The sequence below is a fragment of the Pongo pygmaeus genome, chromosome 14, assembly GCF_028885625.2.
Source record: "Pongo pygmaeus isolate AG05252 chromosome 14, NHGRI_mPonPyg2-v2.0_pri, whole genome shotgun sequence".
NCBI classification, from domain to species: Eukaryota; Metazoa; Chordata; class Mammalia; order Primates; family Hominidae; genus Pongo; species Pongo pygmaeus.
In genome coordinates, this window is record NC_072387.2 from 96506713 (window position 1) to 96578801 (window position 72089).

The 72089-nt window shown below is 33.8% G+C and overlaps 1 long non-coding RNA gene across 1 annotated transcript; it reads left to right on the forward strand.

Annotated features, from left to right (window-relative positions):
* The first annotated feature begins 3245 nt into the window (after positions 1 to 3245).
* LOC129011644 (uncharacterized) lies at positions 3246 to 26087 on the forward strand. The gene is made up of 3 exons (XR_008493385.2): positions 3246 to 3326; positions 5637 to 5698; positions 22978 to 26087. It is a non-coding gene; the product is annotated as an uncharacterized LOC129011644 (long non-coding RNA).
* Positions 26088 to 72089: the final 46002 nt, after the last annotated feature.

Here is a 72089-nt window from a genome sequence, read left to right on the forward strand (position 1 = left end):
ATTTACAAGTCTAAATGTAACTTCTAAGCCTTATGGTGCCTTTCAGTGTAAAAAGGGGTTGACAATTTTCTAACACCTAATGCAAATTGATATTCATAGTAACATTGCTTTCGGAAAACGAGGCAATCTTGAGATCTAGTGATCTATAATTAGTTACCATATATTGTACATTTTCTGCATATCAGGCATTATGATAAGTACTATATAACAATCAAAAAAACAATTATTTTAAATTTGTAAATAGCTTCTGAGATACATTTGAACTTCTCAGTTTTACGTTGGTGAAAACTGAGGCTTAGAGAGAAAAAGTAATTTTCCCAAGGTTTCCTATACATGCATGGCAGATTCAGATCAAGTGACTCACTCCACAGTTCAGCTTCTTCTCCATTCTATTATCCTGCCTTTCTGCTTAGCTAGCTACTCAGAGGCAAATCCACTTATGATGATGAGAGTTAAGCTATCTCTCAAATATTCCCAGAAATAGTGCAGATTTGTTTTAATCCTCAACTCAATACATACTGGGAATGCAGAATAGACATAGTCTGCAAAAGCAGGTTTATTATTTTTATTGATGCCAGGTGAGTGTCAGGGGTTCTAAGACCCTTATCTGAATTGTATGGAGGATAGCTCACATTATAATGAAGGTTGCTTGACAATTGTCCTTTATCAACATATTTCCAATAATCCCCACGGTAGTTATATTTTGAGAAACTGAGAAATAGCAATGCTGTCCGACATATTATGCTTAGAAATGATGTAAAACTAAAGATAACATTGAAACTAGGAAAATCACAGTTTAGTTCTTACTTAGACCTGATTTTCTTCAATTGGATTTGGAAGCATATGCGATTAACATAGAGTTTGTTGTTTATTTGCTTATTTTTGGTCGGTATCCATTTTTTTTAAATCATCATTGCTTTTTTATTCAGAGACCATTGCAGAAACTGTGCTTGACATGAATGAAATTTATTCGTAGATCTTGCAAATTGTGGTCTATGGAAACTTTATGACTAATTCAAGCTTGGTTTTCACTCCTCTTTGGCTACAGCTGGTGTCTTTTCCTTGCTGTTCATGAAATAGGCCTTGATTTTTTTTTCCTTCTGACTTATTTATAAGGTTCTGCCATTTGTGCAAAATATGTGTTCTACAAACTATTTAATGGCCAGCACAAGATAAACCTGCCAGCTGATGTCTTCTCTGATTTATCATGACTGAGATTGAGTTTGTCCTTACTTTAAGCCTATTACCACATTCTCAAAACGTTGACATTAGCTTTGAAGTCTAAAGTTATTTCACATGTGTTTATTTGATCTATTCTAATACATAAATTCTTTTTGATATCTATCTGCTATCTTATACTGCTTTGTGCAGTCAGGGAAAATTCAATAGATTCTTAGGAAGTGTTGTATGTGAGATTTATTAAAAAACAAAACCAAAGAACACATCCACTTTTACAATCATCCAAATTTATGCTAAATGTTCTATTATTTTTATTATAATCCAACTCTGTTTAGTAAAATCACACTTTTACTTACCTCACATTATAGTTTACAAACTAAAGCATATATTATTTCAATTTGCCTTAGCTAAATTTCTGGAAAATAACAAATGTGGATGTCACTTTTTCCTAATTTCATGGTTGAAAGAAACAAACTTAAAATGTTAATAGATTTGCCCCAAATTATATAAAATTTAGATTAAGAGTCTGGTTCTAGAAATCAAATCTTTCAATGTCAAACCTAGTGTTATAATTTACCTTGATGTTTTCTACTTCTTAAGGCATATGATCACATTTAGTTTACTCATTACTCAGCTTATAAAATATTGAAAAGAAACAGTAATACTTCATGTTGTCTTAAATCTTGAAACTGCATATTATACACATTATGCATCTGAGTCAGTAAAAATCACAGTAATGAAGTAAATGTTATTTAAACTTCCATCATGGGTTGTAGCCTACTTCATTACAGGCCATCTATTCCCAAATCCTACAAAATAATTTCTTCCAAATGTTAAACCTCTTGTCAGTCTTTCAGCATTCAGTTAGTTCCATTTGCAGTAGATGTAACCCAGAAGCCAGCCTTTATTTTGCACTTCTAATGGTGAGAGTGAGATGTGAGAAAACTGTTATTCTGCAAAAGTGGCCCTGGATAAGTATGATCAAAAAGAACTGAAAACATTTGATCTTGGAACAATGCAAATCATTTCCAAAACAAAGTTTCCTGCATTGACAAGTACATTTACAGATTCTCACCTTCAGTGTTTCAATATATTTTTAAGGCATAATACATGAGATAGCCCAGATTCAGAAGTGATACGATAGAAAGATTTTTATCTGAAAACTTTTTTTTTCAAAAATTTCCAAAATGCTGGGACCTTGCGATTTTAATTTTTATGGAAGCCAGTAATTCTGTAGGACAGTAGGGTGTTTGTTAAGATTGACAGTGTTATTATATAATATATTAGAAAGATGTCAGCACTTGGAGGCAGGAAAAGGATTTTGCCATCAATTAACTGAGATACACAAGTGTTCTAGGTTTCCTGGAGAAACCTAAAAAGCCAAACAGCGTCCACTCTCAAGAAGCTCTGCCTAATACAGGAATTCATGACAAATGCAGATATAGAATCTACATGTTAGAATGATGCAGATTCAGTATTAGGAATGTTCAACTGAAAAAGAGCTTCACTTCAATATTAAGGTATGTGGAAAATAATTTTGAACAAGAAGATAGCTGTTTAGAGGGTTTAGGTATACATTGATATTTAACTTGTACAGAGAAAAAAAATTCTGAATAAAGAAAACTGAATAAGCAGAGAAATAGATATAAGAAGTTATAAGGCATATTTGGCAGGAAATAAATACGTCAATTTGTCTGGTACAAAGTGTTACCGGAACGTGAGTCTGCAGTTACCCCGAGAAACTCCAGAGGGGAGACTCTGCAGATCTCAGTCCTTTGTCTTCTGGAAGGAAATAATTCAAATGAGATACACAGGCAAGCTTTAAAGCAGGAGGGAAAGTTTATTTCAAGAGAAGTGAGAGTTTATTGGAGAAAGTAGATTACACCTGGAAGAGAGCCAAGCAGCTAACTTGAAAAATCAGGTGCCTTGAGTGCATCTTTGTTCTGAGTTTTTACACCCCTTATCTTTTCCTGGGCTGTTTGCCTCCACTCTTCGTTCTTCCCCCGGCAGGCTGTCGCTCAATTATGGTGTATTATGTGGTTCTGCCAGCACTTTGTTGGGGCCGCATGCGCAGTGTGCTTACTGAAGTCAGGCGCAGGCCCGTTAGAGGCAGTTCGTCCTTATAGGTCAAGGGCCCCCAAAGGAAGGTCAGATACTGGTTAAATTTGACTTTTTTGCACTTTTACTGCACATGCTGGAAACCTTGTCAGGCTTGCTAACTTCAGGTGTCTTCTGTCTGTTGTAAGACCCCTGTTATTCCCAGCGCCAGTCATGGGCCATTTACAACCTTAGAGGCCTAGTTTTATGCCCACTAGTCTTCCCCTCGATGAGAATCAGACAACTCTGGGGTCCCTACCTTGTCCTGCTCACCATTTCAGAGTACACATTTATAACTGCCTGACCCTGGCTTGACAAATGCCCAACATTTCTGGGCCCTCTCTCCTGCCCTGCTCACATCTATCTACCTACTGTAACAAAAGTTACCGTGAAAAGGAAGCTCAGAAATCAGGTAGAGGCAATTGTTTGGGACAATTCAATGGAACAGATCATCATGAATGCAAAACGAAAGAATTAGGTCTTCCTGTAGAAAATAAGGAGGCATTGAATGTTTTAAATAGAATTAGAATTACTCTTGGGCAAGTTTTATCTGCCATTGGCATATATTTGTTAAATGAATTAGAAACTGAAAGTAAGGAACTTAGCTGTGAGCCACTACAACTTAAATTATCCAACTTGGAGATGAAAGATGCTAGAAGCAGGGAATAGGGTTGGTCTCAGGAATTTTCTAGAAGGAATCTTGACAAAGTATGGTAACAGATGGAATTATCACAAACTCCAAAATTTTTTTTCAGGTTTGATTCATTTCAAATGTGATAGAACCTGACTGAGACAGTTTGATACCACAAAAAGAAACTCTTAAAACTCCCCCACTATTAATACAAATGGTAGCCACTATTTGTTTTCTATATGCTATATATTTTGTTAAGTATTGTACATATATTATCTTACATCGTATTCTAAAAATTTTATAAAATGAGTATTAGACATATTTTGCAGTGAGGAAATAAGGACTCAAAAACAGTTAACAATTTGCCCATATATCCGAGAAAGCACATGACAGATCCAAGGTTCGATTTTCAATTTTTTATTCACAGAAGAATGAAATAATTTTCACATTGCTCCTTGCAAATAATTCATCCATTATTTCTTTCCATCTATCTTGCTAACCACAAACTGTCGAGTGAATGTCTGCTAATCTGCAACCAATTTTGATGCTTTTTGTCCTTTGATTAATATTTACTGTGCTTTCTAGGAATCTGAAGAAGGAGTGCTTAGGAGAAAAAAACTCCACTTGACATTTCTTAACCTTCCTTATAAAATTTTAAATCTTCTTGTGTCCCACTAAAAACCCATTTTTAAGATGTTCTCACTTCAAAATATTTTTAAAAGATTTAGGGTAAAAGCTTTCATTGATTTTTCCTCTTCCATGTATCTCTTAGAAGAAAAAAAAATTAGAAAATACAGTAATCTTGGTGAAGGGCAGAAAGGGAACTGGTTTGGGAGAAGGAGGGTGAGGAAACACAAGGGAATCTGACTGGAGAGTTTTTCCTTAAGAATTGTGAAGTTCACTTTTAGTATTCAAATAAATGCTAGCAATTTTAGGCTTGCATTTGAAAGGATTGATAAATGAGACTAAGAATGCTATAAGATTTGAAACCTATTAGGTTTTACAAGGCAAAAGAATATTATGGATTGGGCATGTGAGAGTATTATGGTCAGAGGTGATCATTCTATCAAGAGCAAGAAACCTGAGAACCAAAGGGCATATTGCCAAGTTCAAATGATCCTCATGTTTTATATGTATGACTGTTTTTAATATCTCTTTATTTTCTCCTATCTAGTATAGGTCAAAATAATCACTAGCATTTGAGCTATATTATTTAAATTTTGTTTTTTTGTCATGTTTGCAAAAAGCATACACTCTGCTATCTTCCTCTTTGGTTAGTCTATTAACTGTGCGCATTACAGCAATTTATTTTTCATAATTTCAAACATACTTGTCATAAATGAACATTCAAGTTTGTTAGAAGATTTAAAAAAAATTTTCAAGGCAGCAATATGATTCCATTTTTCTGTGAAGGTATTACGAAGTTTTATTTTAGCTTTAATGACTTGGACTTCAAGTGGTTTAATGAATGTGTAAGCGGGACATCTTCTATAGACATTCATTCTTTGATTTATTTGGCCAGTATAGACCTTATCAGAAGGATGAATTTCATTCATAATAAACATTGTAACTTTATCCAATTTGAAAATAGTGGCACAATATAAATATTAGGAAATTCATTTATACTGTAGGCTATTAATTGAAAGTATAGTTGGCAATATTCAAATACTTCCATAATTAATCCAAATAAGCTATAAATAAATAATAATTATTATCACTTATCTTTTAGGTCTTCTTTGTTCAGCAGTTGATTTTAATTTGCTTAATGAAAACTTCATCCGCAGAGCAGAGGTAAGGAAATTCGACTTAAGTGTTTTTCTTCTCATAACACTACTCAAATCTTATCTAATCAGTAAAATGGCTTTGAGAAACAAATCACAACTTTATTGGATAAAGCAAACAGAATAAAGTCAATTATGACTTGTTAAATTAAAATCCTACACTCAAAATATATATTGTCCAAATAGGATTTCGCATTAAAATTTTGTTTTTCCGTAAGATCCTAGAAAATTATGTTGTTATTTACAATAAATATATTGATTGAAATATTTTTATCCTTTACAATAGAGAAAAATAATGGCCTAAGTTATTATTTATAATATATTGTCTATTATAAATAAGACATAATAAATATCAAATTTTATAACATTTTTATCAACATACCAACAATTGTGTGTCTTAGTGAGAGCAGAGCAAATATTCAAGGATTCAAATTCAAACTGTAATTCATTTATTTGTTGTATCTCATACCCACTGAGTATATCTTTATTAAGAATTTCTAGGTATTTTCAATTAAAGCAAAAGTAGCAGAGTAACTATCCTCACGTAGCTGCCAGTGTGGAGGGAGAGAATACTTAATAGTTGAACCAAAGCTTAGTACTCAGTTATGACAATTGCTATTTCTCACAATTAAAACCAAAGATTATCAGTCTGAATTAGTGATTAAGATTTAGCTATGACCTCTGTAGTTTAAAAGCATGGACACAAAATATTGAAATTATTTAATATAAATGATAAAGAATGTATACCAAGCAAATACTAATATTTGAAATATTTCTAATATAAATAAATTGGCTAATACCTAAATAAATTGAATTGAAAATTATAACGTATTAATGGTTCCTCTGAAGACTCAGTATTGTTAAAGTATCAATATTCTCCAAAACGTGGTCAAGGTAGAAAGTATTAAAGAGCTGATTGTTATCAATTTCTCCTTTGGTAGAGAGGTAGAGATAATAAGCTAAAGAGAATAAGGCACACTCCTAGGTTTTTAGGAGTTTTATTTCCTCAATGAGAATGATATTTGGAAGAGGAAGGGCAATAAGAATCATATTTCTTCTGAAATTTGCGTATGTGTTTCTTTTCCAGGGAGCTGCATTTCTGGGTATTAATAGAGGAGAATCTTACATCTATTAAAAAATCATTATTTAAAAAATTTTTTAAATTCAATTTTAATTACTTTGATTTGGGCAAAAAATGTTTTTGAAATAAAGTTATCTAATATGCATATGAATTTCCCTTTCTTAAAAAGCACCACTAGGTGCAGGGATATCTTGTTACACAAGTAATTATCCACACAGATAACCAGAGACGATGTCCCTTTTCTAATGTTATTTACATTTATAGCAAGATCACAGAATATTTGACCTGAAAACAAACTTAGATAGCATCTAGTTTAAACACTTCCTTGAGGAAAAGAGACAACAGAGAAGTTAGGCAATCAGTGGTAATGTTGAAACTTCAGTATTCACTTTATTTTCTTCTAAAATTCTAAACAAAATGATTTGCTTGTATATTTATTTCTGTTTTTCTTAAAGTGCTCTAGCTTTTGTTAAAAATACTTGTTGCATGATTTCTGCTCTAAATTCCCCAGAACAATGACAGGTTATTTAGTTTAAGAAATTTAAAAATTTGTCATTGCATTTTACATTTTTATTGTTCACTTCTATTCATTTTTTAGTCTCACTGAAATTGCCTTAAATAAACTAGCAAAACTAGAGGCAAGAAGCAAGTACTATCACATGAATATATGATTTGAAGAGCAATCTTGTTTGTAAATTAGATACTTGACAAGTTTAGTAAAAACTAAAATAGTTTTAGACATTTTTTTAGATCCTTGGATCAAAGCTTCTACAGATGAAACATTTGCAAAATTATTTTCTCCATAAATGCTGACCATACAAATCTCATTTCTTTATTCACACTTTATGCTTCATTTTATGGAAGACTCAGTAACCCATAACAAATTTCAATCCTGAACAATAAGAAAAACTTTTTAAGTTATGCTTTCTTTTTAATGTATAGTTTGAGCTTCTTTTTTGGTTTATTCGTTGGCTTGGGAATTTTTATTTTAAAAATATATCTTACAACAGAATTCTTAGACAGTTTGCTTTATATTTTCAGCAATATTTCAGCTTTAAAAATATAGTTTACACTATTAAATGTTTAAAAAATATTCACTGAGGTTCATTTACTTATTTATACCAAAAAATTTGAATTTAATTAAAAATTAAAAATTTCATGGTATAATTCTATTAAGTAAAGTTTTTTTTATAGTAATGAGTAAGCTCTTAGAGAATATGGGTTAAGAATATGGATTCTGGAATTACATTTTGTCCTTTTAGCCTCATGGAAGTTTTGCAAATGATGAAATGGTTGATTGACCCTATAAAGCTGTTTTTTTAGTTTGATGCTATAATCAATTCAGTATGCTAAGTCTCATGCCCACAACACAGGACATGTTTATTGAATGACAGTATAAATAATTTAATATTATCTTTTTTCGGAGGTAAATTAAATGATTCTTTGTGGTTTTTTAAAAAATTAACAGTTGTTATGGAATTTTTAGCATACAATAGTAAACAAAATTTTGTTATAAACTACCAGCTTCAAATTTACTCATTACTCAGGTTCAACAATTATCACTATTCTGCCATCTGCCATACCTACATCAACTCCTTACTCCTCTCTAGATAATAGTGATTATTATTATTTTATAGGTTTTTAAAATTCCAAATTGCATACATTGAAATATCGAATTTTTAGCTGTATATTTTTTAAAAATGAGTATAGCTATAGGAATCTCACTCCAATCATAAAAATCTACTTCCAATTATTCAAACTTTTTTTTGTACTTTGCTAATTTCTCTTGCCCACATCCCACTCTCCACAGACAACTGATTTTTTATTTACCATATACTTTTTCCAGTTATAAAATTTCATGTAGATTGAGTCATACCGTAATGTTCATGTGTGTGTGTGTGTGTATCTTCTACTTCATGTAATGTATGAATTCCTCAATCAGGTTACATGTATCAGCAGCCCTCTTTTTATTGCTAAATAATATTTCACTGTAAGACTACACAATGATTTGTTTATTCAACATTCACTTGTTGGACTTGCTTGTTTTTAGTCTTGGCTGTTATGGCCTAGAAGACTGGAATGACAAAAATGTTTCTTTATGTATTTTAAATATGCTTTTTGGTTGTCTTCTCACTTCTTATGCAAATTAGCCATCGTGGCTATTTGTTTTTTCTCTGTATGTAATGTGTGGTTCCACATATACTTTTATGTTTTCAAGATTGTGTGTGTGTGTGTGTGTGTGTGTGTTTAACCATTTAGATTTTAGCAATATGACTTTGTGCATAGGGGTGATATTCTTTGTGTTTGTCCTGCTTGGGTTTTATTAAGGTTTTGGGATATATAAATTATGTTTCACTATATTTAAGTAAATTTTGCCCATTGTATCTTCAAATATATTTCTGCTCCATCATATGGCTCAAATATATTTCTGCCCCATCCTATGACTCCTCTTTGGGAAATCAAATTCCATCTAAGCTCTGAAGCTCCAGCTTTTTATATTTAATATTTGTTTCTTCTTCAGATGGGAAATTTTAATTGTTCTGTCTTCAAAATCACTGACTCCAGGCTGGCCCACCTACAGTCTGCTCTAATCCATCAACAAGATATTTATTTTAGTGCTAGTATATGTCGTGGTCACCGTCTGAGGCTGGTGCGTGGGTGGTAAAGGAATTTACCAAGACAGTAATGAGTTTAGAAAGGCAGATTTATTTAGAGGAAAGGGGGAGATATGTTGCAAGGGAACAAAGGGCAAGACAGCAGGAACAATACGATCTGTAAACAGGCAGGGCCTCGAGTTTTGTAAGGTGATGCTGTTTAGGCTCAGTGCTTGCAGACAGGATGCCTGAGTTCAGGTAGGCAGTGATCTGGGTGCTTGTAACAGGATGCTTGGGTGCTAGTGAGCTGTTGGAGTTGAACCCATTTCTTGAAACATTTTCTTTCCCCTCTACCTCTGCTTCTATTTCTTCCAGCTAAGCTCATTTTTCAATTATCATTTAACTCCTTAGGTGTTAAATTCACGTGTAGTTTGTTGTTGTTGTTTCTGTAATTTATAGTTTCTATTTCTCTACTGAAAATTTACATCTGGTCATTCATTGCTTTTCCCCCCCACCCTAAGCCTGGAACATAGGTATAATATCTCTTTATAAGTTTTCATCTTATAATTGCAACATTGAGGTTTCCTTAGGGTCATTTTTTATTGACTGACTTTTTCTTGAACTTGGGTTACACTTTCTGTCTTGTCTTATATCTGTTTTTTGTTGAATTAAGGCCGGTATGATTAATATCCTGTAGATACACTGGATTATGTTATGTTCTATTAATAGGAAATTGTATAGTAGCAGGAAGTTTTCTTGACTGGATGTATGGTACAGATTCTAGTCCCCTAGTAGTAGGGAAAAATCTAACATCTGGTATCAGTTTTTTTGTTTTTGTTTTTGTTTTTCCAGCTTTCAGTTACTTTCACTAGGGCTATGGTGATTTTCAGACAGGCATTGTTTAGTATTCAGGCAAGTTATTTGTTGAATGTTATATGCAAATTTGAGTCATGCCATTTATGCAGCTTGCCTTCTTTCATCATACCCCACTAAATTCCTGATTGCTTTTTTTAGCCCCAATCCTGTCTGTATTAAAACTTTAAAACAAATATAACTAAAATATCATGGCAAGATCTCGATGTTTTTGAGAGACTTCCATTTATGACTCTTTATTACTTTTATTTCTGCTACACCCATTTTAATTCTCATTTACTGAAGTGATTTCCTTGTACTAATGAAAGGGGAAGTGTTCCCTTGTACCCCTTGCAGGGCATGTGATGCGGGTATGGTCCGCTTTTTTGGTGCCCCACTGCTCCAACCTCTAGCAGGAGAATGCAGACGGGGATAGGTTGTGGGGCAATGATCCCACAGCAGTGTCTAGGGGTGAACGTTTACAGCTGAAGCCCCAGTGGGCGTGTGTTACAGGTGCTCTTTCAGTTTAGCTGTCCATAGGCAGCTTGTGTTAGTCAGCTCCATTAGACCCCCCAGCTTATCACAAGGACAGAAGGCTTTCTGTATGCTCGGGTTTCTTGCCTTGGGGTGCTGAAAGAATCGGATCACACATGGGCTTGGAGAATGAATGCAAGGTTTTATTGAGTGGAAGTAGCTCTCAGCAGATGGGGGGAGCCAGAAGGGAAATGGAGTGGAAAGGTTGTTATCCCCTGGAGTCAGGCCACTCAGTGACCAGGCTCTCCCCCAGCCAAACTACTCATCATTGCACTGGTCGATGGCCTGTCCGTGTCTGTCGGTGTGCTTCTACGTCGGTGCGTTCCTCTCAATGTCCAGCCGCTTGTGTCTTCTTCGACTGGTGTGTTCCTTTGGATGTCCAGCTGCTTGTGTGTGTGCCCACTAAAGTCCCGGGGTTTTTATAGGCACAGGATGAGGGTGTGGTGGGCCAGGATGGTCTTGGGGAATGGAACATGTGGGCAGGAAAACAGAAATGCCTGTCTTCACCTGGGTCCCTGGGCACAGGCCTGGGGGTGGAGCTCTAGCCAGGGACCATGCCTTTCCTTTCCCAGCCTTTCCCTGATCCCCTCCCATATCACTAATTGTGTATTTTGTATTCATAAACTTGAAATAATCATTTTTTACTTCTTCTCCCATCCAACCTCTCCTTTTCTGTTGTTTCTGTTTTTGATGTTTGTGTTTTGTTTTGTTCAGTTCTCCTGCTATGTTAACCAAAGCTTGTTCTTCCAAATATTGCCATCACAGGGATTTAAAAGAGAAATGTTTACAATTTTAGCCTTGGTCACCAGACCAATTCTGAGCATAAACGTGTTTTTTTTTAATCAGTTGATCACACTTTTTAAATCTCAAATACAAAAAGACGTAAACTTAGCTGAAATCACTATACTGTGCATTATTTTTACTGTAACTAATTCCACAAAGTGGTTTAGAAAGTTGTATTTTGCTTTCATTGCCAAACCTTAAATCCAAAACTTCAAGTACATTCCTATTCTAATTTGGAAGTTGCCTGAAATTGGTGGGTTAAGACCTGAAATTAAAGAAATTTTTCTCTACCTTTGATATATCCTCAAAAATTCAGACATCATATGCCCCTTATAATATTCCTCCTACATAAAAGGTTTAAATTACTGAAAGTTTCCTACGTAGTCTTTTACACTCTTAAACCAATTATTTACCAAATATTTATCTAATGTCTCTTGAAATCATTTACTTCTTATCTGATACGTCTTTTTTGAAAAAAATTAGCTTATTGTGATCTCTTGCATAAATAATTGAAATCGCCTGTTAATAACTCTCCCAGACTATAGCCGCACTTTTCTCCATACAATTTTAATAGATTATTCTAAAATACATAATTTAATATTTCAGTTCTCACTTCACTTTTTAAAAAAAAATCTGTCAGTGCCTTCTCACCTTTAACATAAGTGCACTTTTTACAAAGAACATGCCACTGAAGGCAACACTCCTGGTTATCATAAATTGTATGATCCAGTCATGATTAATTACTTGTAGCTTTTTTTTTTTTTTTTTTTTGAGATGGAGTTTTGCTCTTGTTGCCCAGGCTGGAGAGCAATGGTATGATCTCGGCTCACTGCAACCTTTGTTTGCCCAATTCAAGTGATTCTCCTGCCTCAGCCTCCTGAGTAGCTGGGATTACAGGCAAGCACCACCACGCTTGGCTAATTTTGTATTTTTAGTAGAGACTGGGTTTCTCCATGTTGGTCAGGCTGGTCTCAAACTCCCGACCTCAGGTGATCCATCCATCTCGGCTTCGTAAAGTGCTGGGATTACAGGCATGAGGCTTTTTTTTTTTTTTAATGTTCTCCTTGTCTGCAACACTCTCCCTTCCAATTGCCTACCTATCACTATTTCATTTTGCTGTAATCAGTATAAACTGTTACAGGTGTTGAATCAGTATGGTTCTGTAGCAACCTCAATTCTTGCTTCCTCAGAAGAAAGACTTTGACTGAGGGGCATAAGGCAGAAGAAGAGACCAAGGCAAGTTTCAGAGCAGGAGTGGAAGTTTATTTAAAAAGCTTTAGAACAGAAATGAAAGGAAGGAAAGAAAGTACATTTGGAAGAGGCCTAAGCAGGCAACTTGAAGGACAAGGGCAGGTTTTGACCTTTTGACTTAAGGTTTTATATGTTGGCATGCTTCTGGGGTCTTGTGCTCATTCTCCCCCAAGAGGGTGGGTTGTCTGCATGAGCAATTACCTGCTAGCATTCTGGAGGAGAGCATGCACACTGTGTTTACTGGAGTTGAACGCATGCTCACCTGAGGCGTTCTTCCCTTTGCCTTTTCCAGTGGAATGCCCCAGGAAGGTCATATACCAGTTAAACTCTACCATTTTGCCTCTTAATGCACATGTGGGAGCTCACTCACCTAATTTCTGAGATCTTATTGAGAAGCTGCCAATAACCATTGTCAGGTGTTTTTATCTGTCGGGAAACTGCCTTTCCCTGGTGCTGGTTGTGACCAATTATTATTTTAGAGAAACAACAACCTGACCCTCACCTTATGGTCACCTGACTTTCCTGGTGGTGTAGGAGGAGCCCTCTCCAGCCCTGCTGTATTATTCCATTTTTCACACTGCTGATAAAGACATACCAGAGACTGGGCAATTTATAAAAGAAAGAGGTTTAATGGACTTGCTGTTCCACATGGCTGGGGAGGCCTCACAATCATGATAGAAGGTAAGGAGGTGCAAGTCACATCTTACATGGATGGCAGCAGGCAAACAGAGAGAATTTATGCAGGGAAATTACTCTCTATAAAACCATCAGATATTGTGAGACGTATTCACTATCATGGAAACAGCATTGGAAAGACTTCCGCCATCATTCAATTACCTCCCACTGGGTCCCTCCCACAACAAGTGGCAATTCAAGATGTGATTTGGGTAGGGACACAGCCAAACCATATCACCTGCTCATATCTGACTAGCTACCTACTGTAATATAAACCACATTTTCAGATGACTTATGAAATTGATTAAACAAACAATCCTCTTGTATAATTATGAATCGTTTTGGCTTTTATTAATATTGAAATTGATCATAATTGATTAAATTTCCTGTTGATTTCTTTCTCCCATGTGAGTTTGAAAGCATCCTGAAAGGAGATACTGTGTCTTATTCATTAACAGGTGTGTGGAAAATAGAAAGTATCCAATAGTTTGCATAATAATGATGCATGAATGAGTACCTGTTGTAGTAATAAACTATCAAAGCAATCCAAATTATTGTGAATCTGTAAAATTAAGTGGTATGTTTTTCAGGTAGGGTTACAATGTAAATTTTGATGTAAGACAAATCTGGTTGAAGAATAATAATAGTTATTGCCATTTTGACATAACTAAATATGCAATCATCATTTTCATATAGTAAGTAAATGGAGTTGTAGGTTACTATCTTTACTTATTAAATGAGAAAATAGAACTTCAGAAATGAATGGCAAGTAACTCACTGAAGATTATTGTTGCATTTGGGATTCAAATTCATCACTTAGGGAGGCAGAGGAGGGAGGTTAGCTTGAGCCCAGGAGTTTGAGACCAGCCAAGGCAACAAAGCAAGACGTCATTCTCCCCAAAAAGCAAAAAAGAAAAGATTCAAATCCAGCTGTCTCAATTCAAAGTGTGTGGATTTCACCAATTGTTTTTGTAGCTCTTATATGAAATGCATGACCCTTTGGTGAGACAAATCCAAATAATAATGAGCAAACATATTTCTGCCATTTTTAAAGATATCGCAAATGTTATCTTCTCTGCTTTCAGAAATGTTATGCCTCTGCCAGATCTTTATTTGTTAAAAATAATTATAACAATTTATTTTTACAGTACAGTGTTATGTTACTATATTATATATGTTCAAATATGTATTTGTTTTATGTGTGTCAGTATATATGCATGTATATTATATATATACATGCATATGCATAAGGATATATGTATAGGTATGTGCATGTTTACATGTGTGTTTGTAGGTATATATTTATAAGCTACCATCTGTTGAGAAGGTGAAAAATATATAAAAACTTATAAAATAATATATAATTGATCTTAACTTTTACCAGCTATTTATCAACACTTTTTCTGGACTTTTTGCTGAATACATGAAGTAGAATAATATTGACTTTGGGATATTTATAACATATTCTTAATCATTTTTTATTTGCTATATATTTTTAATTTGTATGATCTTAGCAAATCATTAACTGGAAAAGTTACCTTGTAGAGGTTTGCTCTCTTTCTCTGATAATATTTATAATTACTACATTAGTATTATTAATAATATATAACATTTACCAAGTAAGTATATGATATGAAATATTTTTATATCACTTGTTGAACTATAAATATACTAGATACTAAATATTAAAATACACTGTTCATCACAAAAATATTTAGTCATCACGGAAATACTATGAAGATAGTTGTTATTTTGATCCATATATTTTGATCAGGAGCCTCAGTCATAAAGAATTTAAATAAAGTTAAGTTCACATAGCTGGTCAATTCTGCAGCTGAGTTTCCACCAGGCAATTTGACTTTAGAGCCTGGTACTACAATAGGATGTTCCTGCCCAGTAGGGCGATGATTCGCTTAGTCACTTTTAGGATGTGTAGCATAATGATTATTTAATCGAATTCAGTTTCTCACAATACTAATTATTCAGGGAACTGAAATGTTTTCATCTAGCTTGGAATACACCTCGGGGTAAATCTGTCTCATTCAGGTTACAGAAAGGAAAGTCATTATAGAAAGTATGTTGCTTCAGATCAAAGTTTTTGAGCCTGAAGGCAGTGTATTACTTTTTCCATACTGTTACCTATTGCATTAGAAAATCATCTGCCTTGTACTTCTTCTAATTGCATACATTTGTCAGCTCAAAGTTGTGCTTGCATTTGCCTTCTTTTAGTATTTCAAAATATAGTAATAACAGATGTGTGGGTATATCTATATCTATATACATATTTATGTATCAATACATTTATGTGAGAACTCATATGTGTTTGTAAACATATACATGACACATATGAGCCCAATAGATTAGTTTCCAAAAAGCCTTTGCAGATATCTAGTTCAAGTTCTACATAAAACATTGTAGTTGATTCCATTTTTAACAACATTAAATTATCTTAGATTTCATTAACATTTTAAAATCAATTTGCAAATAATTTGAATATTAAAAAGTACATCAGTATATACGTACATATCTGTTTATATATATACACACAAACACACATGTGCATACACAGTCACAATGTCTAAAGTACCTGCAAATATATAATGAAATAAAGTTTAAAACTTTTATTTTCAGTGTTTTCTGATTAAGAAAAACTTATTGATGGATTTCGAAAAGTATGTTAATCAATATTTTTCTTAAGTCTGTTTGCCAACATTTCACTTTTAGGAGAGATGCAATTGGGGTTAGTAAACAATAATGTATTCACCAAAAGAAACAAAGCTCTTTCTATACACCAACAGAGTACTTTACATTCCATTTTGTATATATTTATTCTTATAACCTTGGTAAGATATGTATATTTATTTCTCTATATATAATTACTTGTATAATTATATATCTCATCTATAAATATCTGTTATGTATAATATATAACATACATAATGCATATATCTATTATAACCATTATATTATGACGTTTGACTTGTTTTCCATGTTAACTACTAGTATTCATGTCTTTAAGAACATTGTTGTAAATGTCTTTTTTCCACTTAGGTATAACTTTGCATGTACATTTAGGAACGGAATTGCTGGGTCACAGGGCATGTCTATTTTCAAATACAAAATATTTCTAAACTGGTTGGATTTGCGAAACTTTTATAAATACTTTAAATGGCATTAAATATGTAACTACTATATTTGTATTAATTTAGTAATACATATAATATGTAATTAATGCAGTAATAATTTGTGGACTACTTACTACCTGCTGAATGCAAATGTTCTAAAATTGAATAAAACATGGTCCCTTTAGGGATGTCGGTAAAGAATTTGTTACAATTAATCGAATTACAATAATGTATTCAAATTGACTGTGTCATTGGCATGAGATATATATTACTAAAATACTCTTTATTGCAAAGTTTCAGTCAAACAGCAGATGATTGTGTCTACTAAAATTAGTAATATCAGAATGGATACAAACTATTTTTTCATTTGATCCAGATACCTGCTTTGTACAAACAATATTGAATCATAATTTTCCATTTAGATTTAAATTCTGACATCTTATTCAATTCCAGGTTTTATGAAAATCAGCAACAACAATAAAAAAAAGCTAGCTATGATTTCACAGATATGTATAGCTGAATAGACAGATAAACCACACACAGAGCAAATAAAAAGCACCAATATTCCATTTGAAATTCAAACACATATATTCTTTACCACCAACGGTGCATATATTCATGCACTGTTATACTGTTAAATCTTGGACGCTATTTATCTAAGCCTTGAAAATAATTTATAAGATTATTTAGATCCACAAAATATCATTACCTTATTTTTAAATAATCTTCAATGGACACATGACCAGTCTCAAGCACTGCCAAAAACATGCATGTATTTAGACAAAATATATTACATGAAGAAATGCAGCCTCATATGTTCTCACACCTATATGAGACAGCTTAATTTTACTCAAATATTGCATCTAATTGGTCCAAGAATTTTATGTATTTTTACTGATTATCATAAAGGAAATTCATCAAAATAATTTATTCTTTATGGCATTAGCTCAGGCGGCTCTTCTAGTTTGTTTGTACAATTACGATGAATTCCTGATTCATCTGCTGTCAGTCTTTTCTTTTTCAACTTCACTTTTTCATATCTTCTCCTCCATTTATTCTGAAATGTGGGTATCGTCAAGTTATTAGCTGGTAAAACACTTGAAGAGCTCTCAATCCATATAAATGTAATTCATACATCCACAGTATTGCACAGTTTCAAACACTAAGCATGCATAAAAATATTTGCTAGGGTAGTGAATGCAAAATAGAAAAGGCAATCATTAAAAACTGTTATAAATTAAATATTTCATTAATAGATTCCAATTTCTTTCATACAACATGGTGAATTTAAATTCTCATTAAATTTATGTCTCCATCTTATAGAAAATTATTTCAGTTACTGCCCAATTCCCAGGCAAGTTTTTTTCCCACTTTATGCCAAAAATTTTATACTACCTCAATACCAAACTTTGTGATTTTTGGACAACTCTGAGTTAGACTCCAATTAGGATTAGTGTGTATATTTCTAAAGAGATGTTTATAATAACTACAATTAAGTTTAAAGTTATGATTTATCCTAAAGCCACATATTTTTTCTTTTGGATATACTTATAATGCTATATGATAATTACTATAGCGATTAGCATGTATCATTATAAGTCATGCTGATTGCACTGACTAGGATACAATAGTAGGTCAAGCATATTTAGCATAACTTACTCATCAATTGGCTCATTTTATAGATATTGAGTACTTATCATGTGTCAGGCATTATTCATGTCAAAATTTGTATTAGACTGCCCAGTTATTTGTGTTACTATAAACATCATTGCATCTCCAATCGGAATCAAAAGAAACATGTAAATACAAATGTTCTTTTGTCATGTGCTGTATTAATATGGAACATTTTTAAAGTAATTTTTATGTCTTTACATTTCTATCACTATCTTTTATGCTTTAAGTGTTGTAAAGAGATCAAACCAACAAAAATATTTATTACAAGCCAATTTTTTTTTCAGAAACTACTAATTTTTGCTGGTTTGTTTCCTTCTTATTCCCATTTGATGCTTAGAATGTGGCGGTATGATTTGATATCTGACCATAAGTTTGAAAAAGTAAAGAACAATCTAATCATTGCACAAATTCATGGGGATAATTCATTTAGTAGAAATTTAGACAATTGTAGTAAAATTGCAAGTTTCAGCATTAAAAATGATTTTTAGTTTTTATGGATTCGTAAATAGAAGTTGAAAATTTTTGTGTTGGATTCTTAGAGCTATACATTGTATAACACTCTCTTGATTCACCTGTACAACATTTTATCCCAGTTTTTTGGATTACATTGAGTTAGAAAAATATCCCTTTGGGAAACTTGATTTTACATTGGAATTGAACATATTGTATTTATAGTTTTTCTATGTATTTTAATATTAACGGTTGAAGGAATGCTAAATGTTATTGTCTAAAATGCAAAAGAACGTACTAAATTTTTTACTGAATTATGTTTAATTTTCAACGTGCTTATAGTATTGTTGAATGTATATAGCTTTGAAAAAAACTACAGTCTTTCTTCAGTTGCTTTAATACAAAGTTTATTTTAAATATTACCAAGTAAAAGGATTAATTTTAGCTGAAACTGAAGTCATTTAAGAAACTTAGAAGGGAATTAATATGACATATATGCTTATCTCTTGCCATTCTCAGCAAAATAATAATAACAATAATAATTATTATTGTTATTATTATTATTATTTTTGGATCAATTTTTATTTGGGCTTCTCACAGTGGTTAGAGCCACTCTGTTTTCAGGATAATCACAGCACAGGAAATGTGTCACTGAGACTGCCCAGAAAAGTCTGACCAGCTGTATCTTATCGCTTAAAATACTTACATTCACAATCACTGACAAAGGGTAAAGTGCCTCACACACGAATGTGTTTATATTTGCAAATCTTCCGACTGGCTGTAGCATCAAACCCTCCACCAACCTCATTCACCTGGAAAACTAGTCTCAGTCACATCTCCCTGGCCCCCTAAGTATTCCTTCAGCTCCCTATTAAACCTCTGTCTGAGTAGGGCAGCCTCCTGTAGTGGGGGCCAGACTGCGACTCTGGAATCAATCCCAGCTCTGCAGGTTGCATTTCAGTCTTCTGGTGCCTTTAGGGTAAGATGCTTCAGTGAATCCCACAGTTAAAAGTCATGCAGTTCCCCACTCTAACTGGGGAAAGGAACTCGAGAGGGTCAGAATTCATCCATTTGATCAATTCACTGAAAAGGGATTAATTTTGGTAAAACTTGTTTGCCTTTGAGACACTTCAGTCAGATATCTGAAACAGACATATACTAACCTATAATTGTTATATTTTTCTATTGGTATTAAATAGAAATAAAGATGTACGTAAGTACTTGTAAACAGATCATAAACAATTATATTTGTGCTATAGCCTCATTGACTTTTTTATTATTTCTAGAAATAATGCTGATCCTTTGTAACATTGTGATTTGCATACAAATTGTGGTTGGTTGATATTTATCTATTAAGTTTGAAATAAATAAGATCACATATATGTTATAAGTGCGTGTGATTTATTATTAAGCATGTCTAATCATGGCAGCAAAGCCTTAATGTGTTTCTATACGTTGCTATGTCCCCTGCAAAACTCACACTAAAATTTGATTCCCAATGTGGTAATGTTGGGAGGTGGGGCCCAGTGGAAGGTGTTTGAGTCATGGGGGTTGATCTCTCATGAAGAGATTAACGCCCTCCCACAGCGATGAGGAGATTCTTGCTCTCTCAAGGTTGGGTTGATAAAAAGAGTCTGGCTTCTGTAGTTTTTCTGTCTTGCTTCCGCTCTGGCCTTGTTATCCCTTTCCACTTTGTGCCTTGAGGTGTACCAGCCTGAGGGCCTCACCACATATGGACATCCAATCTTGAGCTTTCCAGCCACAGGAGGAGTCAGCCAAATAGTCTTTTCTTAATAAACTACATCTTTATATCTCAGTTTTTCTGTTACAGCAGCACTAAATGAACTAACATATGTGTCAAGGACTTTTATTAGGTTGGCGTGAAAGTAATTGCAGCCTTCGCAATGAAAAGTAATTGCAAAACCCACATTATTTTGCATTAACTAATACTATACAAATAATTAGAAAATTTTATCTGAGAAAGTTTTTTTTGTTTGTTTGTTTTTGTTTAAGAAAGAGTCAAAGTCTAGTGCCTGTTTTTGTGAGATGGAGTAAAATATACCATTTTTTTCTAATAGCCTCTAATTATTTACCACCATTACCAACATTATATGACTCATTTTGATCCCTAATTTCATAAATAAAACATTATAATTTTACTAAAATAAAATAACTTCTTCATAGGGTTGAAAAAAGAATGAAAATCAATAACTATGTTGATGTGTATGAAGTATTTAATACATTTACCTTTATTAATATTATTATCATTACTGATTTTTTGTATGTGTGTTACTCTACACCAGATAAAAATTTTAAATTTAAGTGAGATATAATATAGGTTCTTGCATTGAGGCATTATAAAATGTATTTTGGAACCAAAATATTTATAAATAGATTAGAATACACACACATACATATATATGTACATGTATATATGTACTCATATTCATGTATAAATAAAAATATTTAGATAATAGCTGAATTATAAAAACTTTATAAACTATGTATTTTCATAAATTGTTCTAAAATTATAATTTCTAAAGTCATACTTCTTGTCCAGTACATATTATCAATGGAAGAAATGTACAAAGCATGTTGTAATTCCCATTGCTAAATGATTAGATCTCTAAACAGAAAGAAAAAAAAGGGCTAAGAATGAACAAGTTTCAAAGGGGAGCTTGGCTTTCTTTCTTTTCTCTTTTCTTCTCTTTTAAATATCCACATTAGACGTGTGACTGTCTTCCTCTCACACTGGAAAAGTAAGTAACTCCACCTGGGCTATTCTGCATACCTGGACAGTCAACACAGACAAATTTGAACCTCCACTGTGCATATATTTTATGTCAGGGATTGCATCATCATCCTCTTGTTGTTAATTTCTCGTCAGTCTTAAATCAAAAACTGAAGGGTGAGACCTTTTCATTACCTTCTAACTTCCTCTATAGACAAAATGGTGAAGTTTACACAAAAATAATGGTTACTTTATTATTAATAATTATTATTTTTATATTGTTTGTCTTCTTATAAGAGAAAAGTAATGCTTACAATTTCCCAAAGACAGAATCGTTGTTGGCTACAGTTCTTAAAAGAGAGAGGTTGGAACAACAGTAGGACTGAAAAAAGAATAAGCTATATCACCCCCACCTGGCAAATAAAGTTGTGACTAAATTCTAGGTTCCAATTTTCAATGGTTTTACAGAGACTGCAGTCTCCCTCTAGGGTTTGAAACTGTAGCAACACCAGGCCTATTTGGGTTAACTTTTATGTGACAAAGTGGTAAGTTGTTTTTCACATGCTATGGCCCCTCAGATTGGTGGAACCAAGCCTGCAACCTCAGGGGAATCTAAGTGCTAGGACTGAGGAGTGGGGACAGAATTAAGAAGTGGATTCCACATGACAGGATCCAAGATTTAACCAGATCAAGCTCTGGCTTCACCCCATGGCAGGATCCAGTCAGATACTTTCTCTTGACATCACCTCATTGCAAGATACAATCAGATCATGCCTCATTTTCTGAATATTTCTGCTTACTTGCAAGTAATAAAATCTCCTTACTAAATCCTCCTTGGTTGTGATGCATTGGATTGATACCCACCAAGTGACCGAATTCTTAGTGAGCATATAGTCTCACTCTGGAGTTTGATTAAAATTTTTGTAATAGAAATATACCCACAGATAATTCCTAAAGCTTGATTTCATTGATATTTAAAAACAAATATTGTATATGTATAAACATTGTGTATTTAATTGTGAGTAAAGAACTCATTTTTAAGACTTTCTTTTCATATTAGCATTCTAACCAGAAGTGTGTTTTTATTTTCAAATTTTTTTTTCAAAATACTATGTGAAATGTAATAATATTACCCTATGGAAATCCTTTTTAACGCAAATATTCAGCACTGAGTTAGGATTTATCAAAAACTGCTATTTCAGTTAGCATCCCATCATAAAACCAACAGTCTGTTCCAAGGAAAGTAATTAGTAGAAAAATTTAAGGGGTCATTTATGAAAGAGTGGATGAGGTATAGAAGAACACGAAAGAGAGAGCAGTTACCGTCATGGAGCTGTGACTGCTTCCTGGAGAAAGAGGGTTCATGCTGGTTACTAGAATCTAGAATCCAGAAATACAGTACTGTGTCCTTGAGGAATACAGTGTTCTGGGAAGAAGTAGTAAATTACACACAAGTGCATAACAGTACATAAGTGGCTATTGAACAGGAGAGACTCATGAAAATAAATAATTGAATCTACACTTATTCCCTTTCTTTAGTGTTCTTCTAGGGCTCCTCATTGTCCAAAGCAAACTGAAAGCCAGAGATCAAGGATGCTACTAGATGGAGCTCATATAGGTCATCCACTCAAAACACAGGGAAGGATGAAGAAGAATGGATAATAGATCCTGGATGTGAAAGGAAAAAAAATTGTGACATTCTGTTTTTAATGAGAATGTATCAGTTCAATCACTATCAGTTTGCAGATGTACATTAAATAAGAATAATAAGCAAGTTACTTGGTTTGAATTAGATATGATTACCATATAGCATACTTACTTTCAAAAACCAGAAAACAGGTAAAGAAAACTTACAGTAATATGAGTGTCATAACAAGACTGGAAATGAAAAATACTATAAGTACTGTAAATAGAGCATAGAACAACTGATGACAGAGTAAATCAATCTCTACGTTTAGCAAAAATGTTTATAACAAGAAGAAAGCAAATGAAGATTATTTTCTTTTAATCTTAAGATTGAAAAGAAGGTAATACTAACAGTAAAAAACAAAATCTCTGTGTAATGGTTTGTTTCACATGCTTGTTCAACCCCAAAACTGGGGTTCTACAAAATTCTCCCTATTTAGCTCGACTGACCTGCATATCCAATCTTATGCGATGCTGGTATTGTCCTGAGTTCCACTGTCATCAGTTATCCACTCTGCAGCTGGACGGTGATTACATAGTGAAAAGTTGATTACCATTAGTTTTTATAACTTCACTGTCTTTCAACTAGATTCCTAATTATTTGTCCCTGTATATATGATTGTATAAGTGTTTGCGGTATTTTCCCCATAAGAGTAATTCTCTTTAGAGATTCTCTCTGTTGATTCAGAGCCAGTCTTGGCAGCTACACTAGTAATTTTTCTTTAATTTCAACAAATGTTATAGAAGAAGATATGCCAAGTTGTGACTTGTTCTTTTCCAGGTCTAATTGGCTATATCCAAAATATATCACAACTTCTGTCAAAGTGTCAAATGTGAACATAAAAACAATCTCAAGTTTAGATCCAAAGTGTTTGTATTTGACTTAACAGGTTGTAGGAAAATATGTAATATTTTGAAGTCATAGTAGGAACTGAGCTTTAGAGAAATGATTAAGATGATAATATGTTATCTTATTATCAAAAAGATTTGGGCAATTTCAGAATGGAAGTTGGCAGGGAAACTATAAGTCAGAAAAGGTTTGAGTATGTGAAAGGAACCAGGAACACACAAACCTCAAAGGATTGAAATAATTAAATTATTTTTTATACTACATTTCCATCATAGTTCAGTGAAAAGTCTCTGCTCATTGTGGTCTTTGAGAAATGTAGGTGACAAAAGCTACATCTCAAAACATGCCACCATGATTACAGAAGCGGGGGACAGAAGATAAGGTGAATAGCACTAACGTGTCTGCCCAGAATGATGACACATCACTTCAACTTAGGTTTTCTTGGGGTAAATAAAATAACATGGCCAAGTCTAGTTCTTATGGGAAAAGACTAAAATTATATGTACAAAAAAGCAAAATCAGGCACCCAATGAGAAGACCGCACACAACTTTAGAGTCAAATAATAAGAGTATTCTAAACAGAGTTGGTTGCAATGATAATGTCAAGAATAAAATTGATTAAATAGGAATTTTTAGGTACAATCTGTAGGACATGAGACAGTGTTTGCACTTTTGCTTAGATCTATTTTTAGTACGTACATGTGTTTCCTCTTTGCTTCCTTACTTCTAACTTCAGCATCTAATACAGACTTGGCTACCAATAGGGTATGAGAGACATAGAATAAAATTAACCAAAAAAAACTTTGCACCTCACAACCTGACTATCCAAATGGCTATTGGTGCAATTGTTTTAAAAGAAACAATTTCTTGCTTCTTTTACAGGGAGCTCACTTTACAGAGGAGCTCACTTGAAGAAAAAAGATACACTTTTAAAAATTTTATTTCATTTCATGTATTTTACTTTATTTTATTCACATAAAATACACAGTTAACTTTATTAGGCATAAAGAAAATACTTTTTTTCTACTCCCACACCCCTTCTTCAAGGAAAATACATATTAAAATCAGAATTCAATAAAGCCCATAATTTTTTGAGGCAGAAAATGACAATTTTTGGTAAGACTATGGAGCAATTGATTTCTGTATATTGCTGGTAGGAACGTACGTTGATACAATTATTTTGAGAATTCTTTGGCAGTATTTACTCAAACTGGACACACACCCACCTTAGGACCTAGCAATTCCACACATAACAACTGCAATCATGCATTTATTCTGCAAAATATATGGACAAGAATATTCTGGCCCGCTTGGTGGTTCACTCTTGTAATCCCAACACTTTGGGAGGCCGAGGCGGGAGGATCACGAGGTCAAGGAGATCGAAACCATCCTGGCTAACACGGTGAAACTCCGTCTCTACTAAAAATACAAAAAGTTAGTCGGGTGTGCTGGCATGTGCCTGTAGTCCCATCTATTAGGGAAGCTGAGGCAGGAGAATTGCTTCAACCCAGGAGGCAAAGGTTACAGTGAGCCAAGATCGTGCCACTGTGCTTCAGCCTGGGCGACAGAGCGAGATTCTGTCACACACACACACACACACACAAATATTCTTAGTAGTGCTATTTATAATTTCCCAAATCTGAAAACTACCCAAACGACCAAGAGCAGAATGAATAAATAAATTGTGCTATTTTTTATAATGAAATATAAACAGTAATAAGAAACAAACTATAGCTGCACGTAAGAACAAATTTCACAAACATATTGAATGAAAAAAAGTCATACACAAAATAATACATTTTAGGTGATTCCATTAGTATAAAGATCAAAACCAGACAAAGCTAATCTGTGATGTAAAACATCAGAAAAAGTGATTTTCCTCTGGGAGAATGAAATGACTTGGAAGGTTTTCAAAAATGTTTCTGGGTATTGGTGGTGTTATGTTTTTTGGTCTTGGTGCTGGGTTACATGTAGTTTCTGTAAATTTATTTATCTGTACATTTTGTATTGGTATACTTTATTATGTTATGCTTTAGCGGAATTTTATTAATGTTATACATATTTGATTAAGAGTACTCATAAATTTAGTAATAAATAGTGTTTGTTTATTTTGAATGAAAAGTCTAAGTGTATTTTAAAATACAACAGATTTTACTTTTATTTTCTCTTAGGCAAACTAACATATTGAGAATAATACAAAGTAGTTACGGATGCAAATGCTTACATCAGACAAAACGTGTCCCCCATTTTCACTTTTTACTATATTATTGTACTGTAAATATTTGATTTTAAATAAGAAAATCACATGCTCAAGATGGAAAGATTAACTTTTTAGGTATCCAGACTGACATGGAAACTGAATAGGGAAGTGAACCTAAATATAAATATAAACATTTTAGAATCAGTAGCCTGAAAGTGATAGTTAAATTCCTGACAAACCAAAGTCTATTTACTCACTCAATTTGAAATGTTATCAACCAGTGATCTGGAAATCTAGGTAAAAATAACAATTCTTTTAATGACCTAAAATTCTATAATTGTATTTGACTAAAAAAATGAGGGAGATTTTTCAATGTGATTTTAAACTGTAAACTCAAATTAGAATACAACAACCAAAATTACATGAAATCACATCTTATCCATCTGTCTGCTTGAGAGTTAAATCAAAATACTTTGCAAAGTGGAGATAAATTTAACTTTTATGTCTAATTTAAAATGGAGAGAGTTGGAATCACCTGTTTTAATGTCAAAAAAGAGGCAAATATACCAACTGAACTTATAATGCTCCATGATTTTTTTTGTAACTATTGTCAATGAGATCCTGTCTTTTGCAATGACATAAATGGAACTGGAGATTGTTATGTTAAGTGAAATAAGCCAGGCACAGAAATACCAACATTGCATGTTCTCACTTATTTGTGGGATCTAAAAATCAAAACAATTGAACTCATGGATACAGAGAGTAGAAGTATGTTTTGCAGATGCTGGATAGGGTAGGGGAGGCCTGGGGGTGGGGAAGCGGGGATGGATAATGGGCACAAAAAAACATAAAAAGAATGAATAAGACCTACTATTTGATAGTACAACAGGGTAACTGTGGTCAATAATCACTTAGTTGTACATTTTAAAATAACTTAATGAAATTGGATTGTTTGTATCTCAAAGGATAAGTGTTTGAAGGATGGATACCTCATTCTCTGATATATTTATTTCACATTGCATACCTGTATCAAAACATCCCATGTACCCCAGAAATGTATACACCTACTATGTACCCATAAAAATTAAATTTTTTAAAATTATAAACTTTAGAAAAATCATAGTTTTTTCATCTATTCGATATTAAAAAACATTGCATTATGACGGTAACACCTGAAAAAGCCATCTTGGAATCACAGATATCATTTCACTTTATATCAATTGATTCTACTGACAGCTAATTCGTTAGCACTAAAAATTAGCTTCATTTTAGGTTCTTTTTAGGTCAGACTTTAGATAACAGTAACTGACCAGAAATTGGATTTGTTAAGCTATTAAATAGATTAACAAAGAAAAAATCATAATGTGACATGGCATTCCTCCTTTTTAAAGAAAATGATATATGAAACTTGGAAGCTACTGCTTTAATAATTACTGTAGCTTTTATTTATTTATTAAATTTATGATTGGCACATAATAATTTTACATATTTATGGGGTAAACCTATTGTTACAATACATGTATGCATTGTGTAATGATCAATTTGGGGTAATCAACATATCTATCACCTTAAACATTTATCATTTATTTGTGATGAGGACCTAAATCACTCTTACAGGTATTTTGAAATATACAATACAATATTGCTAACTCCAGTTATTCCGGTATATAATAGAACACCAAAACTTATTTCTCCTGTCTAACAATTGCTTGGTACATATTGGTCAAGCTCTCACCATATCCCGCATTCTCATAACCTCCAAATCCTCTGGTAACCACTATTATATTTTCTACTTCTATGAGAACAACTCTTTAAATTTCACATATAAGTGAAATCATGCAATATTTGTCTTTCTGTTAGTGGTTTACTTCACTTTGGATAAACTTGGAGAACATTATGGTTCAGCTTTTCTTGGATATTTATTCTAAAACTTTTGGATGTACTAAACCATCTCAAGCACTAATTTTCTTCCCCATATGCTAAGTACCTCATGAAGAATACTGTAAACATGTATAAAGCATAATTTTATGCATATATGATTTTAAGCTCAGCTAGGACGGTATTGAAAGGTACTTGAGTTGTGTGTGTGCATTATGAGCCACATATTAAGTAAGCCACAAATTCACAAAAGAGGGTAACTTTGCTTAACAAGTGTATGGAAATTGACAAATAGAGAGGTCTTAGAAATGAGCTGTTAGTAATATCAGTAATATTTTCAGAATAAATAGAGTTTGAATTATCAGCAAACTAGAATGAATACAATTTGTTAGAAGGAAATGAGCAAAATATAATCAAAGAAACTGAGGTTGATGTAAATAATGATGATAGAGAACTATGTACCCAAATAGAACATGGCTTTTGTATTTACAATATGATGGAAAAGTTAACCACATGGACTCCTCCTTTCAACCATAAGACAGATCATGAATAAAGCATGGAGAAGTGTGGCAAAGTACAACAAAACCAAAGTGTAATAATTTATTCATAGAATGAACAAAAAGAGCTCGTTTCTGCTTGATGTTTTATGTAATCCTATCTTTTCCAAATGAAAACATGAAACTCAAATCTATAATCTGATCTTACTGTTTATAATGTTTGGATAATTGCTTCCCATAGTGAAACTGTTCATTTGTAACTGATTAACTGTACTTTCTGCCTGTGAAAATGAATAATTAAATACTATTTACCGCTCAATTATTTACAGCAGTAGTTAAAATGTGACCAAAAATAGTTAACAAAATTATTATAATGTACCTAATTGATAGAGAATTCTTGTTGAGTTGATGAATTTTGAATGTCTATATTAAGAATAAAAATGCTTTAAAAATGCCATGTATACATTTTATGTGTAAAGATCAAATAAAACTATTATACAATGTTCTATGAGCTTTTGTGCAAATATGTTCAAATATACACATATAGGCACTCATAAATACATATTTATTTGTTAGTTTTTTTAACTTTAGGAACTGTACTGTTCATCACATGTGTGAGTCTGTTAGACAAACTGCATTCTCAAATGCAATAATGACAAACACAAAAATAGAACATTTTAGCTTAAAATACCAATAAAATATTTATTTTATATGGAAGTAATTTAGTTTTCACTTTTTACACTATGTATTTTATAATTATAATGTAGGATATTAAATGACAGTAAATTAACATAAGTAGGAATTTCAATATCCCAGCTTTTATTGTTGAATAATACCAATATAAATGTATGTTTTTTTATCTGCCTAAGTGAAATCAGGAAAAAAATTTTAACTCACAATCTCCATACCAAAATATGTTAATATCTATTTAACATTTAATAATGTAAGGATTATTAAACTGTGACTAAATGTGAACTAAATTTACTTTAGAATTATTTCAAAAGCTATAGCCTACTATTTTTCTAAAGATGATATAAAAGCAAGCAGAATTGAATTGGTTTGCACACCAGCTGAATTGCATTTAACTCTAATTAATTTCCATTGGTGTATTCCATATATCTGGAAAACCAGACTATTTCATACTTCGAGAATATATAGTTCAATAATTTTCAGTGTTAAAAGTGATAAATGTTATTTCTGATGTATACTTATTTTTTCTATGCATTGTAAGTGCATTATTCATAACTTTTACACTGGGAGACATTGTAATTACATAGCAAAAATTTCTTGATGATAATTTATAAATCATGCATATAGTAGTGTATAATGTAGAAATATTCCTTATTAGCACAATATTTTAAGGCAAAATCTCCCATCTGTATTCTTATGAAAGATTACGTGCACAAGTTATGAAAGATCTTAATAAAATCTTTATGAAAAGAGGATTTCACAAGTAAACTGGGAAACAATGCATACTATATTCCTGCTTGATGATTTGCAGTATTCTATTATTAAAATCTATAATAAACCTGTTGACAAAAATACACTTAATAGAGCTAAGATGGTATTGCCTATATCAATTTTAGGACAGAATTATTTTTTCACAATGCTTATAGTTATTTTGCAGAATATTAATTTACAGTCCTATTACTGAATTTTTACAGATGTCCACTTAAAGCCAATTAAAAAAAAATTAAAAAATACTGTATGACAGGTATTGTTTTAAGCATTTTAGAAATATTAACTGGTTTAAGTCTAATAACATGGCTATGAGGGAAATTAGAAAGCTATGAGGGAATTTTTATCTCTATTCCACCAGTCAGAAAACTGAGTTAGAGACAGATAAAGTTAATTGCCCAGAATCACACAATGAAAAAGCTGAAAGATTGAGGATATACTCGGAGTCTGTGGTTCCACCGCTGGGCTCAATTCATTGCACTGGGTATTATTCTTATTTAATCTCTACTTAATTGCTTTTTGGCCTTTTGCCTAAGATCTGTTCTGATCAGTCTAATCCTTATTTAGTTCAATTTATTTCAATTCATTTATCTTATTGATTGTAGCAAGTAGAATTTGTTGTACAAATTAGATTAACTCTATGTATGTACATCTACATCTGTGGTAGGATACCATTGTGAATTGCACAATAGTGATGCATTTCGTAAAGAAAGTGGTTGCAGGTGGAGCATGGGCTAAATTTTTAAGAAACTGATGACAGCAGGAGCATTAGCAAATCCCCATGAAATCTAACACATGTAACGAGAGCAGCTGAAACACTGAACATGACTAACTGGAGTGGAGGTATTTGTGATCCTGTAGAGAATAGTCTCTGAAAACTTTTAGAGTGAGAATTGAGTAAACGCTGGAGATTCTCTATTAAGAGTAAGAAAATTAGCCAATAAAATTAGGGTGATTACTGTAGCTATCAGCACACAACTGTATTCACACACAAGAAAATTCTTGGAGAGTCTATTACCTTACTGTTCTTAACTCTGATCAAACTGAAACATATGCAAAGCAATCACATTCATAGAAGTAGGAGGAATAAATTCTACTGTAAACTAGAAAGGTGTTAGATAAGTTGCAATAAAAAAATCTATTGCATAACTTTTAAAAAATGAAAATGATATTATTCTTATTTGACATTTGAATCAAATCTGCCCAGGTCAGCTTGTAATTAGGTTATGGTACTAGCAACTGATCCAGTTGGAACAAGAATTGAGAAATTTTGACTTTATATAATCTTGTCGTTATTAAATAAATAGGTCAATAGTCTCTGAAAAAAGTTGGGGTCATCAAACCTGGACTTGAGGCTGACTTTTTATGTTTGATCTGTCAATTACTAATGATTTGATTTTTTGATATATTACATATTTCCTTTGTTGCTGAGTTTCGTCCCCTAAGAAAATGAAACTACATAATTTCTAAAGTTTTTTTTATAAGTTCAAGGTTCTTATTGGGCCAAATATTAAAAGACTCATTCATGTGTTTGAAATCACATGTCCTCTCTTTACGTGGTCAAACACCAAAGGAAGTTAGAGACAGTTTCCTTTAAGTCTTTTGTTGAAACTCAATGGGTTTACCAAAAAAAGGTGTTGATAGTTGTGTAAGTCACATTGGTAATTTGCCATACATCCAAAATGTATTAATCAATTTCCAACTATGTACCAGGTATTGTGCCACCCTAGAGAGACAGCGCTATGCCATACACAGTCTCAGCTTTCATTATAGTTACACAATATTTGTGAAACCTGGCACGTAAAGAGATTTACAGCCAAGAGCTATAAATGCTATGATAGAGATAAACACAGGGAAGGGGTAAACTAGATCAACTAACAGATTTTATGAGTCATTAAGTATTGTTTTCTATGTATAATGACCTAGAAACTCAGATAGGAGGGATACATGATTATTAACCAGATGAAGAAAGAACACTACAAGATAAAGGGAAAAAATGCTAAGATCTCGAGGTGAGATGAATGGGGTGCTTGAAAATTGTAATTAAAATGTGGCTGGAATGTTGAATTTAAGAATCACGGCCAGGCACAGTGGCTCACACTTGTAATCCCAGCACTTTGGGAGGCTGAGGCGGGAGGATCAATTGAGGTCAGGAGTTCAAGACCAGCCTGGCCAACATGGTGAAACCCCGTCTCTACTAAAAATACAAAAATTAGCCAGGCATGGTGGTGGATGTCTGTAATCCCATTGAACCTGAGAGGTGGAGGTTGCAGTGAGCCAAGATCAGAGATCGCGCCACTGCACTTCCAGCCAGCCTGGGTGATAGAGTCTCAAAAAAAAAGAAAAAAAAAGAATCAGAGGTGGTACTGTTGAGGAAGCATTTGTTGAAAGGTTGGTCTGAATTTTTGTCAGGATCCAGGCCTTACAGAAATTTCCTGAGAGATGGCATTAAAGTGGCATCGTCTATGTAAGGTATAGCAGTTTATCTCTATAAAAAAGATTAATAATAAAAAAAAACAGTGACAGTACTTGTTTTTGATTTCTAGTGTCCTTTCCAAACCAAGTAAAATTTAAAAATGTAAGTTCCGTCAACATAAAATATTGCTCTGATTCTCTTTCTTCCTTCACCTCAACCTTTTGTCTCAGAGAGATGGGATTTCTCATGGACATATAAAATGTCACTGATGTAAAAATAGCTGTGATATAACTGGTTCCTCTCAGTTAATGCTAAATTGCTTGAACTGAATCTGGTGTGTTGTAAAAAAAACCTAATGCAAATGAAATTTAGTAGAGTTTACTTGAGCAAAGAACAATTTGTAAATTAGGCAGCACTCAGATCTAGAAGAGGTTCCAAGAGCTCCACCTAGCAATGTGACTAAATCAACTTTCATTTCACAGAAAGAACACAGATGTCAAGTAGGGAAATCACCTGATTGGCTACACACAGCTAGATGTTTGCCTAATTTGGGCATGGTGTGAAGAGTGGGCTGCCTGTGAACGGCTGAAGCCCAACTGTTTGTGATGGCCAAGATGTAGCCATTTGTTATAATCCCAAATTAGGTTGCGGTTTGTACTTAGGAACTCAAAATATGGGAGACCATCTCACGCTAGTGGCCTCCTGCTTATTTAATTTGAGAGCTACCCTAGGTTTGCCTCTCTGTTGGCACACGAAGGAATTCAATCTCAGTGGGCATCTCTGGAACACAGGATTCTCAAAAAAGAGCATCACATGTCTTTTTTTTTTTTTTTTTTTTTTGAGACAGAGTCTTGCTCTTGTTGCCCAGGCTGGAGTGCAATGGCGCGATCTCGGCTCACGGCAACATCGGCCTCTCGGGTTCAAGCAATTCACCTGCGTCAGCCTCCTGAGTAGCTGGGATTACAGGCATGAGCCACCACGCCCAGCTAATTTTGTATTTTTAGTAGAGACGGGGATTTCTCTATGTTGGTCAGACTGGTCTCGAACTCCCAAACTCAGACGAAAAGTGCTGGGATTACAGGTGTGAGCCACCGCGCCTGGCCCACTTGTCTTTTTTAGTCTAGAGAATTTATTAATGTTTTTTCATTATCACAATGGTAACATTTTAAGATTTGTCAATTTAAAAATATTCTCTGAAGTCTTTCTTTACATTTATTCATTGAGGGAGAAGAGATACTTTGACCTCTACCACATTTGTTTGATATTGAATTTTTTTTTAAACATTAACTTCTGGTAAAAATCTAGCAAGGGTAAATTTAATTTGTCAATATTTTTCCTACACTGTGTCTTCCAATTTTGCAAATAACATACTTAAAAGTTTAATTAAATATATTTTATGAAATATGAATATTTCAGAGAAGAATTAGAATGATTGCTTTATTAATAATTTATTCAATTATAATCAGACACCAATCTTAGCATAATCACAAGTTCGGGGGTAAATATATAAATTGGACTGAATTTTGGAGTACACTGGATATAAGACTTGGGGTACACTGGATATAACACTGCTGATGTTAGCTGATGTCAGTAATAATGACTAATATTTAAAACCTGATTTAGACTGGATTTTGGGGTACACTGGATATAAGACTTGGGGTACACTGGATATAACACAGCTGATGTTAGCTGATGTCACTAATAATGACTAATATTTCAAACCCGATTCAGTAACATAACTGCCATTTACAGTTGACCCTTGAATAACTTGGGTTTGAACTGTGGTCAACTTACACACAAGTTGGTTTTTTTTTTTTTTTTTTTTTTTGCCTCTGCCATCTTTAAGATAGAAAGACCAACTTATCTTCTTCCTTCTTTTTGGCCTACTCAGTGTGAAGATGACAAGGACAAAGACCTTTATAATGATCCACTTCCAGTTAATGAATAACATTTTATCTTCTTTATGATATTCTTAGTAACCTCCTCTAGGTTATCTTCTGGTAAAAACTTAGTGTTTAATACATATAACATACAAGATATGTATTAATTGACTGTTTATCAGTAAGTCTTCCAGTCAATAGGCTATTAAAAGTTAAGTTGTTGCAGAGTCAAAAGTTATAGATGAATTATCAACTTCATGGTGTTTAGCACTCCTACTCCTCATTTTGTTCAAGGGTCAACTGTATTAGAGTGTTATAAATAAATCACAGTAGCTTCTGGCTATTTCAAAGAGTAAGTTTGTGAATTGATGGGAATGAAAGTCTTACACTAAACAAATACAAAACAAAAGATTTTTGGGAGCAATTAGACGAGAGTTTGAAAACTCTTGAAAATCTGACCTATTTATTTGGGTCAATATGGTCTCTAACGTTTCACTTTGAAGAAGGTAGTACTCTGGAAAACTGAATTTACCAACTTTTGGTGTCAAACATTAATATCAATATTAAAATGTTAAAATGCATTTTATATAAATGCTCTTTATAAACTTGTTCAGGCATAAAAAGCATAAAAGGAAAGTTTTTCTTTGAGATGTCAATTATAGATTCTATTGGAAATACTACATAGCTTATTAAAATATTCAAAATCTTATTTAAATTGAAATTCTTATGTATAATGCCATTAAAATCACAGGCCCTCCTGGTAATCAATGTTCAATGGAAGAATGAATAAACTCAAAGTTTAAAGAATCTTTCAATTTACTGCCAATCTTTACCATGAAGACTATTACTTACTTTTGGTACACTCCAATTTATTATTCAATACAGAAAAGGAAATGATCTATATAGTACAATTGGTTCTAATATCATTGGATTACACATCAAGTGAGTGTTAAGTATGAGAGGTAGCAATTGTTTGAAGTTTTAAAGCAGATGTTAATAAAGAATATCAAAATTTTATTTGCATTTCAGCAAGTATCTCTATGTTTCTTAATCTACAAAATGGAAATGATGATACTATTTCAGATTTTTGTGAGTCTAACAAGAGAAAAGTACGTGTAAAGAAAGTATTTATTAACTATACAAGCAAACTATATGACTTCTCAGTAATTGGTAAAATGATCATAATGATTATGGGACAGTTTTGAAGATTAAATGAGATAACAATCAAGTGAACAACAAACTGTCATATTGGAAACACTGAAGAAAAGTAGATATTTGTCATAGTTAAAAAATAATCACATACCTCTTTGAACTTATTTATAATATATATTTTTGGAAAGACATCATGTTAAAATACATCACATGTCATTTAATGAAAGAAGAATGTTTTGTTTGGAATGTGTTAATTGGATTTATTATATATTTTCTATGTCAAAACTAAAAATATTAAACAGTAAGAAATTTATCATGGACTACAATTTGTAGATAATTATCAGCCTTTCTCCAGTTTATTGGTCTCTGTTACAGAAATATTGACACTGACTATTTCTTTTTCAAAAGAATCAACCATCACTCCCAGGTTAATATTTAGTAGCTATCCAGTGACTCATGTATCTAAAATGGCTTAAAAGCTTTGGAGTTTGTTGGGAGACAGAGGCGAGCGGATCAGGAGGTCGGGAGATCCAGACCATCCTGGCTAACATGGTGAAACCTCATCTCGACTAAAAATACAAAATATTAGGCTGGGAACGGTGGCTCACCCCTGTAATCCCAGCACTTTGGGAGGCCGAGGCCGTCGGATCACAAGGTCAGGAGATGGAGACCATCCTGGCTAACACGGTGAAATTCTGTCTCTATTAAAAATAGAAAAAGTAGCCGGGCATGGTGGCGAGCGCCTGTAGTCCCTGCTACTCTGGAGGTTGAGGCAAGAGAATGGCGTGAACCCGGGAGGCGGAGCTTGCAGTGAGCCGAGATTGCGCCACTGCAGCCTGGGTGACAGAGCACGACTTCGTCTCAAAAAAAAAAAAAGCATTGGAGTTTGTATCTCACTTTGTTTTATTTGTAGGCGTGAGGATATATGCTTTACTGAAGAAATAGTAAGAGAGTTGACGCATAGGGACTAAGGTTAGGGTGTGTTAGAAACAAAGCAGCTTTCCCTTTTAGAAGAAAGATCGTATGAGTACTAACGAAACATAATAGAAGTTTTGGGTCTCTGAAACCTTGAACGAGTTGCATTTAAATTTAACAAAACGACACTAATTTTCCTATTTATTTTTTCTTAAATGAAATTTGGCTATTGTTGCCCATTCCCCTAAAGCTCAGAGGCTTATACGAATTTTGCATAAAATGCACAGTCTGTTGTTTTCTCACAATTCTAAACTGATTTTCAACATGGCTTTCTATCCATTAATTCCAAAGTCAGGTTAGATTTTAATAGGTAGTTTTTTCTCCTTCTCGGTAGAGGAGCTTTTCTAAAGCTAGATGAGGATCAGACCAAAATTGGCAATTACAATTTTAAAGAGCAACATCCAGAAATATAGGTACTGAATGAAGAATTTGATTAAAAAAAGAAGTTTTGAATTTGGTAACATTTAAAAATAAAACCACAAGGTAAAAAATGAAGACATAGAAAGACAGAAAAAAAGAAGTCCGGCTGAACTTTTCTGCTCAGGGTCAAAATGACTTTGGAGTGCAGCAAAAAACAGGAATATAGAATAAAAAGTTAAAATCACAAGGAAAAAATAAGGCTTTCCAAATTTGCCCTGTCTCTTATCTATCAGACTCAGCCCAAAAGAAAATTGTTGGCAGACGTTTTGTGATATGATTTTTTTTGTGAAATATAAAAACGAAAAGGAATAAATATGAATGCATTGAAGAGAGATCAAAATGATAGAATTTGAGCAAGACATAAATCAGTCATATTAAGCTCAATGCCTTATGAAAAATTTTCAGTGGTATTATATGTTATCAGACAAAAGGGCTCATATGAATGTAACAATTTTTAAATATACATTTTTTAATGATATCTGAAGAAAATGATAAATAATGCAAACAATACAATCAAATATTATGAAAGATTTTTGGTAGTATTTTTAAATAAATATTTGATGTTTTTAAAAAGATGTTAAACAGATTGGTTGCCCATTATATTACACTACTCGTTTAATGAAAAAGTATGGTACACATACTATATGAAATTTATAGCCAAAGATTACATTTACTCTAAAAATGATTTTTGGAGAGTAGCAATTGATACAGAATTTTAAAATGATGTTACAAATTTTCTGTGTGTCTGATTGTAATTCATATACATTAGTGAGTGGAAACAGCCATTATTAAATCTTCTACAGTTGAAATCATTTAAGTTACTGTGGTTTAAAAATTCACCAGTATTGTGCCTGGTTTGTGGATAAATAAAGAGGAGGCCCTATTCCTGAATAGCTCAAAGTACTGTGAAAGAGAAGAATAAGTAGAAGATGAAAATGCTCTCTGAACTCGTACGCATGTACAAAGTAACAGCCCAGCACAGGAAGAAATGCTCAATTTCAGTCCTCCGTGCTCGTGGCTATCAAGGTTATAAGTGATCAGGCCCCTGAGAGATATGGCTTTTGTTTATCCTTCCAGCTTCATTATGTTACACACACTCACAGAATTCTAGCCTTTGTCATTGTATGAATTACTAGAATTACTAGGATTGTTCCCTCTACTCAAAACTTTTGCACTTGTTATTCCTTTGTACTTAAAGACATTATTTCTGGTTGTTTTCATAAGTAACTCCTTACTTCCCTCCGGGTCTCACTGTTGCTGTCAATCCTTTAGAACTGTTTTCTCCACCTCTGTGTTTGTTGTTGTTTATCTAGTAATTTTTAATTCATTTGTTTCTTCACATGATTGGTGTTTGTCTTTCTTGCTAGAATAGATGCTCCATGAAGGCAAATAATGCTTTTTCATTTTTCCTATGCTATTGTAAATTCCTAGCATAGTACCTAGCTACCCTGGTTTCCTCCTATGTAAAATGGGGATAGATTATAATATGACTTGGTGAGGTAAGTTTATAAATTAAATAAAACATGCATCTAATATTTTTAAGAAAATAAAATAATTATTAATTATTTTAGTGCAGTTTATGTAGTGGCAGCCAAAAAAAATGTTGGTTATGTATATATTTTACACCTAAATGTTTATGCTGATTATTTTCTACATGCTACAAGTGTTTGACTACAGAAGAAATAAATATTGTGTTTAAAATACATTAATATAGAAAGTATAAAGTTTAACTTTTTATATGTAATGGTTACCAATAATATAATTCATGGTAAACATACACATATACAATAATAATTATACATTATGTTTGTGCTATTGATAACAAATTATATACCCATTCAAGTATTAGATGTGTCTCTTTATGATTTAAATGAATTTTATATTAAATATAACCACATCAGCAATACAATGGGTAAAATAAGCACATAATCCCTCTGATTATGTGTGAATCAGTTGTGTGTGAATCTGTTTCAAATTAATATGATAATCATATGTAAGAATAAAATTGCATCTTAAAAGTAAAATTAAAATGTTAAGTAAAAATATGCTATTTTTAAGTGTATATAAATTTATAAAGTTATTTTTTCTTTTACTAAATTTTATATCAAATTTATAGGATGTTCAACTATATGTATATCTAAACATACACTGTCAAAATCAAATACAATATAGAGATAAATATCTAAATTTAAAATGTTTTATTTTGGAAGTAAGAACTGCAGTTTGAGGCATACACAAATGATGTGTGGTCTTCCGTATGTCCAAAGCACAAAGGGAAGTTTGGGAGATTTATTAGTAGAGAAATACTAAGTTTTGTTGTGGAAGTAAGTTTCTTGGCACCAGAGAAGATTTTGGGAGCTGGCAGGCTTTGATTGGTGAGTGATACTGGCAGGTGAAACTGGTCTTAGGGTTACAGCCGATGATTTTAGCAGCTGAACTTGTAGAGTATTTAACTCTTGGAGCAGATGCTATGTGCCCTGAATGATTTTCTCCGGGCTCCTTGATCCTGATTCTCTGATTTAGTTGGATAGGACAAGAATGATTCAATTCATATAATCAATTTTCCATTGATTATATGAATTTTATATATATATATATATAATATACCCACACACACACACACACACACGTCTATGTGTTATGAGTTAATATTTTCACAAAAATTTAAAAGAAATTGAGTTTATGAAATGGCCATCCTTCCCAAGGTAATTTACAGATTCAATGCCATCCCCATCAAACTACCAATGACTTTCTTCACAGAATTGGAAAAAACTACTTTAAAGTTCATATGGAACCAAAAAAGAGCCCGCATCGCCAAGTCAATCCTAAGCCAAAAGAACAAAGCTGGAGGCATCACACTACCTGACTTCAAACTATACTACAAGGCTACAGTAACCAAAACAGCATGGTACTGGTACCAAAACAGAGATATAGATCAATGGAACACAACAGAGCCGTCAGAAATAATGCCACATATCTACAAGTATCTGATCTTTGACAAACCTGACAAAAACAAGAAATGGGGAAAGGATTCCCTATTTAATAAATGGTGCTGGGAAAACTGGCTAGCCATATGTAGAAAGCTGAAACTGGATCCCTTCCTTACACCTTATACAAAAATCAATTCAAGATGGATTAAAGACTTAAATGTTAGACCTAAAACCATAAAAACCGTAGAAGAAAACCTAGGCATTACCATTCAGGACATAGGCATGGGCAAGGACTTCATGTCTAAAACACCAAAAGCAATGGCAACAAAAGCCAAAATTGACAAATGGGATCTAATTAAACTCAAGAGCTTCTGCACAGCAAAAGAAACTACCATCAGAGTGAACAGGCAACCTACAAAATGGGAGAAAATTTTCGCAACCTACTCATCTGACAAAGGGCTAATATCCAGAATCTACAATGAACTCCAACAAATTTACAAGAAAAAAACAAACAACCCCATCAAAAAGTGGGCAAAGGACATGAACAGACACTTCTCAAAAGAAGACATTGATGCAGCCAAAAAACACATGAAAAAATGCTCACCATCACTGGCTATCAGAGAAATGCAAATCAAAACCACAATGAGATACCATCTCACACCAGTTAGAATGGCAATCATTAAAAAGTCAGGAAACAACAGGTGCTGGAGAGGATGTGGAGAAATAGGAACACTTTTACACTGTTGGTGGGACTGTAAACTAGTTCAACCCTTGTGGAAGTCAGTGTGGCGATTCCTCAGGGATCTAGAACTAGAAATTCCATTCGACCCAGCCATCCCATTACTGGGTATATACCCAAAGGACTATAAATCATGCTGCTATAAAGACACATGCACACGTATGTTTATTGCGGCATTATTCACAATAGCAAAGACTTGGAACCAACCCAAATGTCCAACAATGATAGACTGGATTAAGAAAATGTGGCACATATACACCATGGAATACTATGCAGCCATAAAAAATGATGAGTTCACGTCCTTTGTAGGGACATGGATGAAATTGGAAATCATCATTCTCAGTAAACTATCGCAAGAACAAAAAACCAAACACCGCATATTCTCACTCATAGGTGGGAATTGAACAATGAGAACACATGGACACAGGAAGGGGAACATCACACTCTGGGGACTGTTGTGGGGTGGGGGGAGGGGGGAGGGATAGCATTGGGAGATATACCTAATGCTAGATGACGAGTTGGTGGGTGCAGCGCACCAGCATGGCACATGTATACATATGTAACTTACCTGCACATTGTGCACATGTACCATAAAACCTAAAGTATAATAATAATAATAATAATAATAAAAGAAAAAAAAATGTAAAAAAAAAAAAAAAAGAAATTTGAGTTTGTAATATAATTTTTTATCTGCTTTTTATCACTTCATCATCATCAGTAAGGAGTCATGCCTTTGGAAAAAAACTCTAATAATTGCTTTATAATTTCTTTAAACAAAAAAATAGTGACAGGTGGATTTTATGGCTACTACATATAAGGAAACTTATGTACTCACATTACACTCAGATAAGATAGGGAGCTCACTGCCAATTCTTTCTAAAACTATTATATTAAATTACAGCATTGACCAAGAAAAAAAAAGATAAAATAGTCAATTTAACCAACAGATCTGTTAAACTGCCTTCCCCAAACCAAAAAATAAAACCGAATCCCAAAGTACTTCTACATGCACTTATTTCTTTTTATTACTCAGAGAAAGTGATTTTATTTCCTGTAGCTTAACACTAATCCCTTCACTTCTGATTTCTATTCCAGCTGCTTCAATTTCTTCAGGACTGGGAATTTTTTCCTCTTTCTCACATATGTTCAGTCTCTGTCTACTAATTAATTTCCCATAATCTCACAGAATTTTAATCTCTCCCATCTTAATAGTCTTTGTGTTAAACTCTGAGCCTCTGCACACTAAGTCTCTTTTTTCACTGCTATACAACTGTGCAAAAAAAAAAAAAAAATGCAGCTCACGTATGTCACCATAAAGCACCATCAATTTACTCTGCCAAACCAAACTTGCTTCTGCCTACATTTAAAAATATCTTTCCAAGATTGTAAATTAATTGTAAAATATAGTTCTCTCTTGCAACTTCATTTGATAACAGTTGAATACTACTTTCTTTATGAGTATTTCTATTTCAGAGGTAATACGCGACAGTGATTAAAAGCATAGGTACTAGTTTTGTGAAATTGGATAAGTAGTTTAAAATATCCCTGTCTTAATTTCCTTTTATGTTTAATGTGTTAGATTTGTTAATACATGTAAAACACAAAGACAGTTAATAAATGCTCAACAAGGCCGGGTGCAGCGGCTCACGCCTGTAATCCCAGCACTTTGGGAGGCTGAGGCGGGCGGATCACAAGGTCAGCAGATCGAAACCATCCTGGCCAACACGGTGAAACCCCGTCTACACTAAAAATACAAAAAACTAGCTGGGCGTGGTGGTGGGTGCCTGTAGTCCCAGCTACTCGGGAGGCTGAGGCAAGAGAATGGCGTAAACTGGGGAGGTGGAGGTTGCAGTGAGCCAAGATCGTGCACTCCAGCCTGGGTGACAGAGCGAGACACCATTTAAAAAAATAAATAAATAAAAAATAAATGCTCAACAAATATTAAGCATTTTTATATTGGGTATGATTATTCACTCTTCTGGTCATTGTTTCTCACACCACTATCTGTATGCTACTTTTACTTAAATTTATGCAACAAATCAATTTTATGCATATAATAATCTCAAATTCAACCCCAACAATATTTTGCTTGTACAATTGCCTTTCAATTTAATCATCATACTTTGTTTTCTATCTCTATGAGGAAATTCATCCTTGACTGATCTAACTTTGCCAGGAGTTCAGAATGCATTTATTTTCTTTAATTTTTACTTTGCTTTCCTTTTAGTTCACATACATTTAGTAATGTTTCATCTCCACTATAATTCCTAAAAGTTTGTCATACTCTATCTCATGTCTATCATGATGTTACCACAAAGAATCCCATTTGTAAAATATCATCTTTCAACTTTTACCTATATTATTTTAATAGTTCCAAATGGAGACTTTTATTTAATAAAAGGGAAATCAAATCAGGTCACTAAAATTACAGCAGAACAAACCCTCTGTAGCACAGTGAGGAAGGTTCTTCATAAATTACTGGTTTAGCTCCTTGCAATTTGGGCCACAGCCATAATAATCAACATAAAGCACGTCAAACACGTCATGCTATTTTATTCTTTGGTGCTTTTTCTTACTCTAGCAGGAATGTCTTTCTCATCGTTCAAAAATCCTCGTGTTAAGAGGTTTTATGGCTTTTCCATCCACCAATGGAAATGAAAACTTATTACTTGAGTGTCCCAAGTCCCCTTTGAATATATCGAGCACAGTCCTTCAATCTTTGTGTGGCATTATATGTTTGTGCAGGTTTTGCAAACTCAGTGAAAAGGACTGTGACTCATTAGTCGTCTGTTTGAGTAGCTAATCATGTCTGGCTCATCTTCCTCCTCTGTATCAAATTCACATTGACAATGCTATAAATAACATTGATTAAGTGTGAGGTAATATAACTAGGTTTGTTAAATAATAATGGTGTTAATTTGCTGAATTCAATTCTATAAGTTAATTGAACTTCTTTATTTACAACGTGCTGTATTCATTCTTTCTGATATACAAAGTCCACAAATATGAGAGCCAAAGTATTTTCCTGCCTTCAAGGAAGTAGTATTGTACACATACCTGGAAGACAAAGTAAGTAATACCATGTAGATATAAATAAACTATAAGACTAATTTAACCGTAGAGCATTTTGTTGGTTTTGATAAATAAAACATATTTGGTCTGAGGTTTAAAGTGCACACAGAAATATTAAAGAATGACAAATTCTTCTGCATTGCAACTTTAAAGGTCAAATAAATAAAAGCAAATACAAATAAAAAGTTCCAAGGGTTTTTATCATTGTTTCTGTTTGTGTGATGGATTACATCTATTGATTTGCGTATGTTGAACCAGCCTTGCATCCTAGGGATGAAGCCAACTTGATTGTGGTCAATAAGCTTTTATTGTGCTGCTGGATTTGGTTTGCAAGTATTTTATTGAGGATTTTCACATGGATGTTCATCAGAGATATTGGCCTGAAATTTTCTTTTTTTTTGGTGTCTCTCTCAGGTTTTGGTATCAGGATGATGCTGGCCTCATAAAATGAGTTAGGGAGGAGTCCCTCTTTTTCTATTGTTTGGAATAGTTTCAGAAGGAATGGTGCCAGCTCTTCTTTGTACCTCTGTTAGAATTTGGCTGTGAATCTGTCTGGTTCTGGGCTTTTTTGGTTGGTAGGCTGTTAATTAATGCCTCAATTTCAGAACTTGTTATTGGTCTATTTGCAGAAAAGGCCTTCAATAAAATTCAACACCCCTTCATGCTAAAAACTCTCAATAAACTAGGTATCGATGAAACGTATCTCAAAATAATAAGTGCTATTCATGACAAACCCACAGCCAATATCATACTGAATGGGCAAGAGCTGGAAGCATTCCCTTTGAAAACCAGCACAAGACAAGGATGCCCTCTCTCACCACTCCTAGTCACATAGTATTGGAAGTTCTGGCCAGCGCAATCAGGCAAGAGAAAGAAATAAGGTGTATTCAAATAGGAAGAGAGGAATTCAAATTGTTTCTGTTTGCAGATTACATGATTGTATATTTAGAAAACCCCATTGTCTCAGCCCAAAATCTCCTTATGCTAATAAGCAACTTCAGCGAAGTCTCAGGATACAAACTAGATGTGCAAAAATCACAAGCATTCCCATACAACAATAATAGACAGAGAGCCAAAGCATGAGTGGACTCCCATTCACAATTGCTACATAGAGAATCAAATACCTAGGAAATACAACTTACAAGGGATGTGAAGGACCTCTTCAAGAACTACAAACCACTGCTCAAGGAAATAAGAGAGGACACAAACAAATGGAAAAAACATTCCATGCTCGTGGGTAGGAAGAATCAATATCATGAAAATGGCCTTACTGCCCAAAATAGTTTATAGATTCAATGCTGGATAGCTACCATCAAGCTACCATTGACTTTCTTCACAGAATTAGAAAAAAAAAAAACTACTTTAAATTTTATATGGAACCAAAAAAGAGCCCCTATAGCCAAGACAATCCTAAGCAAAAAGAACAAAGCTGGAGGCATCACGAGACCTGACTTCAAACTATACTACAAGGCTACAGTAACCAAAACAGCCTGGTACGGGTACCAAAACAGCATGGTAGTGGTACCAAAACAGATATATAGACCAATGGAACAGAACAGAGGCCTCAGAAAAAATGCCACACATCTACAACCATCTGATCTTTGACAAACCTGACAAAAACAAGCAATAGGGAAAGGATTCCCTATTTAATAAATGGTGTTCAAAAACTGGCTAGCCATATGCAGAAAACTGAAACTGGACCCCTTCATTACACAAATATTTATTAAAGATGGATTAAAGACTTCAGTGTAAGATCTAAAACCATAAAAACCCTAGAAGAAAACCTAGGCAATATCATTCAAGACATAGGCATGGGCAAAGACTTCATGACTAAAACACCAAAAGCAATGACAACAAAAGTCAAAATTGACAAATGGGATCTAATTAAACTAAAGAGCTTCTGCACAGCCAACGAAACTATCATCAGAGTGAACAGGCAACCTACAGAATGGAAGAAAATTTTTGCAATCTATCCATCTGACAAAGGGCTAATATCCAGAATCTACAAGTAACTTAAACAAATTTACAAGAAAAAACAATGGATCAAAAAGTGGATGAGGGATATGAACAGACACTTCTCAAAAGAAGACATTTATATGGCCAACAAACATATGAAAAAAAGCTCATCATTACTGGTCATTAGAGAAATGCAAATCAAAATCACAACGAGATACGATCTCACGCCAGTTAGAATGGCGATCATTAAGAAGTCAGGAAACAACAGATGCTGGAGAGGTTGTAGAGAAATAGGAACGCTTTTACACTGTTAGTGGGAGTATAAATTAGTTCAACCATTGTGGAAGACAGTGTGGGGATTCCTCAAGGATCTAGAACCAGAAATAACATTTGACCTAGCAATCTCATTGCTGAGTATATACCCAAAGGATTATAAGTCATTCTACTATAAAGACATATGCACACATATGTTTTCTGTCGCAGTGTTCACAATAGCAAAGACATGGAACCAACCCAAATGCCCATCAATGATAGACTGGATAACAAAAATGTGTCACATATACACCATGGAATACTATGCAGCTATAAAAAAGAATGAGTTCATGTCCTTTTCAGGGACATAGATGAAGCTGGAAACCATCATTCTCAGCAAACTAACACAGGAACAGAGAACCAAATGCCACATGTTCTCACTCATAAATGGGAGTTGAACAATGAGAAAACGTGGACACAGGCAGGGGAACATCACACACCGGGTCTTGTCAGGGGATGGGAGGCAAGGGAAAGGATAGCATTAGGAGAAATACCTAATGTAGATGACGGGTTGATGGGTGCAGCAAACCACCATGGCGTGTGTATACATATGTTACAAACCTGCATGTTCTGCACATGTATTCCAGAACTTAAAGTGTAATTTACAAACAAAGTGACAAGAAATGCAGTACACTGGGTGTAGAGAATTTGTGGAAGAATAAAAGAATAGTTGTTTGTAGAAAACAGATTTTTACTGGAATCCACAAGGAGTCAAGAGCACTAAAAATGGCATATACATGTTGGCAGATAGGAGACTATAAAACTATATATATGTTGAGATACACATGTATTTATATAAATATCTGAACTTTTTATAAAATACATATGTAAATTATAAAATACTCCTGTAAATATATAATATCTGAACTATATAAATATTTATATAAACTATAAAAGTATGTCACTTATATGAAAGTAGCTTTGCAATATTAAGTCGTGTAGTGTGTCAAGCATTATATATTATATATACACATATAATAGAGAGAGCAAGAGAGGGAAAATAGGAATGGGAGATAAAGACAGGATATAATATAATATTTGTTTAACTTAAAAGGATCCAGTGCTTCTTTGTGCTGGCAGCATGTGTATATATATGCATATATATACGTGAGAGATATATAAATATACATATATACATATATATCACATCCATATATCAGACATAAATTCAACTATATTAGTAGTTACATTAAACAGAAATTACAAACACATGATGTTCAAAGGCAAAGATTGTAAGATTGGAATAAAATAAAAACAAGATTCAATGATATACTGTCTGCCCTCTACCTGTGATATATTTCAAATTAAAATACCCGGATAGTTTTAAAGCAAAGAAATTGGAAACCATATACCAAGTAATCAGTAACCAATAGAGAGCTGGAATGACTAAACTGATACCAAACAATGTATACTTAATGTATAGAATGTCTTCAAAGTAAAAGCAGGACTTTTTTAAGGATTAAAAAGTCAATACATTAGAAAGATGGAGAAATTTTGAAGTATATCCAGATAACATGGTCTACATAAGTTGATTTTCATTTACTTCTGTTAATAAACCTACAAACTTTATTTCACCATTTACTTATGACTGAGATTAAAGAAAAAGTTTCACCCCTCATACATTACCTAGTCATACAATACAATTTTATATAGTACCCCAAATCACACATTTTTTCATGAACTACATGTTTTAGCAGCTTCATTTTGATATAATATTTTATATTATTGAGATACAACACCATAATATTCACTCAAATTGTACAATTCAATGCTTCCTTGGAATAGTCATGGTTGTGCCGTTATCACAATACCTAATATTAGAACATATTCATCACGTCTAATCTACCCATTAGCAACCATTCTCTATCTCTCTCCTCCTCAGATATAGGTGACCACTAATCTACTTTGTTTTACTATAGATTTAGCTATTCTAGACATTTTGTACAAATGGACTCATACAATATGACATCATTTGAGACTGGCTATTTGCATTTAGCATGATGTTTCATAGCTCATGCATATTATAGAAGGTACAACACTTCATTCCTTTTTATTGCTGAGTAACCTTCCATTGCATGGCTAAACTATATTTTATTGATTTATTCACCAATTTATGAACATTTTGAAATTTTTCACTTTTATGTGGTTATGAGTAATGCTGTTATAAACATTTATGTACAAGATATTTTCTGGATTTTGTGGTTTTCATTTCTTTTGGGTATGTAATTAGAAGTTGAATTACTGGATCATATTATAAATCTATGTTTAAATTGTTTGAAAACTGTCAAACTATTTTCCAAATTGGTTGTAATAGTTTACATTCCACTAGCAATGGATGATTGTTCCAATGTAGTCACATTATTACCACCACTTGTTATATTCTGTCTTCTGATTTTTACTATCTGATTTTATATGTAGTAGCATTGTATTGTGGTTTTAATTTTTATTCCATGAATGACTAATGATAATGTGCATCTTCTCATGTGCCTGCTGGCCTTTGGCATATTTTCTTTGGAGAAATATTGGAATCAAATTATTTGTCCATTTTTAAAATTAGCCTATGTTTTTATCATTGAGTCATTAGTTTCCTTTAAATATTCTAGATCTAAGCCCCTTATAAGACATATGACTTGAAAATATTTATCCCAAATGTTGGTGGTCATTTTACTTTTTTGATATTACTTACAGCACAAAAATTTTAATTTTGCTGTAATCTAATTTATCTATTTTTTAATTTTACTCTTATCACTTTGATATGACGTAGTAGCACTGGGGCTTCTAAAAGTATCCATATTCAAATCAAGTGATAGAATCACCAAGGTAGACACAGGGCCCAACATCAATGGTAATTGTGTCTTCATCAAACTCGTTCCTTGGTAAAATGACTGTAATTCTGTCAAATCACATATAAGGGATTTTTTTTAACAAGTTGACTGGTATTTTTGTTAACTCAGCAATAATATATGAAGTTATTTTCTGCTGAATTTCGTCTGAGGCTATTTCTGCTGCCTATATTATTATGTAAACTGCCTGCTACAGCTACCAAGATAATAAATAATTAGAGAGTCAAATTTATCCGACATAATCATTTGAAAGACTATTTGGAAGTAAAAGGGTTTCAATGTTGGTGAATTGTTTTACTAGCTCTAAATATTTTTTGATAATAATTTTTAAATTTCTTTTCAGTTAAGGAAATACTTTTCACCCTATTGTGTATATCCTGGTAGAAGTTAAGTTCTGTTTACTTTTATTTCTGAACATAGAAAGAAGTATAATTAAAAACGAGGCCAATTCAATGGTGTTTTTTGGAAAGTAAACTTTGAAAGTGATTGGTGTTTATTTATTATAATGAATTTTTCCTAAAATTTCTGGTTCTTAGTTCCAGTCAATATTTCAACTTTACCACAGACTTAATGAGCTATCTATTTATTATTTTCAACAAAAGATATTTTCCCCACAAAGTACAATATTTGTAAAGTCACTTTCAAAGACTTTAAAAAATAATTTGAAAAAAAGTATAAAGTAGTTCTACAAAAATTAATAGAAAAAATAGTTTTATTCTAAACTATATAGTTAAGTTTGTATCAGATTAACAAATTAAGACTGAGAAAGAATATAAATAAGCTCATCACTCCAGTTCTGTAAGTGCTGACATTTGTTAAAAAGTAAATCCCAGATTGACTTTTTAAGTTATCAACTGCTTCTTGTTTCTTCAAAGGCGTTTTGTACTTGAAAATATTTGTCATATTAACATAATTCAATCTGCTAGAAATCTGAAGGAAGATGCAAAGAAGAAAAGTTTACAATAAATCTCTCTCTCTTTCATTTTTACCATGCAAATACCATCTAAACAGTTATTTCACATTTAAAGAAAATCATAATCTATAACCTTTGAACCCTCTCCATGATGGCATATTGCTCGTAGCTATAACTACTAATTGAGAAAATGGAGCATAAAATTACTAAAGAAGCATAGAGAACTAATATTTAAAATCACAGGAAAAGTTAATTCAGAGAGCACTCAACAGAAATAGAGAGCGTTATTTAGAAAATGATTATGTGAACTATGATAGAGGTGAAGACGGGAGAAGATAAAACACAGAATGTCGTTAATTTCATTACTTTTTATAAAGTTAGGAAAATTAAATGCCATGACTTTAATAGTATTCAAATGAAAGAATGACAGCTTGAATACATTTGAAGTCGTTATATTTCAGAAACATTGTTTAGGGCCAGTTGTAGCCTAATAGCGTGTCTAGGTTTCTTTGGTGTAAAAAGCGTGTTTAAGGTGATTCCTCAAATCTTCTTCCCAACTTTTACCCATCACTAGCATTCTCTCCCTTAACAAGAATTCCTAGTTTTGCTTTGCATCTAGGTTTAATCTAGGACTGTTTTCTTATTTTAAATTTCTCATTCATTTAGAAATGAATGATTTCTAAATAATTGCCAATTTCTAAGGTAATTATAAGGCACAGTAATGGAAAATATGCCCTTCTTAATAAAAGCACTGTAAAAACTGGGATTTTTTTATTTTTTATTATTATTATTTTTTATATTCTTAAAATTCCCTATTTTATTTGCAGTACTTTATTTACTTCCCCTGAGAAATGAGGGATAAAATACCTGTAACAGCATATATACATGTGTGCGTGTGTGTGTGTATTTTATATGTGTATGTGCATATGTGTGTGTGTACATATGTGTGTGTGTATATATATTTTTTATCCAATACATACATCCTGGTGTCATCTTGTGCCTGTGAGTAGCAAAACATAAGTGTTACAAATGTTTATTTCCTAGTACTAATCTCAGTTTAATTTTTGTGTTTCATTTCCCCTTCTTTATTTTGCTTATGATACTTATTTTTAGTTATCTGTGTGTGTGTATATATATACATATATATATATATACACACACACATATGTATATCTTTTGATTTGTTTTGTTTTGCATGGGAGGATATTTGAGTCAAAACACATGTAACTCCCAATCTCTTTCCTAAGAAACTCACTTTACTTACAATATGGCATGAGGAAGTTCAAGCTTAAGGTAATTCTCAGGAACAGTGAAAGTTGTAATAAAAGGAAAATGGGAGGAAATATGTGAATTTAATGAAGATAAAGCATAGACTCTAGGTCAGCTAGTTTAAAGGAGGAACCACCAGGAACTCATTCTCTTGAACTCAGAACAAATATCAAACATGGATTTCCAAAACTATCCCTTCAAAAGAACTACAGTTTGATACAGTAATACTGTAGAACAGTTTATGCCCTAGGGAACTGTGGAAAACATACATCAATCAGCCAGCAATTAGTGGAATTTAACAGCTGGATTTGGTCATGGAAAGAAGAACCTGTGCCTCCTGGGGAATAATAGAGGCTTACCAATGTCTGGGGTGAAAGAATTTAGTAAAATAAGCCAGGCACTCCTGTAAGATAAACAAGCCAACAACAAGAGCACATTGCGGAAGGGACAGTGGAAGTGTCCAGAGTTTCAGCAATATATTAAATGTCCATTTTTTTTTGCTGCGAATTATGAGACATGCAAAGAAACAAGAAAGTGTGAACCATTTTCTTGGAATAAAATTTGTTAATTATGTCCAGAAATAATTTTTTTAAAGTACTTGCTGTTTTGCTGGCAAAAATTCACCATTCCTATGACAATTCTGATTCACTGTATTAGGTTTATATTGATCGATATTACATTAACCTTTGAAGCTAACTGCTAACAACTACTTTCACCAGGTCTAAACAAGAATAATAACTGACTTCAGGTATAAGTCTAATTTTCTGAAATTAGTTGCTTTCATTTATGGTCTTCGGAACTTATAAAGTTACTTAATTCATGCTAACAATATGAAATTTATCTAGAAAAAAATTTAGGAAATCTTATCACAAGATTTTTTAAAATTATGTACATGTATACCTTACAAAAGAAAATAATATGTATTATATGATGGCTTACATCTTTGAGAAACGACTTCTGAGGCAGAGATTTTCATAAACATTAGGGAGTACACTCGAGAACAGCCTCTGTCTGTGAGTGAGTGAAATAGGATTGTGTAGAGGCCGGTGTTTAACTTTAATGCAGTTGCCTTATCTGACTTATATAATACACAGCATATGCTGCAATCAAAACAAAAAATTAAATATATATAATATTTAAACACTATAAAATAGAAAGCCAATAGTTAATAATAAGATGCTATGAATACATCTTTCTCTTTATTTACTCGTTACTGATAATTAAAAATATTTACCTTCTCAAAAATGAAAAAGAAAACAAAAAAACTTAACCAACTTAGGGAAAGAAAATATGTGTATAGCTTTCAGTTGATCATTCAACATATATATTTTGTCTGCTAAATGTGAGTCAAATATTAGACATGAGACTGAGAATAAGTCAGAATTATTCATGCATAATCTGGAGCCGTCATAGAAGCAGACATAAAGTCAATATTAATACAAAAATAACTATTTTTAATGTTACCCATTATTCTGAAGGAAAGGTAGAGGGTATTATAAAAGCTGTGCTAGGTTATCAAAGCTCCTTGGTGTGGGGATTAGGGAGTATTTCCCTCAAGAAAGGACCTGAAGTATGAGTTTGAGTTGATATCAGATATCAAAGGCTAATCAAAATCTCAAGACTAAAAGTAATATGGGGAAGGTAGTTCAAAGAAAATAGCTAAACTTATTTAGGTTATTGGATATATATATTATTATACCTAAAGACTTTATTATATAGTAATAAAACCATATGGTATAGTTTTGTTTTATTAGCCTACATATGTAGGCACAGGCTGAACCAATAAGTTTACATTTAAATGAATTATAATCAAAGAATATATCAATTGCCAATATGTACTCAAAAGATGTTGAATGTCTAAAAGATTTATTATTCAGAAAAAACACAGTTAAAATAAAGTCAAACATGTTTGCTAATATGAGAAATAAGACAGAATTTCTAAGATTATCACTCTTATGTAAGTTTATTATAAAAATTATAACCAATGAAATAATGAAGATTATAATTTAATGACAACAATAACTTTCCTAATGGAAGCAATAAAATTTCCTTCATAATCAGATTTTATATTTAACCACTTAAAACAAAAAGAAGAAACAACTGAACATTATTAAGCTTATAAAGTATTCAATAATGGTAACTAACTATGCAAAAATCCATTACTTTTTAAATACAATATATTGTTAGAAGAATGCCGTATGTATCAGTTATGAGGATTTGCTACAAATGAGAATTAATTTGAAATACATTTTTAGGGGTTATTTAGAATGTTTACAACGTCTAAATAATCCCTTAAAGCAGTAGAGAAAAATATAATCTTCCTGGTCAGGAAGTCTAGAAATAGTCATTTATAAATTATTCTTGAAATAAATACCAGTGCCCTAGCCATATGGTTTTTTTTTTTTTTTCTGGCAATGCATAGTAGTCTGATCTACACATTAGGACTGTTAACTAGTACTCCTATCATGAATAACTAGGATACTAGAAAAATTAGACAAAATGAAAAATTCAAATAGTGACAACAGGTGACAAGAACTGAGAGAACAGGCACAAATGAGGTGAGGGGTATAATTGTACCACCTTTATAACTCATGAATTTCCTGAACACCAGCTTAGGAAGAGGGACCCAAGAAGGTAATTGTACTCTCACTTAGTTGGAAAGACAGAGATCTACATTTAGAGATGCTTAGTTTCCTTGTGTATGGGGGGCAGAAATGCCAGATGGGAAGAGATGAAACAGATAAATTGCTCTAGAAATCTGCGTAGGGCTCTCCTTGGGTCTTTTGTTGAATAGCAAGTTGTGCATGCTGAAACTGGGTGTGATGGTTACTGTTGAGTGTCATCTTGATTGGGTTGAAAGATGCAAAGTATTGTTCCTGGGTGTGTCTGTGAGGGTGTTGCCAAAGGAGGTTAACATTTGAGTTAGTGGACTGGGAGGTGCAGACCCACCCTTCATCTGGGTGGGCACAATCTAATCAGCTGCCAATTTGGCTAGAAAAAAGCAGACTTGCTGAGTCTTCCAGCCTTCAGATCTTTTTCCCTTGCTGGATGCCTTCTGCCTTCGAACATCAGACTCCAAGTTCTTCAGCTTTTGGACTCTTGGACTTACACCAGTGATTTGCCAGGGGCTCTCATGCCTTCAGCCACAGACTGAAGTCTGCATTGCCGGCTTACCTACTTTTAAGGTTTTGGGATTCGAACTGGCTTCCTTGATCCTCAGTTTGCAAAGGCCTATTGTGGGACTTCACCCTGTGGTCCTGTGAGTGATACTCCTTAAAAAACTTGCCTTTATTTATACATATATGCTATTAGTTCTGTCCCTCTGGAGAACCCTGAGTAATACACTGGGTCTCCGTTAAAAGGGCAATAAACAACTTCTATTAAAAGACAATGTACTGTAGAGTTATATGCTAAGCAATGAGCAGCACAGGACATGTTCAAGTCCCAAACAACCAGAGTGGACACATGTCATTAAAAACACAGGGCATTCTAGAGAGGAAGGCCAGAAAAGCCTCACATTACAAGTTGGAGTCCGCCATCTCTAGAGAACGCTACTAACAAAACTTAAAAGAAGCTTTAAAATAAACTACAACAATACAGACGAATGTACACATAAATTAACTACGTGCTCATAAAAAGTCCACATTATTTGAAAGAAATAGTGCAGAAGTTGGACAAAGTTAATGTTTGCAATGCACTATATCCAGGAGAGATTTCTAGATGAGTGAAGAACCAGGAAAATGGGATCTATAACCAATAGGAAATTTAGTCATTAGAAATAGACCCAGAAATGACATAAATTATGGAATTAGCAAGTAACAACTTTAAGACATCAATTTGATAGAGGGGATAACAGATGAATAATCAGACAGGCTGATGGATGGAGGTTCTGGGATTTAAAATAAAATATAAACATTAGAAGAAGAGAAATAGAAATTACACAGCAGAACCCAGTAAAAATTCCAAGACAGAAGAATAAAATGTCTGAAAAAAATTAACTGGATGGACTTAACAAAATACGTCACCGTGCAGAGAAAAGTTAAATGAACTGAAAGAAAAATCATAGAAACCATCCAATTGAAGGAAAGAGAGAAAAAAATTTGAAAATAAATTGAACATAGCATCAGAGAACAAATGAGATAATATTAAGCATTGTAATCTATCTGTAGTTGCACTCCCAGAAAGAAATGGAAAATTTGGATTTAGAAAAATATTTAAAGATACATTGCCACTTTTTGGAAAATTTAATGGAAATTATAAACCCAGCAATTGAAAAAGCAAAGCAAAAGAAAAATCTGCAAATTCATTCACATACACACACACATCCCTCAAAGTGGCAAATTTCTGTAAACAAGTGATGCAGAAAAAATTCATAAAAGCTGCCAGAAGAAAAAAACTTCAGACCAGGCGCGGTGGCTCACGCCTGTAACCCCAGCTCTTTGGGGTGCCAAGGCTGGTGGATCAGGAAGTCAGGACATTGAGACCATCCTGGTCAACATGGTGAAACCCTGTCTCTACTAAAAATACAAAAATTAGCTGGGTGTGGTGGCGCTTGCCTGTAATCCAGCTACTGGGGAGGCTGAGGCAGAATTGCTTTAACCCGGGAGGCAGAGATGACAGTGAGCCAAGATTGCAGCACTGCACTCCTGCCTGGCACAGACCCAGACTCAGTCTCAAAAAAAAAAAAAAAAAAAAACTTCAAATGCATTCAATGGAACTAAAATAAACACAATTACAGATGTCTCCTTTGAAATAATATAAGATATAACAAAATGAAAGGGTATTTGAAAATCTATAATTAAAAACCTCGAATCTAAAATTCTATACCCAACGAATATGACAAAGTAGTGTCACACATGTAGGAGCTTAAAGAAATTGTTAACAACAGACCTAAATAATAAGAAATTTTAAAGGAAACATTGAGAGTAAAGGAAAACTAGTCTCAATATAAAGTCAGATTTGTAAAATGAAATTAAGAATATCAGAAACACTCAATGTGTACTAAAGATAAAAAACAGTTCTTTTCTCCTAAATTTTGTCTGCTTTAAAATATAACACAGTTTAAAGTTAAAATAATAGCATAGACTTGTAAGTTAGAATATACGTAGAATTTAATTGTATAAAAATAATGACAAAGATGAGGTGTTACAAAATGGAATGTACTGTTTGTTTACATTTTATTTCAGGTGGTATATTTTTAAAATAATTTCCGGGATTAAAATAATTAAAACCATTATTAAGGAATCATGAGAAAAATTTTCTAATACTAGATATAAAAATTCAATATAAGGCTATTACAAGGCTTTTTTCCCAAATAAATATAAATATATGTATCAATGGAAGAGAATGTGACATAAAATATTCAGAAATATATTAAAAGATGGAATTTTAAATTAATGAAACAATCACTAATTCATTGTAGAATAAAATATATATTATTTGAGAGGATTTTTACAGAAATATGATATCGTAGGCAAACATCCAAGGAGCAGAAACATAAAAGCTAGCATTGGTTTACTTGAATGTAGATTATTACTCCTGCTTGATTATGAACTGCTTTCATTACATAAATAAAAATCACACAATGTCTCATTTTCTATCTTCTGTTAAAAGAAAACATTTTTCCTTCTCCATCCAGCGTCAATAATAATAATCAATCAAAATCCTTTTGTTGCTTTACTCTGTATCGATATATTATAAAATATTGTTCAAGAATTATTAATCTTTGAACAACTTTAAAAGGCTTATGTATTTTGTTAAATAAAAGAAAACTCTATTTACTATCTAGATTAATTTTTCCCTATCAATATACATTCTTGAATTTTTTTTTCTTTCTCAAAAATCTAATGCTATTAAACTGTTAACTGTTGGGGAGCTTTAGAAAAACATCTTAATTAAGTTAATGTAAAATTAAATTAACTATAACATCTTAAATGTAATAAATATAAAATTAAATGTAAAGTAAATTGAAGACAAAGTTCAAAACAGATGCTAAACATTATAGTAATGTACATCATATATTTTGCATGTAAAGAGAAATAAAATTTAAATAATCCAAATAAAAATAATATTTTTAAAAATTATATATTAGAAGCAAACAGAAAACAAAAGCTGAAAAAGTGCCAAAGGTGCACATATATTACTTTGGTCATGTATTCTGTGTATATGAAAATGCAAATATTATTTGATTTTATTAACTTTAATTTTTTTATACTGTTCTTTAATTCACCTTATTGAACATTGAGGATATAATAAAATTAAAATCATATTAAAAACTAGTGACATGTTTGTAACATAGCTTATTTAAAAATACACTCAATAGAAAAATGCCAAATGATAAAACTTGGTTATATTTACGTGAAAAATATATTCAATTTCACTAGAAATTAAATAAATGCAATATTAAACAGAAATTTGGTGCACTTTAATGGTTCAATAGAGATTATTTAGTTAAAATGCTGATTTTTAAGAGTTCAGTCATAAGATTTATAATTCACACACAGATTTTACACATTTTAATTGGCCCTCTGGTAATAGGTATCAAGAGCCTTGTATGTGTTTATACCTCTTACATGGGAGTAAGGGTGAAGAACTGAATTATGGTGATATTACATATCAATTTGCTTAATGACACTGACAAATGATGATTCTATGTATATGTAAAATGGTAAAACAAAATTATATAAAATTCAAACTTTTTGCTTAAGCCGCAAAATGCAATTATTCCTATTTTTTTTCCATTTACTCTCTATCCAGACTCAGCCAATTTTCATCAAAGAACTATGGATCTTCAGCTGACAGTGTTGCACCTTCACCCAATAACCTCATCACACGTCTCAGGAAATAGTGGAGTTAAAGTTTAGTGAGGGTTGATTACCTAGACAGTTCACAAAACAATTTTCATCAGCTGAATAGATCTAGGGAGGTTTTTTTGGGCACAGAGTTTGTTGTGCATAATGCTTTTCTGCTGGAATATAAAGTAAAGTGTTTCCTTGTTCTTTGGCAAAGACAAAGTAACAAAATTCTGTCAGTATTTGTAATTGTGTTATATAATAATAGCATAGGCATGTTTAAACTAGACAACATATAGTATTAAAAACAACAAACAATATTTTTTGAATTCTTAATTTGTTTCAAACTTGGTGTTTAGCACTGTTTAAATTATTAGTACATCACATTTATTCCTTATAAACCTAAAGACATAAATAAAAACTAATATGAAATGTACAGTGATAGTTTACAGATTATTTATGCTCTTTCTAAGTTTCCCTGTAAATGCTAAAAATTAATGAAAGGCCTTTCTGACAATACAGTACCATTTAAAAACTTAATTTTATAATGTTTGCACAATTAATAAGATGTTTATTACTAATGTGTTTACTTGTCACTATCTGGTATGTTTTGTGTGTCAATCCAGAGTAAATCTGATTAGAAAAATGTTCACTTAAACTAGCAAACATTCCAAATGTGTGTTTTAGATGTTATTCTTAAAATAGTCTATAAATAGAATATATGTTGTCATAATTTATTGCATGCTATTAAACACATATTGTATTTAAATGAAAAAATGCATTTCAATGCCATATTACCTGTTGACTCCTTTTATGTAGTGTGCTATTTTATTGCATCACTTATATAAGATAATTCAAATGATCAGTGATGTAGGTGAGTGGCTAATAATGCTGGCTCTTGAGTCCGAAATTGTTAGTAGACTCCTGGATTCATCAACAATTAAATGTGAGGCACTAAAAAAGCTACTTTACCTTCCTTGCCTTAGTTTTCTCAATGATAAAATAGGATATTATTTTCTTAATCATAGAATGGTTTCCAATATGTAAGAGTACTTACACAACACCTCCTAGGCATACAAAAATATACCAATAAATAATCAAACATTGCATCTGAGAAAATATTTATTTTTCATTTTTTGACACTTAAGAACATGATTATATATGTATTACTTTAAGTAAACAAAAGCTATTTTCTCTAGTTTTAATGCTCTTTAATTTCCTTTTCTATTCCTAAAATGCTACCATATTTTATTTCTCCAGATAACCTCTCCTCTAAACAAAAGTCCTGAATAATCAAATTGAGCCAGTATAAGCATTTAGATTATGTATGTATAACAAAGCAGAAAAAATCTGAAATTGAAATTAATAGATCATACTTCACATGATATTGTGGAAAGACATTCTAGGTTTATATAATACAAATTTAGAGTCTCCATGAAGCATTTTTTAATTTACCTAAAATTATTACAGAAGTATTTCATCCAAAAAATGTTCTGGGGATAAAAATAAAAAGACTGACACTGAGCTTATGCCTTAATATATTATTCTTTTATTGAATTAGAAATCAAGAAGATAACTTGTCATACTTCAATATAGTGGTAAAAATTAAACAATAGAATATTTTAAATGCTCACTTTCCACTTTAATCCTTCTAAAACATTCTGTATGGTGGGTTTCTATTCAGTATACTTTGAGACATAACCCTACTTACCTTCACAAATTGTTTTACATGTATTGATTGTTGGAATGTTCATTCTTTAGAAGTTAGTTTTGTAATAACATGTTTCCAATATTAATTTATGTGGAAAGTGCAAATTACTAATTTGTTGGTGTTTATTACCAGGGGGAAGACAATTTTTCCATGGATGGGAGTGGGTGGGGGAAATGAATATGTTCCACTTAAGATCATTGGGCATTAGATTCTTGTAAGGAGCATGCAACCTAGGTCCCTCACATGCACAGTTTACAATAGGTTTCACACTCCTGTGGAATTTAATGCAGCTGCTGATATGACAAGAGGTGGAGCTCAGGTTGTAATATTCAATTGACAGTGGCTCCCCTCCTGCTGTGTGGCCCAGTTCTTAACAGGCCAGTGGCTTAGGGGTTGGGGACCCCTGATACACGGTGCGTTTGACTTCTGTTTAAGAGGGCAGAGAATAAGCAGAATAACTACTGATCAAGTTTACAGCTAGAATAGTCGTGCACATCATATGATTTTAATTAACCATATGCATAATTATCTGTTTTATCATATTTAACTTTTTCTTTTTCAGGTTTTATTTCCTCCTACTCTCTTGTTCTGTCTGAAACAGAGTAATTACATGATAAAAGATTCAAAATAATGAATGAATCATAGAAACTATAACAGGTAATGAATGTTGAGACAAGAAGTTACAAGGTTCGTCTTTGTTGTTGGGAAAGTTGCAGTTCATTTATGCTGTGGTACATTTGTGTCTGAACTCAGAATCAGAGTTCTTAGAAGACTGTTCTACTTTACAACCTGCAAGAACTTTGTGTTTTCAGAATTTTAAGCCTTAGGGCAGACTTAACTCTTTCTGGTAGTGGTTTGAGATCAATTGCCTGTTAAAATGTTCTTCATCTTAGGTTTGCCTTCCCTGAAGTTTTTTGGAAGGGTAGAAACCTGAGAGAGTGCTTGCTGGGATTTGAAGTGTTTACTTTTATACTTTGCATTTATTTTGAAGTTTGGGCATTCTCTGTCTTCAATTTATGCCAAAGGCATGATTTCCATCCAGGTATTTTTTTTCTTACAGCTTTTATTGTTTTGTGAGATAAGAGTGAAAAATTTGAACCTTGTAATCTGCCTTTGTCTTTAGTTAACCAGTGTCCCCATATGTTACCCTGAAATGAAAACCTTGAAATTATAAGAAAAACAAGGATTTAAAAAATGGAAATCCTGGATTTTCTTGAATATTACAACAAAACTAGATTTTAAAAAGTAGTCTAAGAAGCTGAGAATGTTCATGAGCTTACGTCTGCCTCATGTTATGCAGTGAATGAATATGAGAATGTTTATTATAGTCTTAGAAGAGTATTCTTAAAACTGCATAAATGTAAGATGTAGGACTTGAAATAATTTTGAAAGCCCCTCACAATTTTTATTATGTTAATGAAGTCAAACATGTTTTCTTGGAGGAGCCAAGATGGCCGAATAGGAACAGCTCCGGTCTACAGCTCCCAGCCCGAGCGACGCAGAAGACGGGTGATTTCTGCATTTCCATCTGAGGTACCGTGTTCATCTCACTAGGGAGTGCCAGACAGTGGGCGCAGGTCAGTGGGTGAGTGCACCGTGCGCCAGCCGAAGCAGGGGCGAGGCATTGCCTCACTCGGGAAGCGCAAGGGGTAAAGGAGTTCCCTTTCCAGGGGTGACAGACGGCACCTGGAAAATCAGGCCACTCCCACTCGAATACTGTGCTTTTCCGACGGGCTTAGGAAACTGTGCCCCAGGAGAGTGTAGCCCGCACCTGGCTCAGAGGGTCCTACGCCCACGGAGTCTCGCTGATTGCTAGCGCAGCAGTCTGAGATCAAACAGCAAGTCGGCAGCGAGGCTGGCGGAGGGGCGCCCGCCATTGCCCAGGCTCACTTAGGTAAACAAAGCAGCTTGGAAGCTTGAACTGGGTGGAGCCCACCACAGCTCAAGGAGGCCTGCCTGCCTCTGTAGGCTCCACCTCTGGGGGCAGGGCACAGACAAACAAAAAGACAGCAGTAACCTCTGCAGACTTAAATGTCCCTGTCTGACAGCTTTGAGGAGAGCAGTGGTTCTCCCAGTGTGCAACTGGAGATCTGAGAACGGGCTGACTGCCTCCTCAAGTGGGTCCCTGACCCCTGACCCCCGAGCAGCCTAACTGGGAGGCACCCCCCAGCAGGGGCAGACTGACACCTCACACGGCCGGCCAGGTACTCCAACAGACCTGCAGCTGAGGGTCCTGTCTGTTAGAAGGAAAACTAACAGAAAGGATATCCACACCAAAAACCCATCTGTACATCACCATCACCAAAGACCAAAAGTAGATAAAACCACAAAGATGGGGAAAAAACAGAGCAGAAAAACTGGAAACTCTAAAAAGCAGAGTACCTCTCCTCCTCCAAAGGAACACAGTTCCTCACCAGCAACGGAACAAAGCTGGACGGAGAATGACTTTGATGAGCTGAGAGAAGAAGGCTTCAGACGATCAAATTACTCCGAGCTACGGGAGGATATTCAAACCAAAGGCAAAGAAGTTGAAAACTTTGAGAAAAATTTAGAAGAATGTATAACTAGAATAACCAATACAGAGAAGTGCTTAAAGGAGCTGATGGAGCTGAAAACCAAGGCTCGAGAACTACGTGAAGAATGCAGAAGCCTCAGGAGCCGATGCGATCAAATGGAAGAAAGGGTATCAGCCCTGGAAGATGAAATGAATGAAATGAAGTGAGAAGGGAAGTTTAGAGGAAAAAGAATAAAAAGAAACGAGCAAAGCCTCCAAGAAATGTGGGACTATGTGAAAAGACCAAATCTACGTCTGATTGGTGTACCTGAAAGTGACGGGGAGAATGGAAACAAGTTGGAAAACACTCTGCAGGATATTATCCAGGAGAACTTCCCCAATCTAGCAAGGCAGGCCAACATTCAGATTCAGGAAATACAGAGAACGCCACAAAGATACTCCTCGAGAAGAGCAACTCCAAGACACATCATTGTCAGATTCACCAAAGTTGAAATGAAGGAAAAAATGTTAAGGGCAGCCAGAGAGAAAGGTCGGGTTACCATCAAAGGGAAACCCATCAGACTAACAGCGGATCTCTCGGCAGAAACTCTACAAGCCAGAAGAGAGTGGGGACCAATATTCAACATTCTTAAAGAAAAGAATTTTCAACCCAGAATTTCATATCCTGCCAAACTAAGCTTCATAAGTGAAGGAGAAATAAAATACTTTACAGACAAGCAAATGCTGAGAGATTTTGTCACCACCAGGCCTGCCCTAAAAGAGCTCCTGAAGGAAGCGCTAAACATGGAAAGGCACAACTGGTACCAGCCACTGCAAAATCATACCGAAATGTAAAGACCATCGAGACTAGGAAGAGACTGCATCAACTAACGAGCAAAATAACCAGCTAACATCATAATGACAGGATCAGATTCACACATAACAATATTAACTTTAAATGTAAATGGACTAAATGCTCCAATTAAAAGACACAGACTGGCAAATTGGATAAAGACTCAAGACCCATCAGTGTGCTGTATTCAGGAAACCCATCTCACGTGCAGAGACACACATAGGCTCAAAATAAAAGGATGGAGGAAGATCTACCAAGCAAATGGAAAACAAAAAAAGGCAGGGGTTGCAATCCTAGTCTCTGATAAAACAGACTTTAAACCAACAAAGATCAAAAGAGACAAAGAAGGCCATTACATAATGGTAAAGGGATTAATTCAACAAGAAGAGCTAACTATCCTAAATATATATGCACCCAATACAGGAGCACCCAGATTCATAAAGCAAGTCCTGAGTGACCTACAAAGAGACTTAGACTCCCACACATTAATAATGGGAGACTTTAACACCCCACTGTCAACATTAGACAGATCAACGAGACAGAAAATCAACAAGGATACCCAGGAATTGAACTCAGCTCTGCACCAAGCAGACCTAATAGACATCTACAGAACTCTCCACCCCAAATCAACAGAATATACATTTTTTTCAGCACCACACCACACCTATTCCAAAATTGACCATATACTTGGGAGTAAAGCTCTCCTTAATAAATGTAAAAGAACAGAAATTATAACAAACTATCTCTCAGATCACAGTGCAATCAAGCTAGAACTCAGGATTAAGAATCTCACTCAAAACCGCTCAACTACGTGGAAACTGAACAACCTGCTCCTGAATGACTACTGGGTACATAACGAAATGAAGGCAGAAATAAAGATGTTCTTTGAAACCAACGAGAACCAAGACACAACATACCAGAATCTCTGGGATGCATTCAAAGCAGTGTGTAGAGGGAAATTTATAGCACTAAATGCCCACAAGAGAAAGCAGGAAAGATCCAAAATTGACACCCTAACATCACAATTAAAAGAACTAGAAAAGCAAGAGCAAATACATTCAAAAGCTAGCAGAAGGCAAGAAATAACTAAAATCAGAGCAGAACTGAAGGAAATAGAGACACAAAAAACCCTTCAAAAAATCAATGAATCCAGGAGCTGGTTTTTTGAAAGGATCAACAAAATTGATAGACCGCTAGCAAGATTAATAAAGAAAAAAAGAGAGAAGAATCAAATAGATGCAATAAAAAATGATAAAGGGGATATCACCACCGATCCCACAGAAATACAAACTACCATCAGAGAATATTAGAAACACCTCTACGCAAATAAACTAGAAAATCTAGAAGAAATGGATAAATTCCTCAACACATACACCCTCCCAAGACTAAACCAAGAAGAAGTTGAATCTCTGAATAGACCAATAACAGGAGCTGAAATTGTGGCAATAATCAATAGTTTACCAACCAAAAAAAGTCCAGGACCAGATGGGTTCACAGCCGAATTCTATCAGAGGTACAAGGAGGAGCTGGTACCATTCCTTCTGAAACTATTCCAATCAATAGAAAAAGAGGGAATCCTCCCTAACTCATTTTATGAGGCCAGCATCATCCTGATACCAAAGCCTGGCAGAGACACAACAAAAAAAGAGAATTTTAGACCAATATCCTTGATGAACATTGATGCAAAAATCTTCAATAAAATACTGGCAAACAGAATCCAGCAGCACATCAAAAAGCTTATCCACCATGATCAAGTGGGCTTCATCCCTGGGATGCAAGGCTGGTTCAATATATGCAAATCAATAAATGTAATCCAGCATATAAACAGAACCAAAGACAAAAACCACATGATTATCTCAATAGATGCAGAAAAGGCCTTTGACAAAATTCAACAACCCTTCATGCTAAAAACTCTCAATAAATTAGGTATTGATGGGACGTATCTCAAAATAATAAGCGCTATTTATGACAAACCCACAGCCAATATCATACTGAATGGGCAAAAACTGGAAGCATTCCCTTTGAAAACTGGCACAAGACAGGGATGCCCTCTCTTACCACTTCTATTCAACATAGTGTTGGAAGTTCTGCCCAGGGCAATTAGGCAAGAGAAGGAAATCAAGGGTATTCAATTAGGAAAAGAGGAAGTCAAATTGTCCCTGTTTGCAGATGACATGATAGTATATCTAGAAAACCCCATTGTCTCAGCCCAAAATCTCCTTAAGCTGATAAGCAACTTCAGCAAAGTCTCAGGATACAAAATCAATGTACAAAAATCACAACATTCTTATACATCAAAAACAGACAAACAGAGAGCCAAATCATGAGTGAACTCCCATTCACAATTGCTTCAAAGAGAATAAAATACCTAGGAATCCAACTTACAAGGGATGTGAAGGACCTCATCAAGGAGAACTACAAACCACTGCTCAAGGAAATAAAAGAGGATACAAACAAATGGAAGAACATTCCATGCTCATGGGTAGGAAGAATCAATATCATGAAAATGGCCATCCTTCCCAAGGTAATTTACAGATTCAATGCCATCCCCATCAAGTTACCAATGACTTTCTTCACAGAATTGGAAAAAACTACTTTAAAGTTCATATGGAACCAAAAAAGAGCCCGCATTGCCAAGTCAATCCTAAGCCAAAAGAACAAAGCTGGAGGCATCACGCTACCTGACTTCAAACTATACTACAAGGCTACAGTAACCAAAACAGCATGGTACTGGTACCAAAACAGAGATATAGATCAATGGAACAGAACAGAGCCCTCAGAAATAATGCCACATATCTACAACTATCTGATCTTTGACAAACCTGACAAAAACAAGAAATGGGGAAAGGATTCCCTATTTAATAAATGGTGCTGGGAAAACTGGCTAGCCATATGTAGAAAGCTGAAACTGGATCCCTTCCTTACACCTTATACAAAAATCAATTCAAGATGGATTAAAGACTTAAATGTTAGACCTAAAACCATAAAAACCGTAGAAGAAAACCTAGGCATTACCATTCAGGACATAGGCATGGGCAAGGACTTCATGTCTAAAACACCAAAAGCAATGGCAACAAAAGCCAAAATTGACAAATGGGATCTAATTAAACTAAAGAGCTTCTGCACAGCAAAGGAAACTACCATCAGAGTGAACAGGCAGCCTACAAAATGGGAGAAAATTTTCGCAACCTACTCATCTGACACAGGGCTAATATCCAGAATCTACAATGAACTCCAACAAATTTACAAGAAAAAAACAAACAACCCCATCAAAAAGTGGGCGAAGGATATGAACAGACACTTCTCAAAAGAAGACATTTATGCAGCCAAAAAACACATGAAAAAATGCTCACCATCACTGGCCATCAGAGAAATGCAAATCAAAACCACAATGAGATACCATCTCACACCAGTTAGAATGGCAATCATTAAAAAGTCAGGAAACAACAGGTGCTGGAGAGGATGTGGAGAAATAGGAACACTTTTACACTGTTGGTGGGACTGTAAACTAGTTCAACCCTTGTGGAAGTCAGTGTGGCGATTCCTCAGGGATCTAGAACTAGAAATACCATTTGACCCAGCCATCCCATTACTGGGTATATACCCAAAGGACTATAAATCATGCTGCTATAAAGACACATGCACAGGTATGTTTATTGCGGCATTATTCACAATAGCAAAGACTTGGAACCAACCCAAATGTCCAACAATGATAGACTGGATTAAGAAAATGTGGCACATATACACCATGGAATACTATGCAGCCATAAAAAATGATGAGTTCACGTCCTTTGTAGGGACATGGATGAAATTGGAAATCATCATTCTCAGTAAACTATCGCAAGAACAAAGAACCAAACACCGCATATTCTCACTCATAGGTGGGAATTGAACAATGAGAACACATGGACACAGGAAGGTGAACATCACACTTCGGGGACTGTTGTGGGGTGGGGGGAGGGGGGAGGGATAGCATTGGGAGATATACCTAATGCTAGATGACGAGTTGGTGGGTGCAGCGCACCAGCATGGCACATGTATACATATGTAACTTACCTGCACGTTGCGCACATGTACCATAGAGCCTAAAGTGTAATAATAATAATAATAATAGTAATAATAAAAAGAAAAAAAAAAAAACATGTTTTCTCATTCCCCAGAATTCCACCTGTCATAGCTAACATAAGTACAAGTTAATTAATAAAATCATGCTCTTTTTTTTTTTTTGAATAGAAGCACTATTCCTAATATTGACTTATGCATGATAATTCTATGATTTAAATTTCAAGCAAAATATTGTAGTATACTTTTATGAAATAATCATTATGTTAACATAAAATATTTATAACTTTTGTATTTACTTATTTTCTGACAAATAATAATTGTGTATACTTATGGAGTACAGTGTAATTAGTTGGTGAGGTGAAGGATATGTTAATTAGCTTGATTGAATCTTTCTACAATGCATACATAAAACAAAATGTCACACTCAAGCTCAATATAAAATATTTTGAATGTGCTTTGTGAATTAATACGTTCTTTTGGATGTTATATCTCACTGATGGTGGTGGCAGCCTATCTGGAGCAGCCACTATGGGGATGCCTGCAGCAGCAGGAGAGGCACAGCTGGGACTGCACGCTCTGCGGACCCAATAGGGGCCAGAAACAGGGTGGAGCCCCACCCCTAATGAGCTGGTAGGGTGGGAGCCCCGCACTCCCAGGCATAGCTGCAGCCACCCAGCAGCAACTCTGGACCAGGGCATCCCGGCGCTCTTGGCGGCCCAGGAAGCCCACTGCCTCCACAGGCTCAGAAGTGACTGCTCCCTCTCCCTGGCCTCTCCCCACTCCTGGTGCCCACTGCAGTGTGGAGCAAAGTTGTGGCAAAGTCCAGGAGCTCTCATGTCCTGGCCAGATGTGCACACACTCAGGGTGGTGCTGACATGCCAGTCTGATGCCATCTCAGCCCCCTCCAGAATTTGAGCATCAATGAGCACAGGAGGGAGGCCAGGGGGCTGAGGGCAGCTTAGCACTAGCTTGCAGATGCCCCTTGACATGGACAGCCTGGGCTCCATGGATGGCTTGTGGCTGGATGCAGACAGGTTCCTAGGCAGGAAGGGGCAGGTCCCCAGTGAAAGTCCACCTTCAGGTCAGGGAGAGCCTGAAGCCTGAGGGCTGGGCTGCCTGTTACAGGTGAAGTACATGGCCTGCAGTGAGAAATTCATTGATAATTGTTTGGCTGATCTGATGGTGCTTTCTCCAGGGCTTCCTGTGACCACCCAAGGACGAACAGCATACACTTTCTCCATTCTGAGCACGTAAAAACCCCAGACTCAGCCAGACTCCAACACTCCTGGGGATGACCTGCCTGTGGAAAGGTGCTACCCACTAGGGGTCTCCTCTGTTCTGAGAGCTGAACACTCATTGGAATGACCTGCCTACAGGTTTAAAAATATTAAACTATAGTTTAAAAATATTAAGCTATAATTCACTAACAGAAGACTCACAGAGAAATCGATAATTTCACTATTAAATGACACACTTCTATGTAATTCATGGATTAAAGAAAATGTTTTAATAAAAAACTAGAAAAATATTTTAAACAAAATAAAAAGAAAATACAACATATCAAAATACAGTGGATTCAGCTAATACAGTGCTTATAGGAAAACTTGTAGCATTAAATGCTTATATTAGAAAAACAGAGAGGTTTCAAATCAGCAATGGAAACTTCCACTTTTGAAAATTAGAAAAAGCATGGAAAAATCAAGTTAAAGCAAGCAGAAAGACGGAAACAATAAATATATAAATAAAAATCAAAGAAATAAAAATTAAGAACATATAGAATAACACTATTTTCACAGACGATATGATTCTCCATACAGAAATGCAAGGAATCTATAAAAACAGACAAGCAAAAAAACACTTAAAAATAGAAAATGATTTTTGCAAGGTCCGAGGATACAAGGTCAATCACATTTTTATGTAGTGGAAAAGAGTAAGTGGAGAGTAAAAAATAGTTTATAATAACTCAGAAATTATTGGGTGTAAGTCTGATAAAATATGTGCAGTTGTGTGAGTTGTGTGTAAAACTACAAAACTCGAATGATAGAAAAAAATGTCTTACATAAATGGGGAGGTATAAAATGACCAGAATTAGCAGACTGAACATAGTAAAGATGTGAATTCTATCCAAATTGACTTATAAGTTTACTGATTTCAAAAAAACTTTAACAGATTTGTAAAATTTATGTTAGATTGATTCTAAGTTTCTAACTTTTATATGTGTGTAAAGCATGTAAGGAGAGCAAAAAAAAAAACTAGGCTATGTAAAACAACTTTGATTAAAAAGGCTTAAAGTGGGAAGATTTACTTTAATGTTAAGACTTGACTTAAAATTACAGAAATTGAAACAATGCAGTATTAGTGAATTGGGTAGAAACATAGATCTATAGAGTAGCATATGAAACCCAAAGATAGCTGAATGCAGTCATGGCCAAATGATGATCAACAAAATTCTCAAACAATTTAATGAAGAAAGAACAGCCTTTTCAAGAGGTTTTCTGGGACAATTATACACCCATGTACCCAAAACAAACAAAACAAAGAAAAAAAAATAAAAACCTCAAATTCAAACTTTATATAAAAGAAGCAAATCTTGATTAAAACATATATATAAATGCAAAGCCTAACATATGAAACATGCAGGAGAAAATCTTAGTGACCTGGGTTTACACAAAGAATTCTTAGAAGAAGCGTGATTTGTAAAATTAAAAAAATCAAATTATTAAAATTTTTGCTTCCGCAAAAGATGGTTAAGAGAATGTAAAAGATAACTAGCAATTGAATATATTAATAACTACAACTTATAAAGAATGTAAACACACATTCATACATACACAGATACATGTAAAGAGCACTAAGCAGTAGGAAAAGAACTGATCTTATTAAAAATGGGAAAACTATTTGAACTAGCATTTCACTAAGGAGGCAACAAAGATGACAAATACGCATGTGGAAAGATGTTTGAACTGATTATCCTTTAGGGAAATGTAAATTAAAACCACAGTGAAGAATTATGATATATATTTTAGTGTTTAAAATAAAAATGCTGACAATACCAACTACAAGCAAGTTTGTGGAGTGGCTGGAACTTGCATATATTCCTGGTGAAAATGCAAAATAATACAGCCACTATGGAAAACTGTTTGGAATAAAACTGATGACACATGCACTCACCATATGACCAAGCGGTCTTACTCATGTTTCTGGAAAATAATATTCTGTTCAGACAAAAACCTGTGAATGTCTGTGGCAGTTCTATTCAGACAATGTGCAATAATTCAGCAATCAAAACAAGCCAACTTTTGATACATCCAACCACTTGGATGTATTTTTTAAAGCATTATATTGAGGGAAGCACTGGGTTTCAGTTGCATGAGGTATGATTCCATTTATAGTAAGATCTGTAACAGGTAAAATTATAGTGTCAGAGAACAGATCAGTGGTTGACATGAGTCATGAGTCAAATGTGTGAGTGGGTTTGTATGTTGGCGGTGTGTGATTATAAAAAGATAAAACGAAGGAGTTTTTTTTTTTTCGAGACGGAGTCTCACTCTGTCACCCAGGCTGGAGTGCAGTGGTGCCATCTCGGCTCCCACTGCCGAGGTTCACGCCTCCCAGGTTCACGCCATTCTCCTGCCTCAGCCTCCGGAGTAGCTGGGACTGCAGGCGCCCGCCACCACGCCCAGCTGATTTTTTGTATTTTTAGTAGAGATGGGGTTTCACGATGTTAGCCAGGATGGTCTCCAAAAGTGCTGAGATTACAGGCGTAAAACAAGGGAGATTTTTTAGAGGGGAAAGAACTGTCCTGGATCATGATGAAGGTGAGGGTAAATGCTATGTGAGTGTTCATATTCATATAATTGTAATCCAATAAAAACATTCAATTTATGGTATGATCTATTAAAACTTAAAATAATTTAAAAAGAAACAAAAAACTCTTAACATAATTAAGAGATTATATTATTATTATTTTTTGCATTCCTACAGCTCACAAATCCCTGAGCTGCCACACAATCACAGTTACTGCTAGATGTATTTGTTTTTGAACTGTCACATAACAGTGTTATAATTTACTCATCACAAATATAAATAATGTTGACAACTGTAAATGATTGGCATGACAAAAAGGAGCATTCACTCCAGGTGCAAAGAAGAAAACACGAAACCAAGAAAATAATTTACAATACATAAAAAAAAAAAATCTATGTTTTCATTTGCCTCACTTCAGTCACCGTATTTATTTTGCTGTCATTTTTACTAGGAAAAATCTTGTCTCAGTATTCTTTGACTTGACAGATGATTTTAACCAAGACTTAGTTGAGATTCATTAGTAGTTCCAACACGTGTGTTCTACAAAACAATGTGTTAATTCACTGTCAATAGACATATCTTTAGTACATCTTCAAATACATTTTTCAAATAATTAGCTATCAATAAAACAAAGAAATGTTATGCAATATTACTTTAGTGATTTTCAAGTTTGCTTTTTTGGTTTATTTTATGTGCATGTAGTGATTATTAATCCACCTAATTTTATTGAGAAAATTTAAAATAATCGGTATTTTAAATTATTATTATTATTAATAGTAGTATTCAATTCATCATCATGATATGTATTTTAACAAAGATAAACGTGCATAGAGTGGAGAGTGTGTGCCCCTTTCCCACATGTCTTAAGTCTATCCAACCCACAAGTTTACCACTTCTGCAGTTTTAATTATTTATGAATCCTAGGTATTGGGTCATGTATATGTCATACATTACATAAATGTTTCCTCAGTCAGAATGAGATTATAATTTCTGTCTTTTGTTTTTAGTGATTTTATTATTTTACATATATTTTAATTCATCCCAAATTTAGTTTGGCATATAATTCAAATGGTAGTTCTAATTTTTAAAAAATCTCTCTATTGAAATATAGCATTAATACAAAAACAAGAAAATTTTCGAGTGCAGTTTTCTTAATTTTTTACAGTTTTTTCACGCATGTCAAAATACGACATGTCAAGAAAGAGAACATCACTGACAGCCCTGAACCTCTCTTTGCAACTTACTCATTGACCTTCCTCCTCCTCAGACATAACCATTGTCCTGACTTATATCATTGTAAACTAACTTTGGTTTATTTTGAACTTTATATAAATTAATATATGTCATATACATTAATTTATTTCTATTTCATTCAGAATTAGATTTGTAAAAAAATCTGCAGTATATACTATTTCTTTACATTTGTACATTAAATTATATTTATCCATTTTACTGCTGGTGGGCATTTGAGTTATTTTAAATTT